Source organism: Coregonus clupeaformis, unplaced genomic scaffold (assembly GCF_020615455.1).
Source record: "Coregonus clupeaformis isolate EN_2021a unplaced genomic scaffold, ASM2061545v1 scaf0385, whole genome shotgun sequence".
Lineage (NCBI taxonomy): Eukaryota > Metazoa > Chordata > Actinopteri > Salmoniformes > Salmonidae > Coregonus > Coregonus clupeaformis.
The window spans coordinates 290,276-362,364 of NW_025533840.1; the positions used below are offsets into that span (position 1 = coordinate 290,276).

A 72,089-nucleotide genomic window follows, 5' to 3' on the forward strand; every position below is an offset into this window, starting at 1 on the left:
CCTCCCACTCTCCAACACTCCTCATCTCTCCATGCTCCCCTTCCTCCTCTCCTCTCCTCTCCTCTCAGATAAATGGTTCTAATCAGAGGGCTGAAGAGATACATTAGCCTCTCTGGCGTGTTTGAGACGAGCCCCGTCTCTCCGGCACACGCACACACACACACACACACACAGCATTCCAAGTTAGACCGCATTTAACAGAAGTATGCTTGCATCTGATTTTATTTTATTTTGATTTGATCGGAGCCTGACGATGATTTCGTATCCTCCTTGAGGCCATTAAGTGTTTATAAATAAAATGCTAAGGAAGACTTTATTGGGATGAAGTAAACAGCAGGTCAAATCCATTATCTTCACAGTAGAGCCTTGTGGACATACTGAAATGTCTATCATTGCTTAATATCATCAGGCGGAACTAATGCATCTAAAGCAAACCAATCTACTCTATTTCCCATGTCCCACTCCAGTGCAAGTTGAATGTCTTGGCCTGAGCTGAACATGAACCTCTTATAAAGAGTGTGGTTAGAGGTCCCATCCAGGTTAGCTACTGTAGATTCTGAGGACGGGGGACGCCATTTTGAGATGAAACCTGCAGCCGTGAGGGAGAACATGTAAACAGAGGGAGAGTAGGTTAAATGGTTAATAACAAGACAAAATGGAACATGGTTGGGTAACTGACTGAAAACGTACTGTTCCTCCTCCCTCCACGTTCTCATCCGACCTCTCCCCTTCCTCCCCATCCTCCCCCCTCCTATTGACAGACATACAGTAGCTGGAGTGGGCGGCAGTTCTTTTCTCTCCATCTTGTGGTGAGGAGGCTCTCAAGTGGCCAGGGCCATTATGTCCTCACAGCACAATGCTGCTTTCTCATTAACTCTTATCAAAGTTCATCTGGCATCCAAATGCAATGTGCCGAGCACTCGCTCTGCAATGAAGAGAGGAAGAGAGGAGTAGACAAAGACAGAGGGAAGAGAGAATAGAGTGAGCATGTTCCCATAATGTAGATAAAAGGCTCAAAGATATTGGTTTAATGATGAGGGGAACTGTAGCTTTTCACAAGCTCCCGTTGAATAGATTCAGTTATTGGTTTGGGCTAAAATTAGACTCTGTTCATATTAGGTAGTGGGCCCTGATAATTCTCTCTCCCCAGAACCATATAATTGGCTTTGTGTGTGTATGGATTTGGAGGGCTGGGAAATACATGAGAAATGCATTAGTACCTTGGAGAGAAATAAAGATGCAACCTTATCAACCTATCCAATAGAGTTTTTCTCTAAGCAGTGGCATGTTATTTACTCTTCAACTAGTTCAACAGAACAGAGAGAAGAGAGAATGAAAATGAAAATGTCTTTATATAAATACACATCACCCAAACACACTTGGGGGCAACAGTCTGTGATGCTGGCCCTTAATTAAGCAATCAGGGCCATTGATTGGTTGGAGAATCCACTCAGCTGGTGTCTCAGGTCTTAATCAGTTACTAAAAGGCAGGGATGAAAACCAGAACACACTGCAGCTCCCAATGACTGGAGGGAAATAGGTTTATGATAACTCCATAGGCCTTGTCTGCTTGTGTCTATATCGCCTACCATCAACCTCCCCATAAGAGTCATAATCAGACATCCCTCTTTTCCTCCCTTCTTCCCCCCTCCCCATCCCTCCCTTCCGCCCTCCCTCCTCCTCTCCCTCATTGCAGGTGGGCATTGGAGCCCTCATTACCATTGGAATGTAAAAGGCTTTAATTGACTACTGATTGCAGCCTTCAGTAGCCCTGCTGCTTTGAGATACTTATACAGAGAGAGAGAGAGAGAGAGAGAGAGAGAGAGAGAGAGAGAGAGAGAGGGTGAAGAAAGAGAGATGAGAGAGATGAGAACAGGATGGAAAAGGAGGGAGCGAGAGAGAGGCAAGATATAGAGAGCAAGTGAATATAATAGAAAAAGTAATAGAGGGACAGAGAGAGAAAGAGAGAGAGAGAGAGAGAGAGAGAGAGAGAGAGAGAGAGAGAGAGAGAGAGAGAGAGAGAGAGAGAGAGAGAGAGAGAAGCACCTCCAGAATAAATGAGCCATAGCGGAGGAGAGGAGAGGAAGGGTTGGGTCTGAAGGGGAGCTCAGTTATCTGTGGGCTCTGAGTAATTGGCTCTATTGTTGTGGCTGATTATCAGCCGCTGGTTTAACCAAACTAATCTGGAGCTCTCCTCCTCGCTGAAAGGCCCACATATCTCCTGCACACGCCGCCAGCTCGCTACCACTACGCTGCTACTCAGGTACTTTATTATTCTTCTGTGAACGAGAGCAGTGAGCGGCGTCACCATTTTTACCCCTGGCCTCCTCCATGGTGATTCACACGGCACATTGTTGTGTAGATAAATATCTGTAGGAATCAGAGGAGACTGGCTGACCCCATAAACACCACAGGAGCATTTAATCATGACTGATGGTGTCTGTGGGAGTGGATCCTTGCAGCTAAGACAAACCTCCACTGCATTATGAAGTCCACAAACTCAAATATTTAAACGTTTCAAATCAATAACTCATGTTTATGAGACTCGGTGTAACGTTGAATAAAACTCTGCTAGAGTTATGCATATGTGTATCTGAGAGAATTCAGTCAGGGGGTGTTGTGTGTGTGCGTGCCTTTGTTTGACAATGAGAAATAAGTGCCTCAGTCTGTCCCTCTTAACATGGGTGTATGCTTGAGTGTGTGTGTGTGTGTGTGTGTAACCCTGAATAAGTGTGTGTGTGTTGAGTAAGAGCTGTGGGTTGTGGGGATGCTGCTCTTCCCCTGCTCCTTCTTTAATTGGCTACTGGCCCATCTGCCTCGCTTGAATGGAGAGTCATTTAGAGACTTTCACTCTCACACACAACAGTAATTGTCATCCTCCTTCCGCTCGCTGCCCCAGGAGAAATTGCATTCCTGTTTCCTTACAATGGTGGGTCGGTGGTGGACGAGGGCAGTAATATCGCTGTCATTACCATGACAATGGGAGCTAATTCCACTGGCAGTGCCTCCATTCTGAGGCGAGCTACGGCGCCAGCTTATCAGAGGGCACCATGAGATCAGCAGGCTGCAGGCCGGCCAGCCACGCTAACACTGTCTCTGGGATAGGGCTCTGTCTCTCACATGGAGTCACATATAGAGCATGGGCGCACAGTCACACACACACACACACACATACACATGTGCAGGCACTCTCGTACACACACACGTATAGAGCATGGGCAAACACACTCTTTCTGTAACATGCATGATACACACATACAATAGTATATCCAGTGCACGCTATGGCTGGGCAATCAAATTAATTTGGTTAATTCAAATATACGTTTTTGCACGATATTCCAAATGCCTGTATTACAAGAATCAATTTTATGTTTAATTTTTTTGTTTTAATTAGTGTTTACGTCTGCTTGTTCTCATGTTGTCTTTTTGGTCTCGTCTCCTTCACTCTTTCTGTGCTGTGTCAGAGAGGAAGAGGCGAAGCGAGAGGTTTCACTCTCACCAGAATCTGTCAAAAATAAACCCAACGTGTTTCTATGGGCTTATTTTGGACCTAAGCTTGTCACCTTCCTTCCCTCCTTTGGGACAACGACTCCCATTGTTAGGGCGGAGACATGAGTACCTCATCATCAACGACCTCCCGAGTGGTGCAGTGGTCTAAGGCACTGCATCGCAGTGCTAGCTGTGCCACTAGAGATCCTGGTTCGAATCCAGGCTCTGTCGTAGCCGGCCGCGACCGGGAGACCCATGGGGCGGCGCACAATTGGCCCAGGGTAGGGGAGGGAATGGCCAGCAGGGATGTAGCTCAGTTGGTAGAGCATGGTGTTTGCAATGCCAGGGTTGTGGGTTCAATTCCCACGGGGGGCCAGTATGAAAAAATAATAATAATAATGTATGCACTCACTAACTGTAAGTTGCTCTGGATAAGAGCGTCTGCTAAATGACTAAAATGTATATGTATATACAGATCTCTGGCTGTGTGCTCCTTCCCATTTACACACACACACCAAGCCCCTCCACCTGCCTCTCAAAACAACACAGATGAGATCACTTCTTCCTCTCTGATAAGCAGTTTCAACACGCTATTTGCATTTGAGGTTTGGTGGTCCAACAGAATCGGTCATATGGACACCGAAAAACATTGAGACATTTTTTTACTGTAATAGAGGAGAAGGTATCGATACCCTTTTTATGTCTCAACTTCTCTAAAACGGGAGTCTCAATGAACATTGTTTCTGAAAAATGTATGCTCTGCACAGAATTACAGTGGACAGGCTAACATGCTGTTCAAACAGTTGGAGACGGACAGAAGGGTGTGTTCATAACAATTTAACTGTTCTGCCTTGTAAGCTATCAAATACTACAGATCCAAGTTGGCTAAACTTGAAATATAAAGATTAGTTGGCTACTCACTAGAACGTGGGCAGACTTGAAAGCCAGATCAGTGATTATTGCAAAAAAAGCCAGTTAAACTATTTAAATAAAATAATTATATTTAGCCTAGTTATAATTTCACAAGCCTTGAATTCATTAGATGATTTCTGACTGTTTGAAATGCAGTGTATTTGACCTTTAATTGTACAACAAAGCTTAGTTAGAAAAACCTTAAAATAATCTAGATACTGTATACTGTATATCATGAATCGTCCATAAATTAGAAAAAATTTTAGATATGATTTTTAGGCCACATCAACCAGCCCTAGTGCACGCACACAATTTACATGCAGACATGTAAATTAATAGACTCAGTCGCAGCACACACATTCAGTTATACAAACAGTTAGAAGCTCTAAAACCAGTTTCATCTGCACTGTGGCAGGCATTTGTCTATCACACTAAGACATGAACACAGTATCTGCATTTCTCTCTGCATCTACAATCAATATCCCGTTATCAGGCGCTCCGGTGCTGTTGTACAGTTTGTTCAATGCAGTGCAGAACAACCCTGACTATGACCTACTGTAAGTCAAAATGGGTGATTGTACTTCCCTTTTAAAAACAACAACTATTTCAGTAGTTTTGTCTCCTGTACCAATCAACTGTTGAGTGGCAGCTAGGCTACGCAGTGGAGCTTTGTATTAACAACACTGATTAATGCAGGTATGGTAAACACACACACACACTGTTATTGCTTGTCTTCCTCCTCCACTGCCCACCTGTTTAACCTGGTGACCTTCTCCCTGCTTTGTTCATTTGCATGATTCCATTGCAGCACTGCAGTTTGGTTTAATCCCTTTATCTGCAGCCCGACTCCTCCCCACATCCTCCCATCCTCATCCCCCTCCTAGCGCTGCCGGCCAAACAGCTGAACACACTCATCCCTGGTCCATAGGGACTCCTGGACACTGTCTGTGATGTCACCTCAGAGACCTCAGAGATGCTCCCAACACACAGGAGTAAAACTGGCCTCTTCCCAAACTAGTCTAGAAAGACACACATCACACTGCCAAGTTCACAAACGATTCTGAACAAACAAACACTCAGATACTAGAACACAAAAGTTCCACTAAAAACCACACACACTCATGCTCACAAACACAGAGACCAATGGAATTATGCACTCTGTAGAAATACCCCAAAACACATTGTAGCAAACCGTTTTAATTCAGTTACTGGATGATTGAGAAAGCAGAGACAGTGGTGGTCATGGTACTGTACATTCAGTGCATTGGGGAGAATTGTACCATCAAACTGACAATGCAGGGAGGCAGTTATGGCAAACATCACAAATGAATCATAATTTAGCTAAGTCTGAGAAAATAATATGCAATACAAAAAAACTGTATAGTACAAAACACAGATTTGTGCTGCCATGGACCATCTACAGTAGAGCTCAAACTCTGTATTTTGGTTTGGAAGTTCTCCCATTGTATGCTTTTTTCCTGCACTGATTAGACAGGCCCAGTTCTGACCAGCAATAGCATATATGAGCAACAAGGGTTGGAGTGAAACACACTGGATGAAATAAAACCATTTCAAGTGGAACCATAGAGAATACATCTTCCCAGCTTCTGCTTCACACACACCCAGGCCGGGTACATCGAACGGCCCAAACGACCCATCTCCCCAGCACCTCCAATGCTGTGCTCTCCACCCTCGAGTGCCGAGTTCATCACCGGCCAACCTCCCACAGGGCAATGTGCTCTGGAGCTGTGGATGTATACACACACACACACACACACACACACACACACACACAGACAGACAGACAGACACAGAGGAGTAATAGAGACAGATAGAGTAGAGGGAATAAATGGTGTGGTTTGTATCCCAAATCCCCAGTAATCCTAGCTAGCGCTCCATTCAGACGTGACTGTGCAGAGGACATTAATATTCTACAACACAGCGGATGAGGCTAAGAATGGAGGAGCTTTTCTCTATAGACACATACCCATGCATGCACACCCACACACCACACAAACTGTACACACCCACGTGCACACCCACACATACTGTATACACCCACGTGCACACACACACCATACATACACAAGTGCAAACAAGCATGTACACACGCACACAAAACCAGTTCTTAGTAATCTCTCATTGGGCCTTGTTTTCATTACTACTGCAATGAGGGCCCAAAATGGAAGCTCCAACAGTCAAGGGGTAGGAGGGGAGCTAACAAACAGATGTGGTTGTAGCCTAAAACACAATTCCCATGCTGCAGAACACTGGATCAGTCACACCCCTACCTCTCTAATATATACACTACCGTTCAAAAGTTTGGGGTCACTTAGAAATGTCCTTGTTTTCGAAAGAAAAACATATTTTATGTCCATTAAAATAACATCAAATTAATCAGAAATACAATGTAGACATTGTTAATGTTGTAAATGGCTATTGTAGCTGGAAACTGCTGATTTTTTATGGAATATCTACATAGGCGTACAGAGGCCCATTATCAGCAACCATCAGTCCTGTGTTCCAATGGCACATAGTGTTTGCTAATCCAAGTTTATCATTTTAAAAGGCTAATTGATCATTAGAAAACCCTTTTGCAATTATGTTAGCACAGCTGAAAAATGTTGTGCTGATTAGAAATGCAATAAAACTGGCCTTCTTGAGACTAGTTGAGTATCTGGAGCATCAGCAATTGTGGGTTCGATTACAGGCTCAAAATGGCCAGAAACAAAGAACTTACTTCTGAAACTCGTCAGTCTATTCTTGTTCTGAGAAATGAAAGCTATTCCATGCGAGACATTGCCAAGAAACTGAAGATCTCGTACAACGCTGTGTACTACTCCCTTCACAGAACAGCGCAAACTGGCTCTACCCAGAATAGAAAGAGGAGTGGGAGGCCCCGGTGCACAACTGAGCAAGAGGACAAATACATTAGAGTGTCTAGTTTGAGAAATAGACGCCTCACAGGTCCTCAACTGGCAGCTTCATTAAATAGTACTCGCAAAACACCCGTCTCAACGTCAACAGTGAAGAGGCGACTCCGGGATGCTGACCTTCTAGGCAGAGTTGCAAAGAAAAAGCCATATCTCAGACTGCCCATCTTAATCTTTTATTTTTATTGGCCAGTCTGAGATATGGGTTTTCTTTGCAATTCTGCCTAGAAGGTCAGCATCCCGGAGTCGCCTCTTCACTGCTGACATTGAGAATGGTGTTTTGCGGGTACTATTTAATGAAGCTGCCAGTTCAGCCGTTTCCAGCTACAATAGCCATTTACAACATCAACAATGTCTATACTGTATTTCTGATTAATTTGATGTTATTTTAATGGACAAAAAAAATGCTTTTCTTTTGAAAACAATGACATTTCTAAGTGACCCCAAACTATGTATATGTGTACACTGGGGAGAACAAGTACTTGATACACTGCCGATTTTGCAGGTTTTCCTACTTACAAAGCATGTAGAGGTCTGTCATTTGTATCATAGGTACACTTCAACTGTGAGAGACGGAATCTAAAACAAAAATCCAGAAAATCACATTGTATGATTTTTAAGTAATTAATTTGCATGTTATTGCATGACATAAGTATTTGATCACCTACCAACCAGTAAGAATTCCGGCTCTCACAGACCTGTTAGTTTTTCTTTAAGAAGCCCTCCTGTTCTCCACTCATTACCTGTATTAACTGCACCTGTTTGAACTCGTTACCTGTATAAAAGACACCTGTCCACACACTCAATCAAACAGACTCCAACCTCTCCACAATGGCCAAGCCCAGAGAGCTGTGTAAGGACATCAGGGATAACGTTGTAGACCTGCACAAGGCTGGGATGGGCTACAGGACAATAGGCAAGAAGCTTGGTGAGAAGGCAACAACTGTTGGCGCAATTATTAGAAAATGGATGACGGTCAATCACCCTCGGTCTGGGGCTCCATGCAAGATCTCACCTCGTGGGGCATCAATGATCATGAGGAAGGTGAGGGATCAGCCCAGAACTACACGGCAGGACCTGGTCAATGACCTGAAGAGAGCTGGGACCACAGTCTCAAAGAAAACCATTAGTAACACACTACGCCGTCATGGATTAAAATCCTGCAGCGCATACAAGGTCCCCCTGCTCAAGCCAGCGCATGTCCAGGCCCGTCTGAAGTTTGCCAATGACCATCTGGATGATCCAGAGGAGGAATGGGAGAAGGTCATGTGGTCTGATGAGACGAAAATAGAGCTTTTTGGTCTAAACTCCACCCGCCGTGTTTGGAGGAAGAAGGATGAGTACAACCCCAAGAACACCATCCCAACCGTGAAGCATGGAGGTGGAAACATCATTCTTTTCTGCAAAGGGGACAGGACGACTGCACCGTATTGAGGGGAGGATGGATGGGGCCATGTATCGCGAGATCTTGGTCAACAACCTCCTTCCCTCAGTAAGAGCATTGAAGATGGGTCGTGGCTGGGTCTTCCAGCATGACAACGACCCGAAACACACAGCCAGGGCAACTAAGGAGTGGCTCCGTAAGAAGCATCTCAAGGTCCTGGAGTGGCCTAGCCAGTCTCCAGACCTGAACCCAATAGAAAATCTTTGGAGGGAGCTGAAAGTCCATATTGCCCAGCGACAGCCCTGAAACCTGAAGGATCTGGAGAAGGTCTGTATGGAGGAGTGGGCCAAAATCCCTGCTGCAGTGTGTGCAAACCTGGTCAAGACCTACAGGAAACGTATGATCTCTGTAATTGCAAACAAAGGTTTCTGTACCAAATATTAAGTTCTGCTTTTCTGATGTATCAAATACTTATGTCATGCAATAACATGCAAATGAATTACTTAAAAATCATACAATGTGATTTTCTGGATTTTTGTTTTAGATTCCGTCTCTCACAGTTGAAGTGTACCTATGATAAAATGACAGACCTCTACATGCTTTGTAAGTAGGAAAACCTGCAAAATCGGCAGTGTATCAAATACTTGTTCTCCCCACTGTTATATATATATATATATATATATATATATATATATATATATATATATATATATGTGTATATGTGTGTGTGTGTATATATATATATATATATATATATATACACACACACACACACACACACACACACACACAAAGACGCACATAGGCATACTCTGTATCTGGGTAACTGTGTGGACCCCTCAGGCTATCTGTGCTTTCCACTTATCATTTTATTGCCAATTAACAGAACACATCAATGCAGCTTCACAAATATACCTTCAAGGCGGTACGAGACTGTCTGTGTGTGTGTGTGTCTGTGTGTGTGTGTGTGTGTGTGTGTGTGTGTGTGTGTGTAGGGGAGCTATTAATCACAGTCAAATCCATTCATTTCACTCTTTGTTGCGCCAATGAATCTTTTGTTTTAGTTAGAGTGCTTGTGTAGAGGAGGGGGTTGAGTAAAACATGCTCCCCGCTAGTTCAGCTGTGTTCTCATGTGTTCTGTTTTCACCAGCCTTATCACTCCACTTCGAGCTCTGGTCCACACACACACACATACCCATACACACAGGCAAACACACACACACACACACACGTACCCACCCACCCACCCACCCACCCACCCACCCACACTCCTCTCCAATCCTCTTTACTGACCCCTCTCTACACAAAGGCCTCGCTCTCTAAGAAGAGAGAACCAATAGTTTTCCACCAATCGGCACCAGGAGATTAAGAGCTTTTAAACGGTGAGCTGTTAAAATGTCAGCCCAGCAACACTGCCTGCATTAGGACGGCCCTGGATGATCAATATGAGATTGCAGATCTCGCCACCTGCCTAGAACACACACAATTAAACAAAACCAAACAAACAATACAACCCCTCCTATTCTGACTCCATCACACGGATGAATTATAGGATTGAGAAATGTGTGTGTGAGTTTAGACACTTCGTGCCATTGTAGGCCTGACGTATATCGATCTCTAAAAGGCTCTTTATGAGGAGCCCTGAGTGCCATTGATTCCAACTGAGTGCATCATTACAATGTGTAGGCTGTGTCACACAGCCTCTCCCTCATAAACACAGACGTTAACACTGCACCCAGATCAGGAGTTAGGGCTGTGGTGTGTTTTTGTGTTCTCTGCTCTGGTTTTATACTGAACAATCACTTTGACTCCAGCATCCCTCAGCCAGAGACACCAGGTAAAAATGTAGGGTCCTGATGTCTTTCCCTTGCATGCTGATCTAAGGTCAGTTTTGAGTTTTCTGCTCTGATAGTGTTTGAACTCCTCTCTGTCAGTCAGTCTCTCTCTTACTCTGTTGACATGGTGATGTCCATGTCCAACAGGTGTTTAAAACACACAGCTCTCTCTCTCTCTCTCTCTCTCTCTCTCTCTCTCTCTCTCTCTCTCTCTCTCCTCTCTCTCTCTCTCTCTCTCTCTCTCTCTCTCTCTCTCTCTCTCTCTCTCTCTCTCTCTCTCTCTCTCTCTCTCTCTCTCTCTCTCTCTCTCTCTCTCTCTCTCTCTCTCTCTCTCTCTCTCTCTCTCTCTGAGAGTTTTAAGATATATCAGTGAATGCTACATCTAATGGTAATGAGTCTGGAGGACAGATTTCCTTGATTAGAATCTCTCTCTCTCTCTCACCGTATTGGCAGATGTATCGGTTTCGTGTTTTACAGCGCTGGTCGTTCCAGTTGAAGGCGCTGGATGCCTGCAACTCCACACAGTTCCCAAAGCTGCAGGGAGAAGACACGAGGGAGAAGACAGAGGGAGGAAGAGTGAGATGGAGAGAAGGGACACAGAGACATCTGGTGGTCAGACAGTAAAATGACAGTTCTGCTTTCAAACACTTCTCTCAGAGTAGCCTCAATGTCCAGGGCCCGTATCCACAAAGCATCTTAGAGAAGGAGTGCTGATCTAGGATCTGTCCATATAATGTTATTTATTATGATCTAAAAGGAAAAACTGATCCTGAATCAGCACTCCTACTCTGATATGCTTTGTGGGTACAGGCCCAGGCGTGAGATTATAATGTGAGATAATGTTTGGCTACGTGAGACTATACCTGTGTCCCACACAGTGTAGAATAACCATGATATTATAAATATGTTCATTCCAGTGAAAAATATAGTGGAGTCGCATTTGCAGTGCCTCATTCCACCTGCTTACTGTGTATTCTGACTACAATAATATCATTTTATGATTACCCACTGAACAATATGACACGATAATACAAAGCTATGATTTTTGTTACTATTATCATTAAGTTGTCAAAAGTTATGACTTGTAGTAACAAATAGTCTCTCTCACCCCTGATTGTCAGGCTGTCCAAAGGCGAAGCTGCTGTATGTTGGGATTTCTCCTGAGTCCCAGCGGAAAGAGTCCTTCAGAGGTTTATATGTCAGCCCTGGACACAATACACACAATCTTACAGGACGCTTATCCTTATTTCACCTTAACACATCTCAATGCTGCTCACACAAACTCCCAAAGGCAGTCTGTCAAAGCTATTTGGCTGTATGTAGAGAAGGACAGTGAAAATGATGTACCGATCCAGAAGTTGCATGTCTTAAAGTCGGGGTCTGTGACCTCGTTGCTGGTCTCCAGCTGGCTCAGGTAAAATGCCAGGATGTCCTGAACCTTCTGGTTGTGGATCTGGGCCAGAATCCCCCCTCGCTCCTGGGGTCCAAACACACAACACAACATGGGTTACACACACGCGTGCACACACACACACACACACACACACACACACACACTAACCTGACAGCGGGTCTTGGCTCGGTAGTAGGTGTCGGCCTCTGGAGACACCATGAAGCACTCTCCATCAATCCTCATGTCACAGCTGTGGAAGGGAAACTGCTGCTTCTCTACAGAAACATAAGCAACACACATTAGGCCTCAGTAAAGGAGACAACAGGCACTGACCATCCATCTTGGCTCAAACTCAGTGTACAGACTACAGTCCATTCTGGTCACAATAAACACTATGACCTTTAATCATTTAGATTTGCTCACCTCCTGCGTCCTCTCTCCTCCATCCTCTCTCACCTCCTTTTGAAAACTTCAAAGTTAATCGAGGAGAGTCGGCGAGCAGAGTGAACGTGGATGAAAATGCGCACGCTTGAAATGAGACAGTCCTTCTCCACTCGCGTGTCATTAGGCAAATTACGTTTAAAGTAATCACAACAATTTAAGTTAGTTGTGGAAGATATTTTATAGGTAAAACAATAAGTAGCATATTGTTTTTAAACGTGTGCATGTTCTTAGTCTCTGACAAAACAAAAGCTGATTCAAAGGGGGTGTGACAGATTTCTAAACTCTTCCGTGGTAGGATACACGAGTATCCTCAATGAAAGGTGGCTATCGAGGAGGGGAGGACACTCTTCCTACTAACGAATTGACACACTGCTCGACCACTCGTCCACTTATCGGTTTCCAGGTCAAGGAGGAGAGAGGATGGAGAAGAGAGGACGGAGGAGAGAGGACGGAGGAGAGAGGACGGAGGAGAGAGGATGGAGGAGAGAGGATGGAGAAGAGAGGACGGAGGAGAGAGGACGGAGGAGAGAGGACGGAGAAGAGAGGACGGAGGAGAGAGGATGGAGAAGAGAGGACGGAGGAGAGAGGACGGAGGACGGAGGAGAGAGGATGGAGAAGAGAGGACGGAAGACGGTCTGAGATACATATGGCTTGATAACACAATAAACATTGGAATTCATACTGCCTCAAACTAGCAGATACAACTTGAATCTAATCAGGCTGAAGCTTAATAGAAAAGAGGGTGCATTGGCTTAGACCCAGTGATGATAGGATTCTGGTTCATTCTGGTTTAAAGTAATGGTGAAACAATAGTGCTTTGGCTACATACACGTATTCCCACCAGGGTTGGGGTCACTTCCATTTCAATTAAAAAAGTAAAGAATTGGAATTGGAATTTCAGTGTACTTATTGAATTGAAATGGAATTGACCCCAACCCTGATTCCCTTACACATACACACTCACCTGCACACTCAGCACCCCCATAACCAACATCACACTTGCAGGAGCACTCCTCTTCCTTGTAGCGGCCGTGCACACACTTCACACTGCAGCGCACTGAAACACACACACACAGTCACACACACACTCACACACACACAGTCACACACAGTATATCGACCACGATGCACCCACAGAGATCCCTGAACACACACACTGCAGAGCATGGCTAGACAGCCACACAGAGACAATAATGACTGTAGTAGACTGTCAGACTGGTAAACACAGGCACATAGACTGGTACCCTGACAGAATCGCCCGGTGAACCCAGGTCCACAATGACACTGGCAAGAGGAGACGTTCAGACGACCATGCTGCCCACAGCTCATACGACATGGGTTCCTGGGGGTCTCTGGAACACACACTTTTTTCCATGAATACATTTAGACTCCAGTTTGTGCTTGTTCTCTGACAAGGCCATCATTGCATGGTAAGTGGTTAAGTGTTGGCTATACTGTTAAACCGGATTAAGTGAAAACCCCTTCACATGACAATACTTTCAGTGTGGAGAAAAATACACTTAATGTCTTTGGCTCAAAATAGATAATGAACTGTCATCCTCAATAGAGATGATACGTCGCTTTTAGTGCACTAAAGAGCTTCTAAGACAAAAATCTGTAGAGAACAGAGTTGGTTGAAATTGTTGAAATAAATACTACTTTGAGTAAGGAACAGCTAACATGATTAAAATCACAAAAAAATTCACATATTTAAAGGTAGACTCAGCAATATGGGTGAATTTCCGCAACAACTAAGAGCTTTGAAGTGCGAGGCTAAACTTCTCAGCTGTTTTGGTCCCGTGGCTACCATGCTGTAACAGCATGAAGCAAACCCATGCACATGCACAGATACTGTGTGTGACTGTGAGAGCAAAGCCTTGCATCTCGCTCATCGCAATATCTGCTCGTGGCACCTTTAATGAATGAGAGTGTTCTCTATGGTTCTCACCACACAGTCCTCCCACATGGTCCCACAGTCTGAAGCAGCCTGACATGGAAGAGGTGCAGAGAGTACAAGAGAAACCAGCCTTATAGGGCACCACCAACCTCCCATTCACCTCCCAGTTACCCCTGCAGAGAGACATATATCACACACATGTATACGTGTACGCACATGTACGCAAACACACACACACTAAGGCTGAGTACTAAAACAGGAGGAGAAGTCTGACATCAGGTAAATTAGGAGTGTTCTTACCCAGGGGAGTATGCACAGACAAACAGTTCCCAGAGAGCATCACCCCTCAGACACAACTGTCTGGCACAGCCCACATTACTGGAGGTAGCCCACACCAACTACAGCAGAGACAGACAGAGACAGAGACAGACACACAGACACAGACACAGACACAGACACAGACAGAGTTAGAGAGAAACAGAGTGAGAGAGGGAATATATTGGCGACATCAATGTATTGGCAAGTGGGCAACACAAACTCAATCACACCAATTACTCAAATTGAGTTGAGAGTTGAATTGAGACTTCTTGTTTTGACACAAAGTTACTTAGGGTTGCTGCACAGTTAACAGATCCAGGACTGTTAACCATTACCTGTGTGTAGTGTTGGCACGTAGCATTCTCTCTGCATTGCCCACTCAGGTACATGTAGTCCCGCCCTTCCTCGAACCATGAGTGAATGACCTCAGCAAATGAGGTGGTGGCATGGACTGAGTGATGGGTGTTCCAACCAATGTGGCGGAGCTGTTGGTCCTGAGGAGAGGGGTCTGTGTGGCAAGACTCCGCCCTCTCCTGGGCAAGTAGGACCAGCTTCTCACTCCAATCCTACAGATATGGGGAAGGGGGAGGAGACAACACACACACACACATTTAAACAAATAGAATGAGGAACTACCTTCCCATGACTGCGGGTGACAGACCGACTTCCTCTCTTTGTGACCTGAATGGCCCTTTTTCAGGGACACATTTTGCTTTTGGGACATGCCATGTCAGGCTCTCCATTTAGCCTCCTATTGTTAATGTTCACTGACAAGGTTTCTTCTGAAGACTTAGTCACAGAGCTCTGGAAATCTATAGCCTAAAATGGATACAGTATTTGGGCAGGGGCTGATGGGGAGATCGATAAAAAGACAGACTGTGTGGGAGTATAGGAGAGAAAGAAAGAAAGAAAGTTTGTTATATAAGCACAGACCATGGCATAGTGACTGCTGCTCTGCCAGCTGACCATTAGGTCACTGAGTACACTATCTCATCCTCATAGGTCTTAAATAGATGAACAACAGCAAGTTTGCTATGCATCGCTAAGGGCCAGCAGAGGCCATGTGATGGTACCTGATCTTAAACAGGACAGTCCTAAATAAACTACACAGTCAGGATGGTGAACAGCGAACACCATGGGAGGCTGAAAGGTGATCTCTGCTTTCAAAACTGGTGCACTTGGGGGAGGATTACAGCTAAGCAAGGTGGCCTACTCACTGCCCTATGAAAGGAGAGACAGAGACACTGGTGGAGTGGGATGGAGGGGGGAGAGAAGTAAGGGGAGTTGGAGAAGGGGTCGTGGAGTGTAGGGGGAAATGGGGGGTGGGGAGTAGGGGGCCAGAGGTGGGACAGTCTGGACGGGTCAGTGTCCTTTAATCATGCCCTGGTCTGGTGAGAGGTGCGTGTCTCCAAAGTGGAGGGATCAGATGAAACCCCAACGTCACACACCTATTAACATTCTCTGCTCTCCTGGCACAGAGCCTGCTACAACATAGATAGACTCACAGGGTTGTTTTTAAAGACATAGTACAGTCAGAGACATGATGGGCCTGTCAGTATCAAGTACAGAGTTGGGATATCCGCCCACTAAAGAGACACAAGGCACTGAGACAGATGAACAACTGAGTGTCTAAACAGTGTCCCAGTAGACACATTTATAATCATACAGTGCATTCGGAATTTACCCAGACCCCTTGACTTTTGACACATTTTGTTACTTGACAGCCTTATTCAAAAAAAAAAAGAAGTGTATTTTATCCCCTCATCAATCTACACATAATACCCCATAATGAAAAAGCAAAAACAGGTTTTTAGAAATTTTAGCAAATTTATAAAAAATTTACCTGAGGATAGATTACTGTGTTCTTTGGGACCTTCAATGCTGCAGAAATTGTTTGGTACCCTTCCCCAGATCTGTGCCTCAACACAATCCTGTCTCGGAGCTCTACGGACAGTTCCCTCGATCTCATGGCTTGGTTTTAGCTCTGACATGCACTGTCAATTGTGGGACCTTATATAGACAGGTGTGTGCCTTTCCAAATCATGTCCAATCAATTGAATTTACCACAGGTGGACTCCAATCAAGTTGTAGACACATCTCAAGGATGATCAATGGAAACAGGATGCACCTGAGCTCAATTTCAAGTCTCATAGCAAAGAGTCTGAATACTTATGTAAATAAGGTATCTGTTTTGTATTTTTAATACATTTGCAAACATTTCGGCAGACCTGTTTTTTGTGTAGATTGATGAGGATTTTTATTTATTTAATCCATTTTAGAATAAGGCTGTAACGTAACAAAATGTGGAGGTCAAGAGGTCTGAATACTTTCCGAATGCACTGTATAAGCAACAAATAAACCGTGTGGATTCCTCTGTTTTGCTGATAAGGAACTGATGAGGCAGTGGTTGTCACTCATTGGCTAAGCCGTTTGACCCCTGTCTCGTCTTGTGCGCGTCGAGTGGTAGCAGAATGTCTCCGCTCAGCGTGAGCCGCCCCGGCAACCGCAGCCAGTTACCGTGGAGACAGCTGTCAGTACTCAGGACCCGAGCGTGAAAGGGGGGTGTTTCCGCATTAGCCGTTTCACGGCTAGAAGGGGTCCTGTTTCAGAGATGGGGAGAGGGGAGAAAGTGGGAGGAAAGAGGGAGGGAGGGAGAGAGGGTATCCTGGCACACATCAGTGGGATGTCATGCAAAGCTATCCGACTCCCACTCGCTCTTCAGAGAGATCTAAAAGTTAGCCAGGCCGTCAACATTCAACCATCTCTCCTTTTCACTGACCCCCGTCTCTTCCCCTTCACCATTACAACACCCCCCACCTGTCTCATCTTTCCACACCTTCTCAACGTTGCTCCTCAGAGATACTGCCAGCCTTCCATCACCTTGAGAGGACCCCCACACAAACAGACTTGTCTCCCTCTCCAGACCACTCCTGTCCTACTGATAGCCACAGCTCACAGCCTGCCTGTGTGTGCTCAGCAGAGCTCACAGCTGGTGTTTTCACCTGAATGTGTGTTATATAAAAACACCCCCCTTAGAGAGGAGCCAGAATGAGACAGCCAAACAAATCAGTGTAATTTCCTCCACAGTGGCTTCAAATGGGTACACTGAGGGGTGAAAAGAGGTGAGTTTTCATCTTGTCACATTTTAAGTTAATCTTCCTCTGGCACATTTGTGTTCATATTTAAGGCCCTTCTAAAAGGGAACACTGTCCAGTTTGTCAATTATTCAACTTTGCAGTGAAGTAAGATATCCTCAATACTCAGAAACACTAATTGGAGCCATTTGTTTCAATTTATTAAGGAATAGACCTACTAAAACTCAGATGAAGGTCTTATGACTGACACATGAAAACATTGGGGCGCATACAACTGGCCCAGTGTACGGGAGTATGCATGCCATACTATAAAGAACTTGAAAAGGATGGTATTGCTTCCTGTAGGACTAACTTCATCATTAGCACTATTTCCTCGTCGTATAATATTTGTTGTTGTTTGATGAATGGAGGCATGTCCAGATGTCAGGTGAGTGACATTAGTTATGTGTCGAGCAGAGCAGCTAATTAAGAGTCTGTGCTAAGCCCCCTTTGAGCACATTGTTCCCTCCGTCCCTCTGATGTCCTCTAGTCAAAATCATAAGCGCACGCTTTGATGCCACCAGAGGGGAGCAGGGTCACCGGTCAAGTCCCCTTCTTGAATATTCCATTTTTACATCACAATGCATCAGTGCAAGGAATTAAATAACTACAGGAGTGAAGCAACGACCAGACATAGGAATATGTTTAGTATTACTCTGTTATGGTCCGTAAAGTCAACAACTTATATCTGAGGATATGACGTTGGCAAGGAGTGTAGTCCATAAAATAAGCCAAGACAGCACAGAGCTTTTTATAGCAAAGTGACAGTCAGCAGGAACACTGTTTCCCAGGCGATGTTTTCATGCCCACTCAAAACTGTTTTTTAGCCGTGGGATTCCTCAGCTAAGTGGAGACATTAAGTGGGTTGAACTTTGACTTAAAGTACTGTAAATTACTTAGCTACAGACACACACATAGCCTATACACTTTCTCTCACACATACCCAGCAGGCAAAACTTGAAATTACGTCATTACAACGAGAAAACTAGTTTCTGCAATGAGTAGATGTAAAACAAACGCCTCCCTCTCATGTCTTACACCCCAAAAAAATACCTCATTTCCATTTCTGTATTTGAAGCTAAGTACCTCCTATTCTCAGACAGGCTTCCCCAGCCCTAGGTGAACCCCCAGAGGGCATGGACTGAGTACAGAAAGAGAAGAGCCTCATTTGTGAAACTTTGTGAAGCGCTGCTCTTTTATCTCCTGAAGAGAAGAAGCGAGAGAAGAGGGAGGCTGCAGGGCCACACTATAATCTCTTTACTGACACAATCAGACAGCGCTTCCCCACGCCTGCTGCCCTGCCTGGGCGGAAATTCCTCAAAGAGAATCACAAACGCAGCTAAAGCCCTGAGCCTTTTAAACGTTTATCAGTAAAGCTTCTTAATATGCTTCTTCAGCTCGCCCGGGATTCCTCCATCGGCCTTCGCAGGCAAATTACCTGTAATACCACAGTCCTGAATGCAGCATGATAATATCCTCATCCTCTTTTTCCGATTATGTGTTATCAGCTATGTGCAGTTTGCCGATGCTGAGCAGCAGTCTAGGAACTCTGCTCTATCTGTATTAATGGGCTTTGAGAACGCAATCTATGATTAGTGATGGTTTTGGACAAAGCGGCCATTAGGCCTCTAGGACATACACTATTCAATCCCACCGTTGTGTGTTTCATTATCCACTGACTGATTGTCCTCTGTCTTCGTTTGTCCTCATGCAATGTAAGCAAAGGGAGATAAGAATAGCACAGTAATAGATGGGTTTAGATATGGAGAAAATGCCCAGTGGTTCTCATTGAGTCAACAGGAGGATTATCATTGGAGGCTTGTAACACATGGGTGTTGTTTCATGCTTCACAGTGCCCACCCATACTACTCACTCACTCCTTGGGCAACATGCTTGTTTTGTCTCGCTTTATCTGAGTGTTTAAGTGGAAATCATGAGACTATCTCTGAGACCATTAGTCTGCATTACCTCATCAGTGATAAAACCTACCACTTCTTCTGATCTCACTCCTTGTTCAATTAAGTTAAATTAAGATTCATTTACAGTGCCTTCAGAAAGTATTCACACCCCTTTACTTTTTTCCATATTTTGTTGTGTTACAGCCTGAATTTAAAATGGATTAAATTGATATATTTTTTTCACTGGCCTACACACAATACCCCATAATTAAAAAAATATTAATAATTACAAATGAAAAGCTGAAATGTCTTGAGTCAATAAATATTCAACCCCTTTGTTATGGCAAGCCTAAATAAGTTTCGGAGTAAAAATGTGCTTAACAAGTCACATAATAAGTTGCATGGACTCACTCTGTGTGCAATAGTATATAACATGATTTTTGAATGACTACCTCTTCTCTGTACCCCACACATACAATAATCTGTGAAGTCCCTCAGTTGAGCAGTGAATTTCAAACTCAGATTCAACCACAAAGATCAGGGAGGTTTTCCAATGCCTCACAAAGAAGGGCACCTATTACATTTACATTTTACATATTTAGCAGACGCTCTTATCCAGAGCGACTTACAGTTAGTGAGTGCATACATTTTCATACTGGCCCCCCGTGGGAAACGAACCCACAACCCTGGCTTGCAAGCGCCATGCTCTACCAACTGCGCTACAGGGGGGGCCTAGATGGGTAAAAATAAAAAAGCATGGTGAAGTTATTAATTACACTTTGGATGGTGTATCAATACACCCGTCACTCCAAAGATACAGGCTTCCTTCCTAACTCAGATCCCGGAGAGGAAGGAAACCACTCAGGGATTTCACCATGAGGCCAATGGTGACATTAAAACAGTTACAGAGTTTAATGGCTGTGATAGGAGAGAACTGAGGATGGAACAACAACATTGTAGTTACTCCACAATACTAACCTAATTGACAGAGTGAAAAGAAGGAAGCCTGTACAGAATAAAAATACTCCAAAACATGTTTGCAACAAGGCAACAACAACAACAAGGCTCTAAAGTGGACCCCAGGAAGAATAGCTGCTGCTTTTGCATCAGCTAATGGGGATCCTAATAAAATACCAAATACCAAAGTAGTACTGCAAAAAATGTGTCAAAGCAATTCACTTTTTGTCAGGACAATAACCTAAAACATAAAGCCAAATCTGCACTGGAGTTGCTTACCAAGAAGACAGTGAATGTTCCTGAGTGGCCGAGTTACAGTTTTACCTTAAATCTACTTGAAAATCTATGGCAAGACTTGGAAATAGCTGTCTAGCAATCAATAACAACCAATTTGACAGAGCTTGAATAATTTTGAAAAGAATAATAGGCAAATATTGCACAATCCAGGTGTGGAGAGCTCTTAGAGAGTTACCCAGCAAGAGAGCCGCCAAAGGTGCTTCTACAAAGTAGTGACTCAGGGGTGTGAATACTTATTTTCAATAAATTCGCAAACATTTCTAAAAACATGTTTTCACTTTGCCATTATAGGGTAGATGGGTGAGAGAGAAAAAATATATTTAATCCCTTTTGAATTCAGGCTGTAACACAACAAAATGTGGAACAAGTCAAGGGGTATGAACACTTTCTGAAGCACTGTATATAACTAGTCACTGTAGTTTTCACGTGACTCATCAGTCTGCGGGCTAACAATGATTCTAACAGTGAGGAAACCCTAAATCTATCTGAGCCACCAGGTAGGAACTGCCATTGACTTCATCTACACACACTGATATAACATCTATCCTGCCTGTTAGTTTGAGTAGAAACAGAGAGATGCAGTATGTAATCCCCCTGGTCCCTAACAGATATACGTATCTCAGAGCCACAGGGACAGATCCCAGAGCCACCCCAAACAGTGTTTATGGCCTTCAGCATTAACACCCAGACAGAGACAGCACCATACAGAACAGCTGTGGTGTCAGTGCCCCTGTGACTGGAACATGCAGTGCGTACATTAACACACTGATCCCCACTGTCACTCACTGTTGGGGATATCAACGTTTCAACAGAAGATACCCTGTGAGAAATCTCTGGTGTCGCTGCCTTTGTTTAGTTGTTAGAGATGGGGAAATGGGGATACCCTCAGAGAGGGAGGAACTGTGACTACTTTGGAGGATCCGATTTCAACTGATCTGTATAGTACCTTTGGATATAAAATATAAATGTGTTATAAATCATGGATCAAATGGGGGGCCTTTACCGAGGGCTCGGTTAACCAAGAGACAGACTCCGTGACAAACTGTCATTGTCAAACACACACACACACACGGATTGGGAGCATGGGAAAGAGCACAGGGGAGGGTTTCTGGCAGGGCTCTATTTCAGGTGACCTTGGTGTCCAGCAAGCAGCAGCAGCCATGTAACTCAGTGATGAGTTTCAATGGGGCAAGCCTGCATGGCAGCACGGCAGTCGGCAGAGTTACAGTGAGGGAAAAAAGTATTTGATCTCCTTCTGATTTTGTACGTTTGCCCACTAACAAAGAAATGATCAGTCTATAATTTTAATGGTAGGTTTATTTGAACAGTGAGAGACAGAATAACAACAACAAAATCCAGAAAAACGCATGTCAAAAATTGTATACATTGATTTACATTTTAATGAGGGAAATAAGTATTTAACCCCTCTGCAAAACATGACTTAGTACTTGGTGGCAAAACCCTTGTTGGCAATCACAGAGGTCAGACGTTTCTTGTAGTTTGCCACCAGGTTTGCACACATCTCAGGAGGGATTTTGTCCCACTCCTCTTTGCAGATCTTCTCCAAGTCATTAAGGCTTCGAGCCTGACGTTTGGCAACTCGAACCTTCAGCTCCCTCCACAGATTTTCTATGGGATTAAGGTTTGGAGACTGGCTAGGCCACTCCAGGACCTTAATGTGCTTCTTCTTGAGCCACTCCTTTGTTGCCTTGGCCGTGTGTTTTGGGTCATTGTCATGCTGGAATACCCATCCACGACCCATTTTCAATGCCCTGGCTGAGGGAAGGAGGTTCTCACCCAAGATTTGACGGTACATGGCCCCGTCCATCGTCCCTTTGATGCGGTGAAGTTGTTCTCTTCCCTTAGCAGAAAAACACCCCCAAAGCATAATGTTTCCACCTCCATGTTTGACGGTGGGGATGGTGTTCTTGGGGTCATAGGCAGCATTCCTCCTCCTCCAAACACGGCGAGTTGAGTTGATGCCAAAGAGCTCCATTTTGGTCTCATCTGACCACAACACTTTCACCCAGTTCTCCTCTGAATCATTCAGATGTTCATTAGCAAACTTCAGACGGGCATGTATATGTGCTTTCTTGAGCAGGGGGACCTTGCGGGCGCTGCAGGATTTCAGTCCTTCACGGCGTAGTGTGTTACCAATTGTTTTCTTGGTGACTATGGTCCCAGCTGCCTTGAGATCATTGACAAGATCATCCCGTGTAGTTCTGGGCTGATTCCTCACCGTTCTCATGATCATTGCAACTCCACGAGGTGAGATAATTGCATGGAGCCCCAGGCCGAGGGAGATTGACAGTTATTTTGTGTTTCTTCCATTTGCGAATAATCGCACCAACTGTTGTCACCTTCTCACCAAACTGCTTGGTGATGGTCTTGTAGCCCATTCCAACCTTGTGTAGGTCTACAATCTTATCCCTGACATCCTTGGAGAGCTCTTTGGTCTTGGCCATGGTGGAGAGTGGAATCTGATTGATTGGTTGCTTCTGTGGACAGGTGTATTTTATACAGGTAACAAACTGAGATTAGGAGCACTCCCTTTAATAGTGTGCTCCTAATCTCAGCTCGTTACCTGTATAAAAGACACCTGGGAGCCAGAAATCTTTCTGATTGAGAGGGGGTCAAAAACGTATTTCCCTCATTAAAATGCAAATCAATTTATATAACATTTTTTACATGCGTTTTTCTGGATTTTTTGTTGTTGTTATTCTGTCTCTCACTGTTCAAATAAACCTACCATTAAAATTATTGACTGATCATTTCTTTCAGTGGGCAAACCTACAAAACCAGCAGGGGATCAAATACTTTTTTCCCTCACTGTACATTTGCTTACAGCTCCGGGTAGAAGCTGCCCTTATAGAGCTAGGACCAGCCTATCCTCCCCAATTAGACGGGCAGACAAACAGACAAACAGACAGACAGACTGACACACACACAAGAAATGTAATGAAAGGCAGGCAAGGCAACTAACCATTTTTTGCATGTTAGCAGCCATGGGGGTGACCCGGCTGCGCAGCCTATTGTGCTGTGTGACAATCAGAAAATGCTCCTTCACCCCAAGTCCTGGAATAAAGAAAAGCACACAATTATTTAGGACAGGTCCCCATGGCAATGGAATGCAAGTGTCTGTAAGGGGGGAAAGGGGGTTGGCTGAAAGTTCTGTTGATACAGTAGCACTCCACAACATTAGGACAGTGTATATCCACAGTCTGTATATGCGACAGGACATACACATTTGTTTCGCCTATCATTGGAGAACAAATATCTCTCTAATGTTTAGGTCTAATATAGCCTTCCTGTTGTATCTGCTGCTAAAGTAAATGACATCGCACAGTGAAATATTCTGCATTAATTAGAATAGTTTGAGGATTCTTTGCAAGGCATATAGAAAGCACGAAGTCCCTCCCTATACTGTATCATCTTATATTGCGTGCATCCGCCACCCTGCTGTTTTCCCCTGACCGGTGCTGAGCCGAACAACACACAACAGGCGACGCGCGCTCTTACCGCTCTCAGGTGAATAAGCGTGGCCCGGTTTCTCCGTGATTATCCTATTCGAGCGGGTGCTGTACAGGGTCTGGAGGTTCACCATGAAAAACAGAAGCAGACACGAGGGTCGCGTTTGAGACCCCATGGCTACTGAAGTAAATAGTGTCAAGTACTCTAACTCCTTGCGGACAAGTAGCTCCCTCTTTAACCCTCCTCTTCTCTCTCTCTCTTTCTCTCGCACTCACTCTCTCTCTCCCCTCCCACGAGTTGTCAACCTTTTGCAACTGTTCTTATCCACTCACGCGCACACATTTGGCCCAAGCCACTCTGGCTACTCAAACTTTAATTGAATGAATGATACACGATCAGCGATAAACAAGGACAACCACATTTCTAAAAACTTGGCTGAGCTTTGTTTCAACCACACAGTATTGAGTCTCATATGTGAAAATGTTTCGTCTGTTCCTCAATGTTGTAAATGTCAACTATTCCCAAGGAAAATTAAGTGAGACAATTAAACTCAATCAAGTAGTTTACAGAGAATATAGGCCTACCATAACGGACTATATCTGTGAAACTTAGTTTTACATGAAATAATGTAGGCTGATGTATAGCCTAGGTAAAACAATCAAGAAAAATTTTATGAAAAGCCAAAGGTGACTGTCAGTAGACATAGCTGAGTGATCCCAGCTTTGGTGTAGGGCAAGCTATAGACAACAGTGGGCTACATCCGTGTTAGCAAGTCAATTACTGTAACCTAAACGCTTTATAAACAACAGATACAGTACTTGAGAGATAGACAAGAAGCCCAAACCAAGCAGACATCAGTGCCACTGATCCATGAGAATAACATCTCCAACTTCTACAGACTCACAATGAAAATATTTATGTTTCACTGAAGGCCACAGACATAACAAATATCTGACATGTGGCACAATCTTTTTTTCCACAATCTTTTTTTCAGTGCAGGTTTTCCAAAGAACAGATATTGTGTGTGTGTGTGTGTGTGTGTGTGTGTGTATTTGATGAGACTGGGCCCAATTACTGGCATTTCAGTCCTAACTATGGCACTGATTTGGAGAAACCTGCACCGCTTGTCCTATTCCCTCAGGATAGGTAACTATAGTGATTGCAGGGTGTAGCGCTGAAAGAAATTACTCAGTCTGCCTTTATGCAATAGTGGGTAACACTGTGAGAGAGACCAAATAATCCGAGGTTTTCCTATGCCAGCTTTATATGGCTAATCTCTGCAAACACAGACTACAGCTATAGAATGAGAGAAGTTTCAATAATCAGCAATGCTCACACACCATGAAGAGAAATCCCACCCATCTTTTTAAACATGAATCCTTTGTTACGTAGTGATCTACTACAGCAGTAGATCCCCACAAAGGTAGCAAGACAATATAATCACCACAGTGAAACTATGAAACGTCTGCTGAACAGAAGAGTTCTGATACCCAATCATTCTCGAATCATCACATCAAAACCCAACTTTTCCAACTATACCCCCTGCCGCATGACACGCAAACAGCACATCAAATGTCTTGCCCATTAGTAGCGAATAACTGGCATAAATGTAATCAAAAACGACATTTCACAATAGATCCCTCCAAACTTGAGTCTTCTCAAGACTCTATGATTTCATTTGAGGGTTTATACTGTATGTGTGTGTTCCCCACAGAAACCCAAGGACAGGGGGTATGGGGTGTATATTGGGGAACCAGTTTCAACAGAACCTCAACTAGCTGTACTGTTCTGCTTCTCATTACAGAAGGATCTCACAGGATTGAGAGCCATCTCGTGTTTCTGTATTAAATTCTCAAAGATATAAAAGAACAGACATTGTGGATTGGATTGAGACCCCCATGCAGTGAGGCGCCAATCAGTCACGAACCACTCACTGGTCATGGGCTATCAATTCTACATGCTGCTCTCTTCCCATTATCCTCCCATAGTGACATCACCTACTAGGATTAGGGAAGGTACTGTAGTAGCGCTGAGTCACCTCAGTGAATAGGACAGAGATTCAGACATGGGGGTGATGCTTACTCTGCATTGCTTACATCACATCCTGGGCCTAGTGAAGGGCTTTCAGTGGGATGGGGTACTGTACATGGGTGAGTAGGTGGGTGGGTGGTAGTGGGGAAGTTACTGTTGTGTGACTGTTGTCTTCAGTGCTGTCCTGGGGGATTTGAGACCATCATGTCAATGAGTCGTGAAAGAGACAGAGATTTTACCCAAGAGGACGGGTGCGGAAGTCCCTGTGATGAGTGATGCAGAACCACAAGCCCTGGAATAGAATGGAATGCAGAAGGGATAAATGTGTATCATAATGGACAGTGGACCTTCAAGCAGTGGGATAGAACTATAGCTGAGCAAACAGGCAAGCAAGGAGCAGTAAAGTAGAAGCCAGTAAATGCAGTACAGTTCAGTGCAGTCACAGTGGGTCTATACTTCGTGGTGGGTGGTTGTGAGGGAGGAGAGGTACAGGTGGAATCAGATCTAACTCACTGACATGTCTGTGATGGCCCCAGTGTGGGGAATGAAACAGGACTCCTGATGCTTCAGCAGTTGGTGATTGAATATCTGGAGCTGATTATGGCATGAGAACGTTTTTATGGTATGAGAACTATCACCAGGCTGGGGGTATGACAGAACAACTAACCTCAGCTATACGTCCATGGTGGTGGGGGTGTCAGGTGTGTTCTGCTGGGGAGATGAGAACAGAACCATTGAATTAGATGATGGCAAGGTGATGGACACTTACTCCCTGCAGAGGGCACACCTTCCCCACTTTCTATGCTCATTCAACAGTACACTTTTACTCTCAGGATGTCTGCCATACAAGATAACAGAAAAACACATTGGAACACAGACTCATTGTCCATTAGGCTACTGTAATTACCTGGTAATAAGCACAAAGCTGAGTTAATTAACAAAATGTGTGTGCTGTTCAAGTAGTTTACATGTATCCCTGTGTTACATAGTTATTTCTCTAATCAAAGATGGGCCTACATTTCCTCATAAATCATGAGAAGATGAAACCTGTATGAGTTGTGTTTCACATGACCCTGCTTGTCACCTGCCCACAGTGCCCACTGCCCAGTGGAGCTTGCCTAAATCCATCCAAGCTTATTGCTAAATTCTCTCCAGTTTACGAATTCCACATCTGAGAGGCTTTCATGAGGGAGGAAATTTGCCATGTGCCTTCCAAAAAAAGGAAAAGAGTTTGAAAAAAATACACATGCCTATGCAATGGTTATTTTGTAAAATGTGGTCAACAGGTCTTCTAGTCCCATAACCTGATTGGTTCTCGAAAAGTAAACCCAACATTCCATAAAGTTTCGCTTTTGCAACTTGTCTGACATGTGAATGAATTAATAGCTTTTCTCACAAATACCACTGAGGTGCTTATAAGCGCATTTTACGCACTGGAAATTCACTGTACCCGGAAGATACCCAACCCAGCGCGCTTGGGGAGTGAGTGTATTCTACGCAGTACAGGATTAACTGAAAATGATTTGGATGCACGCTGTCATTGTGTTCCTGTGTCTTTGTCCAATCCACGCTGCATTTGGGCAGGTGAGTGTTTCCTGCGCTTGTCAGTATCATGGGGGCACCTTGGGCACTATTAAGAGACAACATATGGTGTTTCTTGGATTTATTTTGCCCAGCTGGCTGGTCCAATCAAACATTTTGCTGATTTAAAAGCACATATCACACTACATATCACAGAGTAAAACGTAAAATCTAAGTAAATTACCGTATTTGATAATGGGTTACCATTATAATCTCTATGAGTGTTACGATTTAATGTAGGCTATTGTGGTTTCTGACATGCTTTAGGTAGTCCATTAACGTAATAAACATTTCCAGACCAATTCATTATCACATATAGCCTCAGGACATAGTTAAAATTCTTGCCATTATCTGTAATGACCTGAAAAGACAGTGGGTGAATATCACACAAGATTTACAACTGAGAAAATAGACCTGAGAGAAAGGTTGTCTGAATGCCCTTTTCATGGACAGGCTTTAATTCAACATCTAACACTGAGGGATGCAGCATTGATGTCTGGGTGTTGTTGAAGTTCAAAATGCATTAAGCTGAAGTGACAATCTCTTGTCAAAGTCAGGAGCCTGCAAGTCCAGCTATAAGGTCATTATCACTGCATCATGACATGGACAGATACCCATTGATAGCACTGGTGTTTGGTCGACCTCAATTCCCAGGCAAGCTGCACAAACAATGACTAAGGCCCCTTGCATGCATGTCCAGACACCGTGAGGCCCATCACTATAAATAGACCCAGCACCTCTGACGTGTTTCGGCACAAAACTGCTAAACCTTTACCTTGTCCAAGGGCAAGGGTCTATATTACGGCAGGCTGGTGTGTGTGTGTGCATGCTATGCTGTACTCTTTCTGTTCTTCAGTTATTTCTTTGTCAGTGGGCAAACGTACAAAATCAGCAGGGGATCAAATACTTTTTTCCCTCACTGTATATAATTGAACAAGGTCAGCCAGAGTATTATTAGCTACAGAACACTTTTCCTTTCATGCAAAACCTTTCAGCATCACATAATTCACTTAGAACAATCTAAAATCCTTGGATTAGATCACCATGCTACTTTGGCCTTCATTGCACTGCACACCTCTCGAATTCAAAGAGCAGCTCAGAACTTACTGAAGGAGACTATAGGTATGTTACCTAGGCACACCAAGATAATGTCACATACACATGAAATGCAAACACAAAAATGTTTTGCAGTGGAGGCAGAAAGAGGACATTATCGCTGGGGCACACAAACAGCAGCCTCTCCCTCCCTCCCTCCCTCCCTCCCTCCCTCCGTCCTGACTGATGTCTCTCCAGCAGCCCAGCTCCCTGCTCCAGTCTTAATCAGCCAGGTGTTTTCACAGGATGACCAAATATTGACTTTTCTTACATAACTTCTGCCGGATGAAAACATTAATTGGCTTTCTGAAAACATTCATGAGAGGACAGAGAAAAGGAGGGAGAGAGTTGAAAGAGAGAGTGAGAGTTTAGGGAAAATATACTACTACTACTCCCTGATTTTCCCAGCCAATAGGAGGAGAGGCTGTGCCTCATACACAGGGGATGTTTACCCTCTGGGTGTTTATGCCACACCATCTGACCCCAAACAGCCTCTCCACCCTTTATCAAAACCTACAGTACACCCACCCCTGCATCAAACGATGAATGCTATGGGCAAGCACCTCCAGGGTGATCCTTCCACTGACTGTCAGAACTTACACACACTTCTGGGCTAAAGAGATAGAACAGCAGAAACAGGCTGGGATATGAGAGAAGACAGACTGAGAGGGGCTTTAGTATGATGGGAATCTGTCGTGAGAATGAGTCCAGATAGGATTGGAGCCACTCTTTCTCTCGTAAAGTGTGTCTTTAGTGTTTCACAGCAAACCCCTTAGACCAGGGCTGCATAACCCTCTTCCTGGAGATCTACTGTCCTGTAGGTTTTCAGTCCAACCCTAATTTAGCATATCTGATTCAGGTAGTTAAGGTCTTGTTGAGCAGCTAATAAGTAGAATCAGGTGTGTTAAATTAGGGACTGAAAACCCACAGGACGGTAGATCTCCAGGAAGAGGGTTGGGCAGCCCTGCCTTAGACCGTACAGTAGGTCTATAGATCTTCTCTCTGGCACCATCAAGTAACACCACCAGGGGCATAAGCACGCGACCTACAAAACATAAAACTACTACCACTAGAGAATAACTAACTTTGCACAAAGGCAAAAGCCTACCAACACTACAACCACCTCTGACTTTATGTTCCCCAGCTGGTGGTAGGGGTTGTTGAGATGCCAATGCGTGCTCAGAACTCTTAGTTCACGTGTAGGTCAGACAACCAGGGGGAGGATGTCGCCGCTCAATTAATTCCTTCACCATTCACCACATCGACTAGGCTGCCTACTGTGGACAGTGAGATTAAAAACATGACCCTCTGAGTGCTGATGCAGTGGTGAAGCAAGTATGTCTACTCTGATGTCTCTCCTCTGGTCTCCCCATAAACCCAGACGGGTGACCATATGCCTTTTTAGGAACTTTTAAGAACTGTACACTACATTCTTTACCTTTCAGTGCTATCTTAGGAAAACCCCTTAAATACTTTCTAAATGCAGTAACAAATCACTTAATGTGGCTCACCAGATACTAGTTTATCATGATGAAGGTCATTCATAACTCAAACCAATGTACAGTAGCTGCTGCACTTCCGTCCTGTTATTCCAACATTAACTTGTTGGGAAGGTAATTTCTCTGTTCTGTCCAGCGATTGAGTAGCGAGGACATTTGCCCAGCGTCTGCAGTGAATGTGGTCTGTATAACTGAGTGATGTCAAATTCTAGGAAGCTAATGTAAGAGTTAGTTCTGCCTCCATCCTCTGACCAAGTCACCTGTGTCTCACAGTTCCTGACTTGAGTTTAAATGAGTCAGTCATCTATCAACTGTAACTGCATTTCATTAGGCAATGAATGTGCTCTGTGTAGCCTATGTCAGTATTGGAAAAATAAACTTGAATGCTTCTCAATGTTTTAATGGATCTTACAAACCCATGTTTGTAACCTGCCCCTTTGCTATAATGCAATTAAGATCTTTCTGTATTACGGCTTTTTAAAATACAGTAACTCTGCAAATGAATTGCCTTTTGGGGATGACTCTCTTGTCAAGTTGTCCCTGTATAACACTTTTTAACTGTTCCACTGCCCCTGTCCCCTGTCCCTGTAGGACTGTCCCAGCAGGCAGGAGATGCAGAGCTCCGTAAAGCAGGTCCAGAAGCTGCTGTCGACCCATGAAGCTGCATATCTTCAGAGCCTCCGCACCCTGAGGAAGAAACTCAACTTGCTACAGAACACAGCCACCAAACAGACTGGCAAGGCAAACAATGGTATGTCTGCACACAGCCCAAACATCAGTCAAAGAAGCAACGTGTAGCCTAACATTTTAGCCAAAGGCTTAAATTCGATTTCTTCATGGTTTTTTGAAGGATACTGAAACGCCTAAAATGGCTTTTAGTAGGCCAGCTGCTCTTTATTTTAGAATCCAAAAAACATCAGTTGCAAGGATGTGAAGAAGTTTTGTATTACTAATGTTTTTGCTATTGTTGTCAACCTCATGAACGAGAACCAATCGTGATTCAGTAAGTTGTGTAGGCCTACACACAGCAACAGCCGGACCGACTAGTCGCAGTAAAAATGCTAATTAGCTGTAAAAATGCTGTAAACAGCGTCACGCTGCGTTCTAAAAATGTTTACTCTCGTGGATTATTATTCCTTTGCTACTACTGGTATGTAATTTGACTTTTGGTGGATAACAGTTACATTTAGCTCCTATTGAACTATGGCTGGAGAGTTAAGTCTTGTCTTATGTCGCCCTATCAACCACCCCCCTCGCTTTACAGGTACCTGTCTAAAGCTGGACACGCCTGCCAACGGCAGGAAGTTGGGAAAGGCGCAGACCCCAGGTCACGAGGTTCACTTCCTGTGTGATGCGGGTTATGAGTTGGTGGGAGCAGAGAGCAGGGTGTGTCAGGAGAGCCTCACCTGGAGCGGCCAGCAGCCCACCTGCCGCAGTGAGTGACCCTACCATCTGCTACAGATTACCCTACCCCTAATCCAAACCTTAACCATTAGGGAGATTAACACATATCTGATGTGAAATCACTGTCTTTTGTCAGCTACAATCTACTTCTTCTCTTTCTCTGGCTCCTGTCTGGTGTCATTTCATCCCCCACCATTTCTCTTCTCCTTCCCTCTTCTCTGCCCCATCACTCATCTCTTTATCTGCTCTACCCATCTCTCTCATGTCCTTGTCACCATCGTCTTTGTGCCCCCCTCTCTTTTCTTTATCTGTCTTTACCTCGTTTTAAACTTCATGCATATTACTAACATTTATCTAGATAAAATGGCTTGCATCCATATACGTTTCATTATCAAATTTCCTTTTTATGTATTTTCGTGGCCATCCATAAGGGGTTATTGAATCTAGTGACTGTGACACATAGTGATAGCAGCCCTCTATGTCTTGACAGCTCGTTAACATTTAGATGACGCTTCAAAGACGTTTTGTGAGACTAAAAGTCAGACCATCCCTTTCGTTCTGGTTAGGTCGAATACTCTACACACACACACACACACACACACACACACACACACACACACACACACACACACACACACACACACACACACACACACACACACACACACAGAGAGAGAGAAAGAAGGAGCTTTTCTCTTTTGGTTCATGCATCAGAGCTATAAGGTTCCACATGTCAGTGAGTTAGCTAGCCAACATTTACATCAGGGCTAATATGACTTCATTCTCCTCACCTGACTAATCCCTTACTCCTCCTGTCTTTCCACAGACATAAATGAGTGTGCCTCGTCTCCCTGTCTGAATGGGGGGACGTGTGTGGATGAGGTGAACCAGTTCTCCTGCACGTGTACCAAAGGCTGGGCCGGAGCCACCTGCCAGAGCCCTATGCCAACATGTAGGTAGAGATGCTTAAGCAATAAGGCCCAAGGGGGTGTGGAATATTGGCCAATATACCACGGCTAAGGGCTGTTCTTATGCACGACGCGAAGTGGAGTGCTTGGACTCAGTCCTTAGCCGTTGTATATTGGCCATATACAACAAACCCCTTGAGGTGCCTTATTGCTATTATAAACTGGTTACCTACATAAATAGAACAGTAAACAAGTGTTTTTACATCATACTGTCTGATATACACATGGCTGAAAAGCTGTTTCAGCCAATCAGCATCCAGGACCCAAACTATGTGGTTTATAATACCCACTAGGTCATGACCTCTGGGTGTATACAGCACGCTATGTTCTAAAGTGTGTGTAGCACAATGAGTACAAGGTAGGGTATGACCTGAATATAAATACAAGCAATAGCGCAGAACCATGACTTACAGTCCTATCTATCTCTATGCCATGGCTAACTACTGTAGTAACAACACACAAGTGCCAGACACCGAGGTAGACCCAGGTCCACTCCCTCTCGCTGGTTCTGGCTGGCTGGGCTATCATACACACTCAGGGCTCCAGGCAGAGCCAGTGAATCAATACGGCCCAGTTAGGTTTTGTTTCTCTCTGTCTGTTTGTTTTAATTTCTCCCCCCTGTGTACAGTACACTACTGTAGGTGAGAGCCACACACAGACTAATGGGGATTTAGATGGACTTTGACAATGACGAACACTGCTGGCACTGTGTGGGAGATTTCTATAAGTCCATCATCCCACGTACACACAGCCCACTAATAGAGGGCTGCATGGTGCAATGGATGTGAACACTGAGCCCAATAAATGTTATATAGCTGTGGTATATGGGGAAGCATTGGCCAACATTGCTGGGAAACTACAGTGTTGCATGAAGGTTTAATTTTAAAAAGTTGAATGTAGCCTAACTTAAGTTGCAAGTCAGTCCAATCCAGTGTTGTAGTACTCGAGTCCGGTGTCGAGACTACATTTTGAGTGTCTCGGTCTTGTTTCGTGTCGGATACATTTATACACGGTCTTGCATGGCGTATGTATGGGTGGGCATGGGTGGACACAGGCCCACCCACTGGAGAGCCAGGCCCACCCAATCAGATTGAGCAAAACCAGAAAAAGAATACATTATTATTATAAAAATACTCCTTAGTACCCCCCACCCCCATAAATATATTTATTTGCATTTTTCCCAGACCTCCAAAATGGTCTCCTGATGTGGTTTAAGCATTGTTGTGGACATAGAACACCACATTTTTGTTGTTTTTCTATTTTAAAAAAGGTGATTTAGAGAGTGCAAATGTGAAAAACATATAGGAATACTAATAAAAAACCATTGAAAAACATATGATTTTTCACACAGGGTGCCTTTCCTTTGCTGGGCAGGCCGTTTGCGATTTTTTTTAGGAACATTTGAGTATGCCCACTTCTCCAGGCTCCAATACACCACTGCATAGGGCTGATGGAAAGACAGCTGTCACACACAGCATGATGTTAAAGGATAAGCAGTCCATTCACTCAGACATAATAAGCCAGTAGGTCCCAATCATAAGAATACAAAAACACAACCATTAGGTTAAGCATTTCCTAATTGAAATGTACAACTATTACTTCCCATTGCAAAAAACATTTCACGTTTAGCACACAAAGTAACCAGTGACCTAAAGTTCAAACGTAACAATGTTTCACACATAAGTTATTTTCAAAGAGATGGCTAACAACAGCAAGCGAGCTGCATAAAAAAAAAAGTTCCACTCACTAGATTAAGATAATTTGAAACTTAACTTGTTGTTGAAAGTTATTCTTGAAAAGGGAGAAGCTAACAAATTAGCAACAACATCCTCTTCAATAACACCTGCTACAGTCGCTGCAAACTAGCCTACAACAAAAGATAGCTAGCTACACCATGGGAAAACTACTGCTTGCTATTGCGCAGTGACTTGTTGGCCTTTGAGAAGGCATACGTTTCCATTGTGATTGGTTGATTCCACTGTCACTCCAAAATGTTGTCCTAATACAGTTGAACGGCAGATGCCTTCTATCTAGCTTCTGATGGCCTAGCCAATGGCTGACTTACCTAGCTAGATTTATCTCCCCAGAGACCACTAAGAAAAATCCTGAGTGGATATTTTTTTCTCTTCAGCGTTAACCCTTTCCTTTCCAACAAAAACTGAAGAGATTAAATCAGAACATCATTGAAAAGAATAATGTAATTAGAATTATCATTGTTATTATAATTATTTTATAAATCCTTAGCCATTCTCTGAAGGTGTAGAAGGCCCTCATTGTTCCCCACTGTGTTCGGGTTAGTATTAATTTGTAGAGTGGCTCTATTTCCCTCAGCATGCACCATTCTGAAATAATCCATATTTTCTTCTGAAATATGAACACAGAAATACTGGGCATTTTGAACTCTTATTATGGTGGCGATTTGACAAAATTACAATCATGGTCTTGAATTGGACTCGGTCTTGACTTGGTCTCGGACCCCTTGTCCCCCTCCCAGTCTCGGTCTTGACTCGTTCTTGCCCCCCCTCCGGTCTTGGTCTCGATTTGCTCCTGTCTTGGTCTTGAATCGGTCTCGCTTTAGGTGGTCTCGAACACAACACTGGTCCAAACACTGTGGTTACCCTGTGAACAAATAGTTAGTTTGTTACTCTTTGTTCACATGGTAACCATAATGTTTTATAAAGAAATAAGCTGCACTGTACCAATTTCAAGATGGAGATGTTTAGATGGCCATGCCCTCAGACTGTAGTCAGAAACCTCCAAGAATCATCCTTAGTTTTACTCTTCTACTCATTCCTCTCTTTCTTTTTCTCCAGTCTTTGTCACCATGACGAACACCTCCTCTGCCACCTCCTCTGCGGCTGCTGCCCTCTCTCCCCCGGCTGTGACTGTTGGTCCGCTTGTTCGTCCGTCTCGCTGTACGCAGGTCCAGGGCACCACTCACTGCACCTGTGACCCCGGATACACCATCTCTGGGCGCGACAGCACCACCTGCACAGGTACACCGCAAACAGCTACCATTACATTTACATTACATTTACATTACATTTACGTCATTTAGCAGACGCTCTTATCCAGAGAATTGGTGCATTCACCTTATGATAGCCAGTGGGATAACCACTTTACAATTAAAAAAAATATATATAATATAATCTTATTATTATTATTATTAATTTTTAATTTTTTTGTGGGGGTGGGGTGGGGAGGGGGGGGTGGGGTGCGGGGGTAGAAGGATTACTTTTATACTATCCCAGGTATTCCTTAAAGAGGTAGGGTTTCAAGTGTCTCCGGAAGGTGGTCAGTGACTCCGCTGTCCTGGCATCGTGAGGGAGCTTGTTCCACCATTGGGGTGCCAGAGCAACGAACAGTTTTGACTGGGCTGAGCGGGAACTGTGCTTCCGCAGAGGTAGGGGGACCAGCAGGCCAGAGGTGGAAGAACGCAATGTCCTCGTTTGGGTGTAGGGACTGATCAGAGCCTGAAGGTAAGGAGGTGCCGTTCCCCTCACAGCTCCGTAGGCAAGCACCATGGTCTTGTAGCAGATGTGAGCTTCAACTGGAAGCCAGTGGAGTGTGCGGAGGAGCGGGGTGACGTGAGAGAACTTGGGAAGGTTAAACACCAGACGGGCTGCAGCGTTCTGGATGAGTTGTAGGGGTTTAATGGCACAGGCAGGGAGCCCAGCCAACAGCGAGTTGCAGTAATCCAGACGGGAGATGACAAGTGCCTGGATTAGGACCTGTGCCGCTTCCTGTGTAAGGTAGGGTCGTACTCTGCGAATGTTGTAGAGCATGAACCTACAGGATCGGGTCACCGCTTTGATGTTAGCGGAGAACGACAGGGTGTTGTCCAGGGTCACGCCAAGGTTCTTTGCACTCTGGGAGGAGGACACAACGGAGTTGTCAACCGTGATGGCGAGATCATGGAGCGGGCAATCCTTCCCCGGGAGGAAGAGCAGCTCCGTCTTGCCGAGGTTCAGCTTGAGGTGGTAATCCGACATCCACACTGATATGTCTGCCAGACATGCAGAGATGCGATTCGCCACCTGGTTATCAGAAGGGGGAAAGGAGAAGATTAATTGTGTGTCGTCTGCGTAGCAATGATAGGAGAGACCATGTGAGGATATGACAGAGCCAAGTGACTTGGTGTATAGAGAGAATAGGAGAGGGCCTAGAACTGAGCCCTGGGGGACACCAGTGGTGAGAGAACGTGGTGCAGAGACAGATACTCGCCACGCCACCTGGTAGGAGCGACCTGTCAGGTAGGACGCAATCAAAGAGTGAGCCGCGCCGGAGATGCCCAACTCAGAGAGGGTGGAGAGGAGGATCTGATAGTTCACAGTATCAAAGGCAGCAGATAGGTCTAGAAGGATGAGAGCAGAGGAGAGAGAGTTAGCTTTAGCAGCCGTGACACAGAGAAGAGCAGTCTCAGTTGAATGACCAGTCTTGAAACCTGACTGTATTAGGCTTGGTGGGGGACTCAGGTGCAGAGACGGACACACGGACAACAGAGGGTGAATTAGGATGTCGTTTATTCAGCGTGAATTGGCAGAGAGAAACAGTTCAGGGTGGAATAGCTTCAGACCGGGGTAGGAGCTGAGTGGGGGGGAGAGCCAGTAGTCCGGAGAGCTGGATGACGAGGATATCAGACAACAGATGAGCAGGTTGCGGCGTGGGAATGGCAGGTAGGCAGGCAGCAGGAACAGACGGGATCTGGTCGAAGGAGAGACAGGTTACAAAACGTGGCAGAAACAACTATAATGCTGAGATAGTAACAACTAGACTGAGATTGCTGTACGGGGCCAAGTTACCACAGGTAGTGTAGGAACGAACTGGCGCTGGAGAGGTGTCCAGCCCGGGTAGATAACTGCTGGTTGATTGATGACAATGAGCCGCAGCTGGAAGTAACGGAGCATGAGAGAGAATGGCCACGCCCCTGACCTAGATCCTCTGACTGGGCTGCACAGCAGGGGGAGACAGACACAGACAACACACACACACAGGGGAAAAAGGAAAAGGGAAACAAGCGGGAACCGGACCAACAGTGCCGAACCGTAACAGTACCCCCCTCAACGGGCGCCACCCGGCGACCCACCCGGCTTGTCAGGGTGGTCCCTATGGAAGTCAGCCACCAGCTGCGGATCCAGTATAAATCGTCGGGGAATCCAGAACCTCTCCTCGGGACCGTATCCCTCCCAGTCCACCAGGTACTGAAGCCCTCTACCACGCCTCCGGACGTCCAGCAGTCTCCGCACCGTGTAGGCTGGATGGTCGCACAATGACGCGGTGGCGGAGGGGATCCACAGGCGGACACAAAGGGCTGGAGGAGACCAGCTTCAGCTGGGACACGTGAAATGTAGGATGGACTCTCATGGCCTGGGGAAGCTTCAACCGAACAGCCGAAGGGTTGATGATGGAGTCGATCTCGAAAGGACCCAAATACCGGGCGACAGCTTACGGGAGTCAGTGCGCAGGGGGATGTTGCTGGAGGAGAGCCAGACTCGCTGACCAGGCTGGAACTGGGGAGCGACTACCCTGTGCCTGTCCGCCACCCTCTTGTTACGCTCTGCTGTCCGTAGAAGGGCCTCACGGTGTCCACCCACACCTTGCGGCAGCGACGAAGGTTATCCTGAACTGACGGGACGGCTAACTCCTTTTCTTGAGACGGGAACAATGGCGGTTGGTACCCCAAAGCCGCCTCAAAAGGTGAGAGGCCGGTGGCAGATGAGGTGAGGGAATTGTGGGCATATTCGACCCACGGGAGATGTTTGGCCCAGGTGGACGGGGTTCTGGGACGTCACACAGCGTAGAGCAGCCTCCAGGTCCTGATTGGTCCTCTCAGTCTGGCCATTGGACTGGGGATGGAAACCTGATGAGAGACTGACAGAGGCACCCAGAGCCGAACAAAACTCCTTCCATACCCGAGAAATGAACTGTGGACCTCTATCGGACACTATGTCCACAGGTATTCCATGGGGACGGAATACATGTAGGACAAAGAGGTCGGCTGTCTCACTGGCAGACGGTAATTTTGGTAATGCAACAAAATGGGCAGATTTAGAGAATCTGTCCACGATGGTGAGTATGGTGTCATTACCCTCAGACATAGGAAGTCCAGTGACGAAGTCCAAGGCCACGTGAGACCAAGGACGACTCGGGACTGGGAGAGGCCGCAGCAGGCCCGAAGGAGCCCTGTGGGAAGCCTTATTTTGGGCACAGATGGAACAGGCCGCCACGTACTCCCGGACGTCAGCCTCGGCGGATGGCCACCAAAAGTGCCTCTTAAGTAGCGACAGTGTACGGTTCATACCAGGGTGGCAGGAGAATCGTGAGGTGTGGATCCAGTTGAGCACTTTGCGGCCGCACGGCTGCGGGAACATAGAGAAGGTCGGGGGGCCATCGGCCGGTCCAGGTTCCAACTCTTGTGCCGATCGGACGAGGGACTCGATTTCCCAGTGAACAGCCGCCACCAAACAGGAAGCGGGCAGAACAGGTTCAGGATTGCTGAAGTCTTCATTGTCTGTAAACTGGCGAGAGAGAGCATCAGGCTTGACATTACGTGTGCCAGGACGATATGTTAAAATAAACTTGAACCTGCTGAAGAACAGAGCCCATCTGGCCTGACGGGGAGTTCAGCCTCTTGGATGACTGGATGTAAGCCAGGTTCTTGTGGTCTGTCCAGACTATGAAGGGTTGCTCTGCTCCGTCTAGCCAGTGCCTCCACTCCTCCAACGCCAACTTGACAGCAAGCAACTCCCGGTTACCCACGTCGTAGTTCTTCTCAGCAGGGGTCAATCTCCTGGAGAAAAAGGCCACAGGATGGAGCTTCTGGTCCGTGGGGGAACGTTGTGACAGGACTGCCCCCACCCCCGAATCAGAGGCGTCCACTTCCACAATAAACTGCAAACTAGTGTCTGGATGAATAAGAACAGGTGAGGTGGTGAACAGTTCCTTCAATGTACTCACAGCTGACTCGGCCTCAGGCGTCCACAGGAATGGCACCTTAGGGGAGGTGAGCTTGGTCAGGGGGGCAACCACTCGGCTGAAACCCCTGATGAAGCGGCGGTAGAAGTTGGCGAAGCCCAGGAAGCGTTGTAGCTGCTTCCGAGACGTGGGTGTGGGCCACTCCACAACCGCTCTGATCTTGTCAGGGTCTGGTGACACTTGTCCCCGCTCGATAATAAAGCCCAAAAAGGGGACGGACTGCCGGTGGAACTCACATTTTTCTGCTTTCACATACAGTTTATTTTCCATGAGGCGTTGGAGAACCAGACGGACGTGGGAGACGTGTTCATCCTGTGACTTAGAGAATATTAGAATGTCATCCAAATAGACAAACACAAACGGTGTAGAAAATCCCTCAACACATCGTTAACCATGGCCTGAAACACTGCTGGGGCGTTAGTGAGACCGAATGGCATGACTAGGTATTCAAAGTGTCCGAGAGGGGGTATTGAACCCAGTCTTCCATTCGTCTCCCGGCCTGATCCTAACGAGGTGGTAAGCGTTACGTAGGTCGAGTTTGGTAAACACGGTGGCACCATGAAGGGGTTCAAATGCTGAGTTGATGAGAGGCAGGGGGTACGTATTTCTGACTGTGATGTTATTAAGTCCTCTGTAGTCAATGCAGGGGCGTAATGTTTTGTCCTTCTTCTCTACAAAAAAGAACCCAGCACCAACAGCGGAAGATGAGGGACGAATGATGCCAGAGGCTAGGGAGTCGCCTATGTAGGTTTCCATAGCTTCTCTCTCAGGACGGGACAGATTGAAAAGCCGACTGGACGGCAAAGGGGCTCCAGGCAGTAACTCAATAGCGCAATCATATGGCCTATGAGGTGGTAATGAAAGTGCCTTGGACTTACTGAATACCTCGGCCAGGTCCAGGTACTCCTCAGGGACTGAAGAGAGGTCTGGGGTTTTGACAGGGGAAGCAGGGGGAACCTACCGAGGGCGGAATAGCCGACCCAAGGCAAACAGAATGGCAGTGAGTGCTCCAACTGTGTATTTTGTGGTTTTGCCAGTCAATATGGGGGTTGTGAATGCTAAGCCAAGGGAAACCGAGGATAAGGGGGGAGGCCGAGGAGGAGACTACTTTAAACTGGATGGTTTCTTTGTGATTGCCGGACAGCATGAGAGAAACGGGGACAGTTTGATGGGTGATGTTGGCAAACTGATGGCCGTCAATAGCGGTTACTGTTATAGGCTTAGGCAGGGGCTTAACAGGGATCTCAGCCTGAGTGACCAGGTTAACGTCAAGGAAACTATCCTCAGCACCAGAGTCGATGAGAGCAGCTAGTGGGAGAGATAGATTCCTGAACTGGACTGTAGCTGGGATAACTAGACGGGGTGCTGTGGGCATTGAGTCAGGTGTAGCACTCGCAAGTATGCCCACTTTTACCTGCGAGCTTGGTCTTTTGGGCGAACCGGACAGTTAACCAGGAAATGAGTGCGGTCCCCACAGTACATGCACTCACCAGCCCGCATGCGCCGTTCCTTTTCGGCAGGGGACAGACGAGCACGGCCCAGCTGCATGGGCTCGTCTAGTTCCGTGGAGGGATCCGCTGCGGTGTGTGGGCGGTGTCCGAGTGGTGGTGTAGCTCGGGCTGCAGAAAGCGAGGGGGCCCCGCCTGCGGTGTGGACCCGACCGCCCCTCTCCTGTCTCCTCTCCCGTAGCCTGTTGTCTATTCGGTAGCAAGGGAAACGAGAACATGAAGGTTAGCAGGCTCATCACGAACAGCTAGTTCATTCTTAATCGTGTCACTTAGACCGTTAACAAACGCTCCCTGAAGAGCTTCGTCATTCCACTTGGAATCGGCTGCCAAGGTCCAAAATCAATGGCGTATTCAGCCACGCTACCCGTGCCCTGTCGTAGCTTCAATAGTCTCTTTGTGGCGGTCCCGGCATGGTCCGGGTGATCAAACACAACTTTCAATTGAGAGGAAAAATCGTCAAACGACAGGCTGGCAATCTGCTGAGTAGAACAAGCCGCTTCTGCCCAAATCAAAGCTTTGCCCCTCATTAACCCCAGTGCGTAATGTACCTTTGAGGATTCCGTGGAGAAAGACAGGGGCTTCTGTTGGAACACCAAGCGGCACTGAAGCAGGAAACCACGGCATTTGTTCAGGTCCCCGGTGAAAGGTTCGGGTGAGGTTGTAGGGGGTTCCCGAAGGGCAGGAGCGGAAGCCGAGCCTGGAGCCACTGTAGGAGGAACAGGCGGCGGAGAAGCAGAGGGAGGAAGGGTAGTGAGTGTTACCAGGTTAGCTACCTGAGAGGTGAGATGAGATACTTGATCCAACAACTGCTGGTTGTTATCCACAAGAGTCCGGATGAGTTGGTCGTGTTGTCCCAATAACATTCCCTGTGAATGGAGGGCGCGTTGTACGCCATCACCCGTTGTTTCATGTGGCATCTCTGCTGAGTCCATGTTGGGCCAGTTCGTTCTATTAGGCTTGGTGGGGGACTCAGGTGCAGAGACGGACACACGGACAACAGAGGGTGAATTAGGATGTCGTTTATTCAGCGTGAATTGGCAGAGAGAAACAGTTCAGGGTGGAATAGCTTCAGACCGGGGTAGGAGCTGAGTGGGGGAGAGCCAGTAGTCCGGAGAGCTGGATGACGAGGATATCAGACAACAGATGAGCAGGTTGCGGCGTGGGAATGGCAGGTAGGCAGGCAGCAGGAACAGACGGGATCTGGTCGAAGGAGAGACAGGTTACAAAACGTGGCAGAAACAACTATAATGCTGAGATAGTAACAACTAGACTGAGATTGCTGTACGGGGCCAAGTTACCACAGGTAGTGTAGGAACGAACTGGCGCTGGAGAGGTGTCCAGCCCGGGTAGATAACTGCTGGTTGATTGATGACAATGAGCCGCAGCTGGAAGTAACGGAGCATGAGAGAGAATGGCCACGCCCCCTGACCTAGATCCTCTGACTGGGCTGCACAGCAGGGGGAGACAGACACAGACAACACACACACACAGGGGAAAAAGGAAAAGGGAAACAAGCGGGAACCGGACCAACAGTGCCGAACCGTAACAGACTGGTTTGGATCAAGAAGGTAATTCTGAGAGAGATAGCAGGAGAGTTGGCTATAGACGGCACGCTCAAGAGTTTTGGAGAGAAAAGAAAGAAGGGATACTGGTCTGTAGTTGTTGACGTCGGAGGGATCGAGTGTAGGTTTTTTGAGGAGGGGTGCAACTCTCGCTTTCTTGAAGATGGAAGGGACATAGCCAGCGGACAAGGATGAGCTGATGAGCGAGGTAAGGTAAGGGAGAAGGTCTCCAGAAATGGTCTGGAGAAGAGAGGAGGGGATAGGGTCAAGCGGGCAGGTTGTTGGGCGGCCGGCCATCACAAGTCGCAAGATTTCATCTGGAGAGAGAGGGGAGAAAGAAGTCAAAGCATAGGGTAGGGCAGTGTGAGCAGGACCAGCGGTGTCATTTGACTTAATAAATGAGGATCGGATGTCGTCAACCTTCTTTTCAAAATGGTTGACAAAGTCATCCACAGAGAGGGAGGAGGGGGGAGGAGGAGGAGGATTCAGCAGGGAGGAGAAGGTGGCAAAGAGCTTCCTAGGGTTAGAGGCAGAGGCTTGAAATTTTGACTGGTAGAAAGTGGCTTTAGCAGCAGAAACGGAGGAAGAGAATGTAGAGAGGAGGGAGTGGAAAGATGACAGGTCCGCAGGGAGTCTAGTTTTCCTCCATTTCCGCACGGCTGCCCGGAGCCCTGTTCTGTGAGCTCGCAATGAATTGTCAAGCCACGGAGCAGGAGGGGAGGACCGAGCCGGCCGGGAGGATAGGAGACATAGAGAGTCAAAAGATTCAGAGAGGGAGGAGAGGAGGGTTGAGGAGGCAGAATCAGGAGATTGGAGGGAGAAGGATTTAACAGAGGGAAGAGATGATAGGATGGAAGAGGAGAGAGTAGCGGGAGAGAGAGAGCGAAGGTTGCGACGGCACATTACCATCTGAGTAGGGGCAGAGTGAGTAGTGTTGGAGGAGAGCGAGAGAGAAAAGGATACGAAGTAGTGGTCGGAGACTTGGAGGGGAGTTGCAGTGAGATTAGTAGAAGAACAGCATCTAGTAAAGATGAGGTCAAGCGTATTGCCTGCCTTGTGAGTAGGGGGGACGGTGTGAGGGTGAGGTCAAAAGAGGAAAGGAGTGGAAAGAAGGAGGCAGAGAGAAATGAGTCAAAGGCAGACGTAGGGAGGTTAAAGTCACCCAGAACTGTGAGGGGTGAGCCATCCTCAGGAAAGGAACTTATCAAGGCGTCAAGCTCATTGATGAACTCTCCAAGGGAACCTGGAGGGCGATAAATGACAAGGATGTTAAGCTTGAATGGGCTAGTGACTGTGACAGCATGGAATTCAAATGAGCAGATAGACAGATGGGTCAGGGGGAAAAGAGAGAATGTCCACTTGGGAGAGATGAGGATTCCTGTGCCACTGCCGCGCTGACCAGATGCTCTCGGGGTATGCGAGTACACATGATCAGACGAGGAAAGAGCAGTAGGAGTAGCAGTGTTTTCTGTGGTAATCCGTGTTTCCGTCAGCGCCAAGAAGTCGAGGTACTGGAGGGTGGCATAGGCTGAGATGAACTCTGCCTTGTTGGCCGCAGAACGGCAGTTCCAGAGGCTACTGGAGACCTGGAACTCCACGTGGGTTGTGCGCGCAGGGACCACCAGATTAGAGTGGCAGCAGCCACGCCGTGTGAAGCGTTTGTATGGCCTGTGCGGAGAGGGGAGAACAGGGATAGACAGACACATAGTTGACAGGCTACAGAAAAGGCTACAATAATGCAAAGGAGATCGGAATGAAATTAACTAAGCATCTGGGAAAGCGAGAGAGCGGGGCCTCCCTCACGTTTCACTGAAACACTCAAATATAACTCTCCCAACTTCCACTTTAGATTAATAGACTTTAATTAGTGTCTGGTCTGTTAGCGGTGTTACCAAACAGACTAGTTCTGTCTCTTACCTCTAGTTAGTGTCTGGTCTATTAGCGATGTTACCAAACAGACTAGTTCGGTCTCTTGCCTCTAGTTAGCGTCTGGTCTGTTAGCGATGTTACCAAACAGACTAGTTCTGTCTCTTGCCTCTAGTTAGCGTCTGGTCTATTAGCGATGTTACCAAACAGACTAGTTCTGTCTCTTGCCTCTAGTTAGTGTCTGGTCTATTAGCGATGTTACCAAACAGACTAGTTCTGTCTCTTGCCTCTAGTTAGTGTCTGGTCTATTAGCGATGTTACCAAACAGACTAGTTCTGTCTCTTGCCTCTAGTTAGAGTCTGGTCTATTAGCGATGTTACCAAACAGACTAGTTCTGTCTCTTGCCTCTAGTTAGTGTCTGGTCTATTAGCGATGTTACCAAACAGACTAGTTCTGTCTCTTGCCTCTAGTTAGTGTCTGGTCTATTAGCGATGTTACCAAACAGACTAGTTCTGTCTCTTGCCTCTAGTTAGAGTCTGGTCTATTAGCGATGTTACCAAACAGACTAGTTCTGTCTCTTGCCTCTAGTTAGTGTCTGGTCTATTAGCGATGTTACCAAACAGACTAGTTCTGTCTCTTGCCTCTAGTTAGTGTCTGGTCTATTAGCGATGTTACCAAACAGACTAGTTCTGTCTCTTGCCTCTAGTTAGTGTCTGGTCTATTAGCGATGTTACCAAACAGACTAGTTCTGTCTCTTGCCTCTAGTTAGAGTCTGGTCTATTAGCGATGTTACCAAACAGACTAGTTCTGTCTCTTGCCTCTAGTTAGTGTCTGGTCTATTAGCGATGTTACCAAACAGACTAGTTCTGTCTCTTGCCTCTAGTTAGTGTCTGGTCTAGTGTCTAGTGTTTAGTGTCTTGCTATGGTAACATCAAAAGACACACAGTCTGACCACATAATGTTATATAACTGACATCAATTGCAATTTTAATGTGTTTATGTGTGTGTGTGTGTGTGTGTGTGTGTTTCAGACATTGATGAGTGTGAGTTGTTCCACATGGGTCAGGCTGGCCGGCTGTGTTTACATGCCTGTGTTAACACCCCTGGAGGATACCGCTGTACTTGTCCTGCTGGATACAATGTCACCCGCGACAGACGCAACTGCAAAGGTGAAGGGAGACCACACACACACACTGTACCAAAGTCTCAAATGCTCCACCAAAGTGTCATAATCGCACGCACACACACACACACACACACACACACACACACACACCATCAAATCCTCTGCCTTAAAACATGCCAGTTATGCCAGATGAGTACTAAACATTTTAATAGTCTACCACAAAGAGAAAGAGGATAACTTGTCTGAATGATAATGAATGTTTCCTATTATTTCCAATATCCCTTTTATCAGTAATTCCATGCAATTCTGTTATCCATTGGCTGAATAATTGAACAAAACCATACATCTGGTCTGAATAAATGTTTGTTTTTGTAGACAATTACAATAAATCAGTTATTTTTCTGTCTCGCTCTCTATTTTCTCTCCCTCTCTTTTTATCTCTCCCTCCCTCACTTTTACACACATTATTCTCCCTCTCTTTCTATCTCTCCCTCCCTCACTTTTACACACATTATTCTCCCTCTCTCTCCCTGTCCTGTAGACATAGATGAGTGTGCCACCAGACAGAATAACTGCACCCGGGACCAGCTGTGTATCAACACCTACGGAGGGTTCCAGTGTGTACGTGTGGACTGCCCCCGCATACGAAACGCCACCTACAGCAAAACCTCCCCCCTGTGAGTACCTTCTCTTATAGTTAATCAACAATATATTTGATAACATGTAACTCAATCACTCTCTTGCAATAATACCCTCTCAATACCTGCATCCTTTTCTCTTTCCCCGTTCCCCAGGCGTTGTGAGCGTAACCCCTGCTCTGTGGACAACAAGGTGTGCTCTCAGGCCCCTAACTCCATCTCCCACCACTACCTGTCTGTCGTATCCAACCTGTCGGCACCACGCACCATGTTCCGTGTGTCGGCCCTCCGCCTCATGGGCGACACGCTGCGTTTCTCCCTGCTGGGCCGCGGGCAGGCCAGACGCCACTTCACGGTGCAGCGGTCGGACCGTCAGACAGGCCAGCTGGTGCTGGGGAGCCCGGTGCAGGGCCCTGCTACACTGGAGGCTGAGGTGGAGATGACCGAGCTGGAGAAAGGGGTCCAGCTGGGGAGGTACATTACCAAGATCACCATGTTCATCTCCCAGTACGAGTTCTAGAGAGGGAGAGAGAAATAGAGGGATGTAGAGGGAGGAAATAAGAGAGGGAGTTGGGTGGAGAATGGAGAAGGGAGGGGAGAGAGTGAATAGGGTGAAAGAGGGTGTGGGTATGGAGAGGAATACAAAGAGACAAGAGTTTAGATAAGAGTTTGGACGAGGGGCCATTGGCAGAGGGGTGCAAGAAAGGGGACTGTGGTAAGAGTTTTGGAGTGGGGCAGTGTCTAGGGCTGGGGGGCTGGGAGGGGGTTAGAGAGGGGTGAGGCACTAAGTCCTAACGAACAAAGAGGGACTAAAAGGAGGGGAAGAGGGAGTTGAAGTTGAGTCGAGACATACAGGTATGACAGGAACGGATGCATTTGGTTGTATCAATTCTAATGACAGAAAGGGAAGGGTTTAGGGGGGTTAGAAATTAACGATGGGGACACGGGGTCAGAGACATGAAAATGAGAAAATGGCATAGGATCACTCCATAGGGAGAAACCCTCACCCACTTGTGGTGGAGATTGAATGTTTCCTCACTGTAGCAGAGAGAGCGAGCAGGGCTTGTAAATACTAGCTGAAGTCCTTAACTGGTTTTATTGTTTTACATCCAACATATGACAAAGTGACAATCAATATCTGTAAGATGAGAAGACATGAAGCTACACATCGACAATCCAATATTTCCTGGTCTTGTGTTAAACTTGTGTTGATATATTTATTTTGAAGGTGTTGTAAACCCCTGTTTGTTATCTGCTTTTTATTTATCTGAGAAAGCACTATTAAACATTTAATCCAAATAATACTGTATGATATCTATGGTTTCATTATTTAGTTTTCCTATATAGTTATGTCTCTGCACAGGACTGAATAAGGGGCTTGCCTTGAAGTGTGACCTGTAGATGATCTGTCCCTCATAGAGGCTAAAACAGGAGTATGATGTACAGTATGAGTAATGCAGGTCTGGGGAAGACGTTGGGCATGGCAGTACAGAGCTACACTGTCCAGCAGACAGACAGACAGACACTCTGCTTAAAGAGCTACTATATCCTTACAGTATATGCATGAGCTAAACCAGCAAACACACACACACACACTGTGTATATTCTTACTTAATGAGATATGACGAATTGAAATGCTCTTTTCCACCTTTTTAGCACTGGGTGTTTGGGTGCTTAGGGGTGCATGCCTGTGTGTGTGTGTGTGTGTGTGTGTGTGTGTGTGTGTGTGTTTGTCAGGAGAGGTACTGTAGATCCGGCTGGTGTTGTTGTGGCGTGGGTTGTAGAGGAGGCTGATGAAATGTTTCACCCCTGTGTCAGGCTGCCCACAAAACCTTCCCCACTCTCTGCACTCAATCATCTGGACGGACGTGAAAACCCTGGTTAACACCACACCACACACAGGGCCAATGCCTCAGACACACACAAACAAGACCCATGTGAGCAGTGGTGTGAGAACACATACACACACGCTCTTACACAATAAATTACCAATTAGTGTATAACATATCCCACATGTACTCTATATAGACACTGATGTAGGTGTAGAGTGTGAGGGGTTAACCAGTCCAGTGCAGCCACACAGAGGCAGGCAGTGTGCCTCAGTGGCGACTAACAGGCACTAATACGCTGAACCCAGCCCCACCTCGGAGTCACACTGTTGGGCTGAGAGAGAGACGAGGAGGGGGCTCCCCTGGCCTGGCTGAGACCCACTAGGGGACCACAGGGGGGAGGGGGGAGGATCCCAAAATGAGATTGCACACAAAATGAGAGAGAGAGAGAGAGAGAGAGAGAGAGAGAGAGAGAGAGAGAGAGAGAGAGAGAGAGAGAGAGAGAGAGAGAGAGAGAGAGAGAGCTGAATAGAGTGGTCTGAATAGCAGGCAATTCACAGCGGTCAGTCAGTCAGTCATCGGCTGAGGACTGCTGTGAATTAAGAGACCAGTGTCTCTATTTCTGCTCTGAAAGAGACCCTCGCTGTTCTTCACTCTGTCTGTATCTCTCTCCCTTTCTGTCTTGATGAAATGAAGGGACAGAAAGAGAAAGGAAGAAAAGAGATGTATAGTTGAATGGCAGCCTGCCCATGTTGTCTGTCCCCGGGGGAGGAACAAAGCTGATGTGGTGATGAATCAGTCCCCATATCCTCTCTGACCCCCTCCACACCTCTCCTCTACTCACCCCCTCCTAACTCTCCTGTCTCTGCCCACCCAGGACTACCTGTATCTCACCCTGACCTCACTCCTCTCTTCTTTTCAATCTGTCTCAGAACCCACACAGACACATTAAAGTCCCAATGCAGCATTATTTTTAAATATCAATGTCAAATCATTTCTGGGTAACACTTAAGTACCTTACTGTAATATATTTCCATTAAAATGGGCAAAAATTCTAAACTATTTGGGGAGGGGAAAACTGAAAACTAGCTGTTATTGGCAGAGAGGTTTGGAACTCTCTTTGCTATAGGTCTATTAACCAATTTACCGCATGGTGATGTCGCCATGGAAAGCCGAAACTCCCGCCCATGCAAACCTGCTAATTAGAAGGTCCTGTGTGGAAGATTGTATTTTAATCCAGCAACTATTAGGAGATAACGCTGCTAAAAATTTTCACAGTGTTAGTTTTATCAACTGTTGTACAATATTATATAAAAACAGAATTTTGACTGCACTGGGCCATTAAAACACAAGCAAGGACAAACATGCATGAGCACCCAGGCACATGCACACACACACACACACACACACAAACACACACACACACACACACACACACACACACACACACACAGACACACACCTGCCCTGGGTCTGAGTTGAAAACAGAGTCGGAAACAGTAGCGAGCGTTCCAGTACTCTTTATCTATTAGTAACCTTAGACCACCATTCCATTCCAACAACATCAAAGAGATCCAAGCTCTCTTCCTCTGTATCCCCCTACACATGCACGCGCGCGCACACACACACACAGTACAGCCAATAGGGTGCTCTGATGATTTAATCTATCACGGCCTGTCTGTGGGTGCCCATGTGTCAGGTCTAGAGTGTCTCTCCTTCCCTCCATCTCTCTTTGCCTATCCCTCTCTCTCTCTTCTCTCTCTCTCTCTCTCTCTCTCTCTCTCCCTCTCTCTCTCTTCTCTCTTTCCCTTCATCTCTCTCTCTCTCCCTCTCTCTCTCTTCTCTCTTTCCCTTCATCTCTCTCTCTCTCCCTCTCTCTCTCTTCTCTCTTTCCCTTCATCTCTCTCTCTCTCTCTCTCTCTCTCTCTCTCTCTTCTCTCTTTCCCTTCATCTCTCTCTCTGTCTGTCTGTCTGTCTGTCTGTCTGTCTGTCTGTCTGTCTGTCTGTCTGTCTGTCTGTCTGTCTGTCTGATGTGGTGGATGAGTCACCCTCTGAGCAGATAAACCTCTGAGTGCCAGCAGTGCCAACTCTCTGAAATCAATATCCTCATTCCAGTGCAGCCTCCCCACACAATAAGAGTTTATACTGCTATAAGCCTTCACCTAGTCCTCTTTGAAGCCCCTCTCAGTCAGACATCAGGAGTGTATGTGAAAGGGGACACTCCGTCCCTGTCATGGGTTTAAGGGAAGGAAGGAGAGTTGCGACCCAGACCCTTGTCTGTTGACTGGGCCCAGGTAAACTGAGACATGGACTAGCCAGAGTTTGGCTGGCACAGGCCCAACCTGGGTGGGCGCACAGGGCAGGTGAGGGGGGTTGGTATGCATGGAAGCAGTGCCCAGCTGTTACAATGGGAGGTCTGTGAGAGGTACAGCCGGGGCCAACAAAGCCCTGACTGTGCCCACGTCAGTCCCCCAGTCCTAGAGCCAGGAGCAGGTAACACATGCAGCCAGGTACGGCTAACAGGATGTGGGGGCGTAAGGAAGGTGGGTGTGGGGTGGTGGAAGGGGAAGAACTGTTCCGGAAGATGTCTGATCTGACCTCTAACTGTCCTTTACTCCTCTCTCCGGGATTCTGTTCTGAGTCTGTGTCATTCTCTATTCCTCTATTCCTCCCTTTCCTTCTCTCTCCCCCGTTCTCTTTTTCTCTATTGAAGGTGTTATGGAGGTGTTATGAATTCCCTGCCGGTGGTTGTTTTCAGCACCTCACAGCCCTTCCAAGCTGCACACTCCACTCCCAATCCCCCACGACCAGAGCCTGAGGGTCTAGAGGCACCATAGACCGGCCTCTCAAGCTTTCCCTGACCTGTGTGACCTGGCCCTCATTGATGGTTGCTAAGGGCCACATTGTTAGGGGCCAGGACACCACTTCAGACTGTGCAGGCCACTATCTCCTCACTTCTCTGAGTGGACTTGTGGATTGGAGTGCATGCAGAAAACCACATCCTTCCAACATCTATTCCCTGTCTGTTGTGCATGTGTATGGCAATAAAGTTCCCTTGTGTGTAACTCTGAATCTGTCTCATTCACCAGTGGAGGTGCTAGCAGGTTACAGATCAGCCCAAATGGAGAGTCGCTCTCTTTCAGTCTATGATGGAAATTCATTCCTCGCTCTGATTAGTAGCATAGATTCCAAAGTCTGTATGTGGTTATTATGGGTCAGTTGGGGAACACTGCAGCTGTGTGTGTCAAGATAGGTTTACCAGGCAGTCACTTGGAGCTACACTGCTCCCTAGTGTCAATAACAAGGCACTTTACCAGACTGAGGGGAGACATGGTTTTATGTGGAGGCATCCCCTAATGGAACAGCATGATACCTCTCACCAAACATGCCTCCCCTATAGATCCCCCCCCCCCTTGTTTACTAGCTGTCACATTATTAATTACAGGGTGTGTCAGATTGGTCAATAATGGTGTTATACCACAAGGTGGCAGCACCAGCTAACATTGATTCACTATTATGCACAGGAGGTTGGTGGCAGCTTAATTGGGGAGGACGGGCTCGTCGTAATGACTGGAGCGGAATAGGTGGAATTGTATCAAATACATCCAAACACATGGTTTGATGCCATTCCATTTGCTCCGTTCCAGCTATTATTATAAGCTGTCTTCCCCTCAGCAGCCTCCACTGCTATTATGGTGAAAGGTGGACTGAGCTGCCACTGCTTCTCCATAGCTCCTTAAATGAAGTTAAGACTGTTTCCCCTGCTATGAATTCAATATAACTTTTAAAAGGACTCACATCTCCCAATCATCTCATCAAATGAATCAATAAAGTAATCGGAACACAAAAGCCTCTCCTGTTATTGATCCTAAATATAGATATCAGGTTAATCACTGGTTTCAGAGAGGTTGATGTTGTTTCCTGTGAATGCAGCATTAGAGACTCGGGTTGTTTTCTGTCTATTAGCTGTTGTTCATGAGCAAATGGAGCCTGCAGTATGTTTCCTCTTCTAGTTTGTTATTCTTCCTCATCCCTCTAGTACTACCTCCATCACTTATTAGACAGTCAAGCTCACAAACAGGTGGTCGTTCATATCTTTCTACCTTTACTGTGTGGGAGAGAACATGTCTGTGTGATTACTGTGGCTCAGTGACTGAAATAACACACACTTCCCCAATTACAGCTCCAGTCAGGCCACCTGTTTCTTCCACAACATCATGCTCAGGGTAATTGTACCTGCAGGTATGATGGCTTTGGATACCTTAACCCATTTGTTCCCACATTTTTGCCACAATTGTGACCAAGCTAAAACATTCATACAAACCTGGTCTACACTTGTACTTCAGACCCAATATTATTATAGACCAGGTGTACACCTGCATGTCTAACCCAGTATTGATTTAAAAAAGAAGAAACTGGTTGACTGCTTCATGTCAGCCCCAATTGTCATAAAAGTAGGTGTACTTGTGCATTTCACCCCCAATATTCATACAAACCAGGTCTACACCTGCACTTCAGCCCCAATTTACATACCTACAAAGTCTGCACCTGTGCTTGAACCCAATTAGTCAACTAAGCCAGGTCTAAATGTGCCAAAGCCTGAGTACTCATAAACTGTAAACCAGGTCTACCCCTGCACCTCAGCTCCAGTACTCCTCCAAACCAGGTCTACACCTTTGACTGAGTCCCAATACTAATATAAACCAGATCTACACCTACATATCTCAGCCCAAATACCCATACAAACCATGTTTACGCCTGTGGCTATGTCCCAACTTTCTGATAAAGCAGGTTTACCCTTGTAACTATTCAGCAAAGGTTTTCCAATGCCTCACAAAAAAAGGGCACCTATTGGTAGATGGGTAAAAAAAAAAAAAAAAGAGCAGACATCGAATAGCCCATTGAGCATGGTTATTAATTACACTTTGGAATGTGTATCAATACACCCAGTCACTACAAAGATACCGGCGTCCTTCCTAACTCAGATGCCGGAGAGGAAGGAAACCGCTCAGGGATTTCACCATGAGGCCAATGGTGACTTTAAAACAGTTACAGAGTTTAATGGCTGTGGTAGGAGAAAAAACGGAGGATGGATCAACAACATTGTAGTTACTCTACAATACTAACTTAAATGACAGAGTGAAAAGAAGGAAGCCTGTACATAATAAAAGTATTCCAAAACATGCATCCTGTTTGCAACATGGCACTAAAGTAATTCTGCAAAAAATGTGGCAAAGCAATTAACTTTTTGTCAATGCAATACAACACATTACTGAGTACTACTCTCCATATTTCCAAGCATAGTGGTGGATGCATCATGTTATGGGTATGCTTGTAATCATTAAGGACTTGGGACTTTTTCTGGATAAAAAAGAGCAGCACAGGCAAAATCCTAGAGGAAAACCTGGTTCAGTCTGCTTTCCACCAGACACTGGGTGATGAATGAAATTTTCAACCAGATGTTCCATATATTTGATGTGTTTGATACTGTTCCATTTATTCCATTCCAGCCATTACAATGAGCCCATCCTCCTATAGATCCTCCCACCAGCACACTGCTTTCAACAGGATAATATCCTAAAACACAAGGCCAAATCTACACTGGACTTACTTACCAAGAAGACAGTGAATGTTCCCAAGTGGCCAAATACAGTTTTGACTTAAATCTGCTTGAAAATCTATGGCAAGACCTGAAAATGGTTGTCTAGCAATGATCAACAACCAATTTGACAGAGCTTAAATAATTTTGAAAAGAATAATGGGCAAATGTTGCACAATCCAGGTGTGGAAAGCGCTTAGAGACTTACCCAGAAAGACTCAAAGTTGTAATCGCTACCGAAGGTGATTCTAATTGACTCAGGGGGTTGAATACTTATCTAATCAAGATATACTGAGCATGTAAAAAACACCTGTTCTTTCCATGACATAGACTGACCAGGTGAATCCAGGTGAAAGCTATGATCCCTTATTGATGTCACTTGTTAAATCCACTTCAAATCAGTGTAGATGAAGGGGAGGAGACAGGTTAAAGAAGGATTTTTAAGCCTTGAGACAACTGAGAATGTGTGCCATTCAGAGGGTGTATGGGCAAGACAAGAAATGTAAGTGCCTTTGAACAGGGTATGGTAGTAGGTGCCAGGCGCACAGGTTTGTGTCAAGAACTGCAACACTGCTAGGTTTTTCACACTCAACAGGTCCCCCACACCTGCTGTCTCGATCTCTGAATGCTCGGCTATGAAAAGCCAACTGACATTTACTCCTGAGGCGCTGACCTGTTGCACCCTCTATAACACTGTGATTATTATTTGACCCTGCTGGTCATCTATGAAAGTTTGAACATCTTGAAGAACGATCTAGCCTTAATGGCCATGTACTCTTATACTGTAATCGACACCGGCACAGCCAGAAGAGGACTGGTCACCCCTCAGAGCCTGCTTCCTCTCTAGGTTTCTTCCTAGGTTCCTGCCTTTCCAGGGAGTTTTCCCTAGCCACCTTGCTTCTACATCTGCATTTCTCGCTGTTTGGGATTTTAGGCTGGGTTTGTTGTATAAGCACTTCGTGACATCTGCTGATGTAAAAAGGGCTTTATAAATACATTTGATTGAATTGATTGATTGGAGTCAACATGGGCCAGCATCCCTGGGCCAGCATCCCTGTGGAACGCTTTTGACACCTTGTAGAGTCCATGCCCTGACGAACTGAGGCTGTTCTGAGGGCAAATTAAATCAATTTGAATCACACTTTGTAACACAACAAAATGTGGAAAAAGTCAACGGGTGTGAATACATTCTTAAGGCACGGTAAATGAGACCTCATGTCTGGAATGCGATGATGACATATGCAAACAGATATCCTTGCTTTATTAATGACAAGGAGGAATATTGGCGACACACTGTTGAAAGGTTATGTCTATTTCTGTTCTTGATTAATTTCCTTAGCTTAGATAGCTAAGCAAATTAATGAATGCAATGTAATCAAGTATGTTTGTGTCTGTCTGTGTGTGTGTGTGTGTATGTGTGTGTGTGTGTGTGTGTGTGTGTGTGTGTGTGTGTGTGTGTGTGTGTGTGTGTGTGTGTGTGTGTGTGTGTATCTGCATTGTACTGTATCATTAGGATGCTGTTATTGATATGTTGTCTGGAATGTGAATGCTAATTTGAACACTTAGAATCCAATCAATGATAAGAACTTAAACTCTGCCTCCTCAGTGCCCTGCAGCTGACCCCCCCAGACGGACTCACACACACACACACACACAGACACACACACACACCTTCCACAAACAGCCAGCTCTGAAGTGGTCTGGTCAGATGCGTCCCTGGAGCAGAGCAGAGATGAAGACACACTGAGCATGTGATGAGGCAGTGAATGGCTGCGAGCGGCGGGATCTCTGAGGGCTAGGGGGAGAGGAGTATGGGGGGCTGAGAGGAGCATTATGGGAGGCTGTGGGAGGCTGTGAGGAGCGGTGTGGTGGGCTGTGGGGGGCTATGAGGAGCGGTGTGGTGGGCTGTGGGGGGCTGTGGGGGGCTGTGAGGAGCGGTGTGGTGGGCTGTGGGGGGCTGTGAGGAGAGGTGTGGGGTGCTGTCAGAACTTGTGGGAGGCCTTCCTCTCCTCACCCCGTTACATTCACAGCCTGCATCACCAGGCGACAGCACTCAATTTAATATCAGCTGTCAGCAGTCCATGCGTCTTAGTGTTATAACAGGCCTCTTCTCTGGTGGCGACCACGCTTTCAAAGATAATGTCTGTGCTGAGATATATAGCTGCTATGAAATAATGAAATACATGTGGTGAGATCAATAGTTGGGGGCAAACTTCTCCTAAGCCTTCATGTTCTAGTCTTGACAATAGGGTGTGAGAGGGTTCAAGGGGAGGGTTATATTGCTGTTTTTTCCCTCTGCCTATTAGTCCTTATACTTTAAGTACTTAGCTATTTCCCCTGATGATCTGCTTTCTCTAACTATGTTTTTTATGCATTTTTTTTAAACGTCATTTTAAAAAAAGACAAACAGTGTCTATGTGACATCGACATCAGAGGAAAGGGAACAGAATCATTGTCAGAGACGAACGCACAGAGAGGGTCTTATCTCCTAGTTAGTAAATAAATGTACTGTATGCACTTCCTGCTGATGTCAAATTATTTCCCTGTGAAGAGAGAACAACATAATCAAAACCGGAAGTATGGTGTGTCAATATAGAAGATTTAAATATAATAACGCTCTAGAGGAAAAAACACCAATAACTACAGAGGTCCATGTAGTCGATACACAGTTGGTAGAATTTTTATTTTATCTTTATTTAACTAGGCAAGTCAGTTAAGAACAAATCCTTATTTACAATGGCCTACACCGACCAAACCCAGACGACGCTGTGCCAATTGTGCGCCGCCCTACGGGACTCCCACTCACAGCCGGTTGTGATACAGCCTGGAATCGAACCAGGGGGTCTGTAGTGACGCCTCAAGCACTGAGATGCAGTGCCTTAGACCGCTGCACCACTCGGGAGTTGATATTTATCTATAAACGTAGATTGTGATCGAGAATGCATTCTCATTTCCAACAAGAGTCAGCTGGAGACTTGCAAGAGAGGGTTGAGGGGTTGAATGGGCCAATTAGATGCCGGGATGATTAGGTTGCTACGATAATACTGTATGAAGTGCCAGATTAGGAATTTAGCTAGGAAACCGGATCGATAGCCCCTCTCATGACAAGTGCCATAGGATCTTTAGTGACCACACCAACCTGATTTTCCTTGGAGGTCTCCCATCCAAGTACCTATGCCAGCCCCAGTCTTGCAAATTAGTAACAATTATAGTGACGAATGATAACTTTATCAAGCACTTTCCATTGGATTATGCTCAAATTCCAAATAAACAAGTTAAGAGTTGCTGGTCACATACAAGGGTTAAATGTAGAAGGACTGGAGGTGTTCGTCATTAATGACAACCTTATTCCTCTCAATGGGTGCTCCCCCGTCACACTGTCACTCTGTAGGACCCAGGAGAAGTGAAAATTACATACCTCCTTCTCTACGGGACAGAAGGGACCCTGCTCTCTGGTAAGAAACACTCGATAAAATGCCATCTCTCATTAAACCACCCTTTCTTCCTGTTAGAAGCTACTGGTGAGATAGTGATTTCTGATGACTTTGGTTTACATAGAGAAACACTGCCCTTATGTCAGGAAGTGTTGTTATCTTAAGACAAGGGTCATGCTACAGCCAGAGATGTGTATTGTCATGGCTTTGGGTCATGCCAGTATGAAAAATGTATGCACTCACTAACTGTAAGTTGCTCTGGATAAGAGCGTCTGCTAAAATGACTAAAATGTCAAATGTAATGCCAAGTCAACCAATCCAGTCTCAGGTGACTAGGTCATGTACTGAGGATGTAATCAGACGTCAAAGTCAAGACAGTCCTTCGTTGGACGCCACAAAGGAGACGACCCCGGGGCAGGTCAAGGACACTTGTGGTGTGGGTTTGTTGCAGCCTTATGCTCCACAAGGAGCGAAGAGGAGGAAGTAAGAAAGAAAAATCTCACAAACTGTACATATACAACATGTAAAAATTCTGAATAATGTGTGGTCCATGTTCAAGATTGAGTAGTGTACACAAATCCAACACCAACAGGAGCAGTATATAATGCCAATGGGGAAGAAAAGTTGAATACCTGCATGCTGTGTTCATTAGGCAACTACAGTAAGTGGTTGAAACGTTGCTATTAAACCTTGGAAGTACTGAAACAGTGATGTTATTCTATTTCTTGCTCATGTAAAAGATTGACAATCAGAATTTGGCCCTAGAATCACCGAATGTTGCTTTTGATGTTGGGTTAGTGATGCAGTCGTCTAAGGCTCTTGTTGTTGATGACATGACCTGTTGCTATTGTTAAATCAACCACTGACATTGCAGTTAGGCAACCTCTATTGTAACAAGTGATTGCATAAGTAGAGGCACAGCAGGGTTAAATCACATAGACTTGGCAAAAATCAGCACACTGCAGTTTACCACGAGGCCATAACAAATTGCCATCTTTAAGACAAAACCAGAATAAGACCACTTGGAATTACTGAGACTGTGTGTGAAGAACCCAATAAGAAATTCATTGTTCGTCATCCATCATTTCTTTGCGGCATATTTCATTGGAGGCCTACATTTATTTTTGTTATCCATCAGATTTTTTTTTTACAGTCATATTCATTATTTCATTCAAATACTAATTTAACTACAGCACATCCTCCCATACCTCGGCTCTTGGAGAAGTGAATGGTATTTTAGGGCTGCATCTAAAAAGGGTTAAGATTCTTGCCCTTTCCCACTATTACATCAGCTGCTTCGTTGCCATGACAATAGCAATTAGCAGGAACTAGGTTTCCAGGCAGGCAGTGAATAACTCTGTGCCTTGTCTCCATGGCAACCAAGGTCAGGGCAGCCACACACTGTCACACTCTGGCTCCAAGGACTGTGTGTTAGAGCCAGGGTGTATTTCATTTGGTGGTGTTGGGTTGGGTGAGTTTCATTTGTTTGTGTTTTTGGTGATTGGTTAATGACTCCCAATCGGAGGTAACGAGTGTCAGCTGTCGGCTCGTTATCTCTGATTGGGAGCCATATATATTCTGTGTGTTTTCTCCTGTGTTTTGTGGGTTATTGTTTCCGTGTTGCTGTTAGTCTGTATCAGGATTTGAACTTCACGTATCGTCATTTGTTGTTTTCTTCGTGGTTGCTTTAATTAATAAAGTCATCATGTTCACTCCACGCGCTGCGTATTGGTCCGCTCCTTTAGACGATCGTGACAGAATAACCCACCATAAAGGAACCAAGCAGCGCGTCCAGGAACAAAGGGTCTGGACATGGAAGGAACTGGTGGAAGGTAAAGGGTCCTGGACTTGGGAGGAGATCCTAGATGGTATGGATCGCCGACCATGGAATGAGACGGTGGAGAGGCGACGGCGAGAGGAGCAACGGCATCAGCAGGGCCATCATCGTCGGAAGGACGAGAGGCAACCCCAAGAAATTTTTGGGGGGGGGCACATGGCTTGGGCGACGGAGCAGCAGGAGGCTGCCACAAGGCAGAGTCAGAGGGCTGCCAGGTTAAGGGGGCTGACGGAGGCAGAGAAGGGACGGATTCAGTGGGCTACCAGGTCAAGGGGGCTACTGGGTAAAGCAGGGAAGGAAGGTGTTGAGGCACGGCGTGAGGTACTGGGGTGTGTAACCAGTTCGGTCCGGCCCGTTCCTAGTCCCGAGGTGCAGCCAGTAGTGTGTGTTCCCCGTGCACGGTACGGCCTGTTCCGGTCCCTCGCACTAAGTGTAAGGTGCGCGTCGCCAGCCCGGTTCGGCCTGTTCCTGCCATACGCACCAAGTATGCGGTGCGCGTCGCCAGCTCAGCCCGGCCTGTTCCTACTCCACGCACCAGGGATACGGTGCGCTTCGCCAGCCCAGCCCGGCCTGTTCCTACTCCACGCACCAGGGATACGGTGCGCTTCGCCAGCCCAGCCCGGCCTGTTCCTACTCCACGCACCAGGGATACGGTGCGCTTCGCCAGCCCGGCCCGGCCTGTTCCGGCCACTCGCACCAGGGATACGGTGCGCGTCGCCAGCCCCGCCCGGCCTGTTCCTGCTCTCCGCACTAGGCGTGAGGTGAGTCCCCAGGGTCCAGCAGGCCCTGTTCCGGCTCCCCGCACTAGGCGTTATGGGAGTCCCCAGGGTCCAGTATGCCCTGTTCCGACTCCCCGCACTAGCCCTGAGATGCGTGTCCTCAGCCCGGTACCTCCAGTTCCGGCACCACGCATCAGGCCTACGGTGCGTCCCCAGGGCCAAGCATGCCCTGTTGCTGCTTCCCGCACTAGCCCTGAGATGCGTGTCCTCAGCCCGGTACCTCCAGTTCCGGCACCACGCATCAGGCCTACGGTGCGTCCCCCAGGGTCCAGCATGCCCTGTTGCTTCTCCCCGCACTAGCCCTGAGATGCGTGTCCTCAGCCCGGTACCTCCTGTTCCGGCACCACGCACCAGGCCTACGATGCGCCTCAGACGGCCAGAGTCTGCCGTCTGCCCAACGGGGCCTGAACTGTCCGTCTGCCCAACGCCGTCTGAACTGCCCGTCTGCCCAACGCCGTCAGAGCCTTCCGCCAGACAGGATCAGCCAGAGCCGTCTGCCAGACAGGATCAGCCAGAGCCTTCCGCCAGACAGGATCAGCCAGAGCCTTCCGCCAGACAGGATCAGCCAGAGCCTTCTGCCAGACAGGATCAGCCAGAGCCTTCTGCCAGACAGGATCAGCCAGAGCCTTCTGCCAGACAGGATCAGCCAGATCCGTCAGTCGGCCATGAGCAGCCAGATCCGTCAGCCAGCCATGAGCAGCCAGATCCGTCAGCCAGCCATGAGCAGCCAGATCCGTCAGCCAGCCATGAGCCAGCCAGCCAGGATCCGCCATTTAGTCAGGTGCTGCCCCTTAGCTCGGTGTTGCTCCTTATCCTGGTGCTGTCCCTTATCCTGGTGCTGTCCCTTAGCCTGGTACTGCCCCTTAGTCCGGTACTGCCCCTTAGTCCGGTACTGCCCCTTAGTCCGATGCTGCCCCTTAGTCCGGTGTTGCCCCTTAGTCCAGGTGGGGTTAGTTGGAGGGTGGTCATTGGGAGGAGGCTACCGAAGCAGGTTGTGACTGCGGTGGGGTGGGGATCACGACCGGGGCCAGAGCCGCCACCGGGGACAGACGCCCACCCAGACCCTCCCCTAGACGGTATGCTGGTGCGCCCGGAGTGCGCACCTTTAGGGGGTACTGTCACACTCTGGCTCCAAGGACTGTGTGTTAGAGCCAGGGTGTATTTCATTTGGTGGTGTTGGGTTGGGTGAGTTTCATTTGTTTGTGTTTTTGGTGATTGGTTAATGACTCCCAATCGGAGGTAACGAGTGTCAGCTGTCGGCTCGTTATCTCTGATTGGGAGCCATATATATTCTGTGTGTTTTCTCCTGTGTTTTGTGGGTTATTGTTTCCGTGTTGCTGTTAGTCTGTATCAGGATTTGAACTTCACGTATCGTCATTTGTTGTTTTCTTCGTGGTTGCTTTAATTAATAAAGTCATCATGTTCACTCCACGCGCTGCGTATTGGTCCGCTCCTTTAGACGATCGTGACACACACACATCTGTCTGAAGTGAAAAGCAGCCATGATGGTGTGGAGCGAAGCACATGGGCTTCTCTCTGTAGGGACGGATACAATTTATCAAAATATAACTATCTAAGCTAAGCAAAACGTATAGTGCCTGAAATAGCAGTTGCATTAAGTATTGGGTTTAGTTGATCAGTTCGTTGTATTCCTTTGTGTAGTCATATCAACCTTGGCTACTGAAGAGATTTGATACCATGTTTCATTGAGCATAGAAGGACTTTTGCCTACACCTGCCACATGCCACAGGGTTGCCAAATTTTGAAGAAAGCTTGGAGTGAGATTTGCTATGGGAATTTCAATGCCCCCTGGCACTACCCCTAGATGGGGGACTGGGTGTCCTCCCCCAGGAAAATGTTACTGTTTTAAAGCTAATTTCCTGCAAGTCTACTTATTTTGACATGGCTTAGGCCTATGACCAGGGTGGAAATTTAATTTAAAAAACAGAGGTCAGATTTATTCAGGATGCTTTGAACATTAAATTAACATTTGAAATGTTGACGACTTTGTTACTTTAAGATTTTGGGGGGGATGAAATTTAAAGCATGCTAATACTTTTTTAAACATATTTTTTAGGTGGTTTGACACTTTATTTAGACAGTAATTAAATGTGATAGGGAGACAGGTAAATGGGAGAAACAGTGGGAAGGTTGGAAGCACGGGTTGATCCCTGTTCTCAGGTGGAAAGTTGTATGAGACACGTGCCGGGGAGTGTTACCACTACACCAAGGCTCTACCAGGAAATACTTATATTAATGGTTGATGATAGTGGGTAACCAAATCATAGGATGCAGTCTCCTTGTTGATAGACTGCTTTCAAGGTAAAGACACAAACATTTTGTATTTTGTAATTTGGGTGAACGATCTCCTTAAAATAGGACTGGAAGAAAATCCTGTATGCTCTTCAGGACGGTTGGCCACCCAGATCTATGTTTCCCAAGTGCTGGGTTTTTGAAAATGTTTTTGTTATAACAATTAATTTCTCAAAATCACCAAACTTTTAAGAAAATCTAATGAATATCAATATTCAGGTAGTTTATGCCAACTATTTGAAGATCCTTGCCATAATCTTACTCTACATAGGCAAAATAGTATGTGTTTATGAGTTGTGAATACCCCTACTGTCTCTGCCTAGCATGTACAAAATACTAAAATGTCAAAAATTATATTTGATTCATGGAGCATTTCATATCCAATGCTTATTTGTATGACTTATTCAAAACTGTCCATGAATGGCTGCAATAATACATAGCCTCATATAGTTAATTTTCAAAGACAAAAGTAAGCATATCAGACTTAAAATATGTGAGTACACTAGAAAAATTGTGAAGAAGTGGAATAATAAAATAAGGGTGGGGAATAACAGCAGTGTTCTCGCTGACAAGCACAGTAATTACTCTATATTTTAGCCCATTGTTAAGACTGAGAATTATATTATTGATCAGACTAAATAAAGTAAATAGATAATAAAATCTCCTAAAGACAAGATTACATAAATTTGTCCCTACCCCCTAACCAAATAATTTTTCGATGTATTGTTCCCCCTATAGAATCAAACGTACACTTACTTATGGGTTCACAACTGTTTGACAAAATGATATTCATGGTTACAAATCAGATCACCCTACCAAACTTCCCTGCTAAAACATACTGTAGGTCTCTGCTGCCTTTTCGTTGTCACAACCTAAATTCCAATCACCGAACGAGGGGACTAATGCAAGTGTGGATTAAATCAACTTTAGTACATGCTGTCAAAAGGCTGCATTCTGCAACAGGGACGGGAGTAACAGAAACCTCATTTTGTTGACAACATTGTACATAAAACAGAGCTACCATGCTGCTCTTTTTACAATTTTATAAACTCATCAGAACTCATCGCCACCATAATCTTGAGGGGCGTTTCTTTAAAAAATGCATCCAATCCTCTTGATCCCTTACATTACTAGACCAATCATATGCTTCAATGTGCCGCGGTTCACGGTGCTTTGGCAAGACAGGACAATGATAGAGATTCCGCCTGTGATGTTAAATTGCAGTCGCAGATGCTCCGATCTCAAAACGATTTGGCGCGCTGTTGAAAAGTCAACGCACTGACTATACAATGGACTAATTAGAAGAATAAAAGCAGTACTTTTCAATGCGTGAGATATAAGAGGTGTGCCGTGTGAGCGTGAGAATAGGGTAAAATGCGTGTGTCTCACAGCCAATGCGTGTGAGTTGGCAGCTCTGATGTTACATGCTCTTTTAATTTATCTAGCATTATATGATGGCCGCTCACCTGAAGCGTTCATGGGGATGGTTAATGTCTTAGTGTGTGTTGTGTAATATGGGAGGTCAACACTGCTGATCAAATCTACTATATTTACTCAAGAGAACCATAATAATAGAGAAGTGTCTGCTGTTCATCCTGTTCACATCACATGGTCAAACATGACCAAAATACACAGCCTGTATGCAAAAGGCCTCAGTGTGCAAAATGCAGATGGTAAATGCAGTGGAGCATTAATGGCAACAGGTTTCAGTTTTTTCTAAACATATGAGATTACTGTTTCATTGCACAAATGTTATTCAAAACAGGTTACAGTTAAGGTGGCGGCAGGCTTAGTGGTTAAGAGCGTTGTGTCAGTAACCGAAAGGTCGCTGGTTCTAATCCCCGAGCCGACTAGGTGAAAAATCTGTCGATGTGCCCTTGAGCAAGGCACTTAACCCTAATTGGTCCTGTTAGTCGCTAAGAGCGTCTGCTAAATGACTAAAAAAGAAGAAGAAAAAAGCCATATATTTGCATGCAAGCACCATGCTCCAACAACCTGAGCCATCGGGAACCAAGATTATTTTTGAAAGATTTTGCAACTTAAATAAAAACTGTTTACCTTCAAACTACAAATGGACTTACATATGGAAATACCCCCGACCATGAGGATAAACTTTTATAAGGTCACTATGCGATGGTAATTTAAAAAATCCACTTTAATTTCATTTGTTCTTGCATGAAGTACCTGCAATTCTCACTTTTCCCAAGTGTGAGAGAGAGCTGAAGTGATTAGACTGAAATAGGGACTCCTGTAGGGTTTTCTATTTCATATTACAGGTCTGGCATTCAGGTGAAACCAAATGGAAATCATTCCACATGCGGACGGACATCCTCATACACACACACCCTCACACACAGGGAGCCACTGTAGAATCAAACCTCTCTCAGAGAGAGAGAGAGAGGGTAAGTGAGAGAAAGAGAGAAAAAGAGAATTATAATTGTACACTATCAGTTCACCTCACACACATAACATAATCAAGGCAAATTCACAAACTAACACAGAATATTCCAATAAATTATCGACCAGCTCATAGAACACAAATTCAACCCTAAGATGAGGCCGCACCAGCTCCACTAACACTGCCTTGGCATCTCTTGAGCCCAATCGCTCTAAATTGTGTTTTTTTCTTCCAGATGGCCATCCTGTCCTAAATAATAGTTTAACAGTCCTTCCTCCTAAAGCTTAGTTCCCCAATGTAGCCTACAAACAGCCCACAGCCCCAAACAGCCCCACCGACAAAGAACAGTGAAAAAATAAATGCTCCACTGTCCCCTTCCCCCCCCTCCTTCCTACCTAAGGATCAGTGTCTGTTAGCAATAGTCCTGTAAATAATCATTCACTGTAGAACATACTGTATGTTTCTCTATGGAGGGCTTTCAGGAAGGATTTAGGTTAATACAGAACAATTTCTCATACTAGGGTTGGGCGGTATCCATATTTTCATACCTTCACTGTACCATACCGGGGTAAATGGTATTACCGGCAGTGCACACAAGGGGCACTATTTCTTTAATGTAGAAAATAATAATGCTGACACGCGAACATAAACTAATTGCAAGGGCAGACAACCCAGCTCATAAAGTTATACAACTACTGTATCTTAAAAGGCTACTCACAGTTTGGTGAATGCCCAAAACAAATTGGGGTGGATGTGGAGTTGGCCACTTTGCTCAGCGCCTGAATGATGTCTGCATAGCGGAACCGCACATATTGAATGGCATCATATCTGGATGCCCATCACGTGGGGCACAGTCTTTTCAGGGTCGGTTTGGAGAAGTGGAGGGGATTGATTGTCTCTGCTGTAACCAAGAAGCTTGATCTTGCAAGCTAGCCACTCAGCTAGCATGTTAGCAAACCAAATGCATAGCTGGAGCCCTGAGCTGGAGATAATTTATTTGGCACATCTTAGATTAACAGAGTCATATATACATTGAGTTTACGAAACATTAGGAACACCTGCTCTTTGCAGGACATCATAGACTGACCAGGTGACTCCAGGCGAAAGCTATGATCCCTTACTGATGTCACTTGGTAAAGCCACTTCAAATCAGTGTAGATGAAGGGGAGGAGATAGGTTAAAGAAGGATTTTTAAACCTTGAGACAATTGAGACATGGATTGTGTATGTGTCATTCAGAGGGTGAATGGGCAAGACAAAAGATTGAAGTGCCTTTGAACGGGGTCTGGTAGTAGGTGCCAGGCGCACCGGTTTGAGTGTGTCAAGAACTGCAATGCTGCTAGGTTTTTCACGCTCAACAGTTTCCTGTGTGTATCAAGAATGGTCCACCACCCAAAGGACATCCAGCCAACTTGACACAACTGTGGGAAGCAGTGGAGTCAACATGGGCCAGCATCCCTGTGGGACGCTTTCGACACCTTGTAGAGTCCATGCCCTGACCAATTGAGGCTGTTCTGAGGGCATAAAGGGTGCAACTCAATATTAGGAAGGTGTTCCTAATGCTTTGTACACTCAGTGTGTATAGAGCGTTGGGCCAATGCAGTTTCTGTCTGAACGTTCCGATAGTGCCACTTTTTCCTCCATAGCCGTTGCTAAGTGATATGTTAATTAACGCTTCTACGTTGTGCTGTTTATTTCTGATAGTTTTCAAAACCTATGATGTCCAACCGTATTGAAAATCATACCATGTGTATTTCAAAATACCCCGGTATACGGTACATATGGTATACCGCCCAAGCCTTTTTCATTCCATTTAATAACCTTGCAATGTGCCATGGACATACAGTATGTCGCAGCATTAGGTATTCCTTTCAGGATAGGTTTCAATGGCTAGGTAAGACGTCTTGTGAAAGGCCTTAATGCAAAGTCTACAATGAAAAGTCTCCTTTATACAGTACGTACCTAACTATTTCAAGCCCATGTTCTTTCTACCCTTACATGTGTCTGTCCATCAAATATGATCAAGAATGGAATTGTAAACTCTTTTGGTATACATTATAGTATTCTATTATTGTATTATATTATATTTAGCATTGCATTTTTTAAAGGAATAACATGTTGGTTTTAGATTTTCTTTGTAAGAAAAAGAAAACACAAACAAAGGAAACGTTCCTCTCAGACCCCTGTTTGTTCTTGCTCTGTGATTCTGTGCGCTTTAGCATCGATGGATGCGTGAAGAAAAAAAAGAAAAAGAAAAAAAATCGAAAAAGGCTTAAAGCAGTGGGGAGGACTGCACGCATGGCCTTGAGTGCAGCATAATGGGTCTAACACCAATTATCCCTGTTCCACGCATGGCCACTCTACAACTTATAATTTTCTTTGATAGCAGCATTAGAGTTTCTTAGTGAACATTGCAGTATGTACCGTGGATGTTCTCCAATAAGGGCTATGGGGACGAAAGGTCTTTATCTTTTCATCAGGGTAAAACTTACATCCTGTACGTGGTATGGCTGTATCTGTGTCTGTCCAGGGTTGTTCTGAGGACACACACATTTGGCCCAGCGTTTTCCTGAGTACATGACATTATTAGTGTATTTCTAGAAATGCAATTATACCAGTCTTGCTCGCTCAGGCTTTTAGCAGAAGCCTGAGATGTATTATGAAGATGGACTAGACCTATGGGTGACACAGGGAGAAGGAGAGAGAGAGCAGTGCTTGTGCCATCAACGGAGGAAGGAGGAAGGCCGGGGCCTACTTGAGCTCCATTTGGTGGCTCTCACCTGCCTCTCATCTGTGAAAAGCTCCTTTGTTCTGCAGGGGACCACGAGGGAGGTTGGAGGGAGGATGGAGGAATCAGATGCTTAAGAGGGGGGCTACATTTTGGTAAGGGGGGGGGGGTCTGCATTTTGTTCCTCCAGCGTTGTTTATACATGGTAGTGGTGGGCCAAGCCATTTTAGAAAAGACAAATCATGAAAGGAAATTAAATGCAGGTACAGTCGGGGATCTGTGATGGACGTGACTGAAAAGTTTACTATCGATGCTAAAAAGCACATGGATTTATATTATATTATATTATATTAATATATATATACTTTTTTGGGGGGGACCAGATAATAAAACAAATATATGCTTTGTTATCTAAAAAGCAATGTCTGACATTTTGAAAAAAGCCTCATTCAGATATGAACTGAATGACTCACTACATCCTCATTAAATTGTGTAGTTTTATCTTGCATGGAATGACATTTTAAAAATGTTCTTGACAAAATGTGCCTGATTAAATGGTACTGGTTTATTCAGATTTATTGAACAATGATCTCCCCTTGATAACACAATGCCCTATTACTCTAAAGCTCAGAGGGAAGATACTGTAGTTGTTTGGCTGTGAAAACCACACAAAATAAAGATAAAATAAAATTATATATGCTTATATTTGTCCTGTTACACACAAGTGTGTAATGCAAATGTGTTTATTGCATATCTGAACTCCCCCTGAGACACTGCAGGAAGTGTGGTCGTGGCCAAGGTCACCATTGTCCTACACCCCTGGAGCAATTAGGGGTTAAGTGCCTTGCTCAAGGGCACAGCGATAGATTGTTCACCTTGTCGGCTCAAGTATTCAAACCAGCGACTTTTCGGTTACTGGCCCAATACTCTAACCTCTAGGCTACCTGCCGAAAGATGACTATTCCACTCTCCGTGTAACCACGGCATCCTCAAATTACAGTAACAACCTTTGCAATTCCCTCTTTGATGATGATTGTTTGCACAACATTTGTGGCCTGTGCACCCTCTCCAGTACACACTTATAAAAAATAGTTCTTCAAGGGTTCTTTGGTAAGGGTGATGGTTCTATGTTGAACCATAATGACTCAAATAACCCTTTGAGCCCTTCAATGGTTCTTTGCAGTTCAGAAAAGGGTTCTTTCCTCTTTCTGTGATAATTAAAATGTAGGGGCGGTGGGTCATTATTTAATATTTTGTGGCGTGGTTTGCACACAGCTTTTTTTGTGCAACCGTAAGTGTCATTCCAGTTTCTCTAATGTGTTGTCTTATACCATTAAATGTTGAACAGGACTACAGCCAGAAATTGTGTATCGTGAAAGACTCACGGAAGGCCTGGTGTCATTTGAGAACTGTTGTCTAAATCAGTGGTTCTCAAACCTCTCCCTGGGGACTCTGAGCAGCTCCATGTAAATGATCTATTCCAGAGCTAGCACACCAGATTAATCAACTAACACTATAAAAACAACAATGGAATTTTAATTTAAGAGAAAACAATATAATATGGCTAACCAGAATAAATACCCCTGTATGGTTTTCAAAAGGTTATTTGTAGAACTATTGAGATTCTCCATAAAGGTTATATACAAAAAAAGAAAAAGGTTATTTATAGTACCAGAAAAGGGTTGTAATGATTTTTTGTGCTATATAGAAACTTTTTTTAATGGTTCTTTATAGAACCTTTAAAAACGAGTTCTATATAGCACCTAAAAGGGTTCATATATATATTTTTTTATTTATTTAACCTTTATTTTAACCAGGTAAGCCAGTTGATAATAAGTTCTCATTTACAACTGCGACCTGACCAAGATAAAGCAAAGTATATCAAAAAAATATTTCAAAAACACATGAGTAAAGTGTGATGTGTAAAAGTGGCCGTCTCTGTCTGTTTCCCCACCCAATCGGAGGACCTAGTCCTATTCCTCACGCCCTGCCTGTGTTGCTGGCCAAGCTTCATCCTGTTCACGAATCACAATGAAAAGGAAAGTCTGCCACTCACTGAAAAACAGCTCAGGAACATTTTGGTTGCTTTTTTCCTCTAATGCTGGTTGCCATGGAAATAGATATGTGCCAAACAAAGGACAGAGGGAGAGGGAGAGAGAAAAAGAGAAACAGGAAGGAAAGGAGATAGCTTAACAACTCACGTGACGTGTGTGTGTGGTTCGTTTTGCATCTAGTAGAAGATTTATTCAGGTGTGATGGAGTAATTGTGTTTATTTTTAAGCCATCAAGACACCTGTAAATCTGTGTGAAACGTCTTGGACTTTTGATTGGTTTGATTTATTGGTGTTTAATTGGCTACTTTTATGTGTGTGTTCAAGAAGAAGAGAGAGGAGGGGAGAGAAAGATATATATATATATATATATATATATATATAGAGAGAGAGAGAGAGAGAGAGAGAGAGAGAGAGAGAGAGAGAGAGAGAGAGAGAGAGAGAGAGAGAAGAGAGAGAGAGAGAGAGAGACCATGTGTTTGTGTGGGTTTTACGTGGGTGTCCTGACAGATTGGATGACTACGCTCTTGGTGGTGCATGGTTGTTTGCAATTAAACTAGTCTTCTCTCATGTGGTGAGCTATTCTGCATAAGGGACTTAATCTATCATCACCCTGTCAGTATTATTTGATATTACTACGAACTATGAATAGGCATAGTATTGAAAAGTGTTTTTCTCTGAAACATTCAAGGAGTATATCGCCTAGTCCAGTCAAACTGAAGGCTAAATGAATGTTCGTATCGCCTACAATCATATCACCCACTACAGTCAAGTTTGATACTGATATTTTTTTGCACTGCACCACTACATAAATGAAATTACGTTACATATTTTTGTTTTTTTCACACTTTCTTTTCGAGAGCTGGTGCTGCTGGAGTGTGGGGTGAACAGTAGGAGAACACTAATGAGAGTTTCAGGGAGACCAAGGTACCGAGCGAAGGAGGAGAAACGGAATAGAAATTGGCCAATAAATTATTCCCTCCATTTTCTAAATGAAGAGCAGAGCACTAAGTGGTCAAGCAGCACTGTGGGTGGGCTGAAGTGAGGACAGACTGACACCTGGACTCAACAGGAGAAACACTGGGGAGTCGGCGGCTCATAGTCACAATGGGGCCAGTTGGAGGGAGTAATCTACTCATGCACAATGTTTTTTTTTTAATTACCAAATTGGACTGCCAGTGGTTTTCTTTTCATTTGCCACAGGACCTCAGGCTGCCGTTATACCCAAAGAGATCAAATCAATCTGATTCTCAGTTAGGTCCTAATCTCAGTTAACCCAGAACTAAAATATTGCGTAATTTGGTCAGATACGTCTCGTCTGTCCACAAGAGATTAGTTAGGACCTAAATGAAGGTCATGGTTCTGCAGCATGCATTGCCAGGTTGGAGAGCATTATCCTTGTTTGAGGTTTTACACCCTACCAAAGAAAAGGTCATTAGCTGATGGGGGCAGTTACCTGGAAGAGAGGCACCTGTTGGCTGGAGAGATAGAAATAGATAGATAGAGAGCGAGAGAGAGAGAGAGATAATACATGAGCAGATGCTCGCTCTCATGCAGCACAGGGAATTACCCATATGCCTAAACAAACCCAGTCCATCGCAGACAGGTGTGTGTGTTGTAGCACTGATACCGAGTACAGACATCTGTTCCAGTGACCTTTGAACCCCAGCTCTGTTTTCATGGCAGGTAGCAAAGCCCTTATCATCTCCTGAGAACTCTGAGTGGCTGATTAGAACCATCGGGGAGCATGATTAACCATGATGTATAAACACGATGTGAGCCACTCCCCCTGGTCCAGGCTTTTTATTGTTGTCTCATTAAGCACTCTTTATACACAGGGATTAGAATAGAATCACACCCTTACAGAGAAGATGATGGTATGGACTGGTATTGTAGAAATACTACACCAATATCATTATAACCAGAATGTTTCAGTAATAATGTTTCATACATTAAAGAATATCTAGATCTGTGATATATGCTAATGTCTTTTCCTCAACTACAGTATGTCAGACCCTAACATTTAGTGCCACACAATAAAAAAGCTAGTATATTATATTGAAGTCATTAGTATAATGCTCGACAAACTATATTTTTGTGCTCTCTTCATAAGATATATTTCCATATGCGCAATTTCTACCCACCAAGACAAGCACATTTCTTTGGACAATATACACATTTCAGGTGTTCATTCAATCAGAAAAAACTTTACATGTTTTGAGTAGATAATACTGTTAAAAGCAGCACATTGACATTTGAAAAGATCTCTTGCTTTGTGAAACATTATGAAACGACTAAATGCCAGTTACAGGCTCTTCGCTGCTGTCTTGGATAAAAGAGAGGAAATACGCATGTAAAAAGCCCAATTTGAGATGAATACAGAGAACAATTAGCCTCCATGCGTTCTTCCTGAGGGGGGAGACACTGTGCTTAAATACAAGCTGTTTCTTTGAAAGGCTGAGGTGGTGATCTCCAGCGGAAAATGGAGGCGATGTTCTGTATACTGT

The 72,089-nt window shown here is 45.4% G+C and overlaps 2 protein-coding genes across 3 annotated transcripts; one reads left to right on the forward strand and one right to left on the reverse strand.

Annotated features, from left to right (window-relative positions):
- Positions 1 to 5,580: 5,580 nt before the first annotated feature.
- Positions 5,581 to 24,595, reverse strand: LOC121548420 (C-type lectin domain family 18 member A). Of its 2 annotated transcripts, XM_041859849.2 has the most exons (12): positions 24,411 to 24,595; positions 23,875 to 23,966; positions 14,941 to 15,171; positions 14,588 to 14,685; positions 14,339 to 14,460; positions 13,635 to 13,742; positions 13,355 to 13,447; positions 12,115 to 12,221; positions 11,901 to 12,030; positions 11,662 to 11,758; positions 10,996 to 11,087; positions 5,581 to 6,147 (listed from the first exon to the last, which is right to left on the reverse strand). In XM_041859849.2, the coding sequence occupies exons 1-12, from the start codon at positions 24,535 to 24,537 to the stop codon at positions 6,110 to 6,112; spliced, it is 1,335 nt and encodes a 444-aa protein (XP_041715783.1). In that variant the 5' UTR covers positions 24,538 to 24,595; the 3' UTR covers positions 5,581 to 6,109. The 2 variants fall into 2 exon arrangements, with proteins under 2 accessions (XP_041715783.1, XP_041715784.1); XM_041859850.2 differs by lacking the exon at positions 13,635 to 13,742.
- A 3,133-nt stretch (positions 24,596 to 27,728) lies between these two features.
- LOC121548421 (fibulin-7-like) lies at positions 27,729 to 47,908 on the forward strand. Its single transcript, XM_041859851.2, has 8 exons — positions 27,729 to 27,977; positions 31,160 to 31,319; positions 31,833 to 32,003; positions 32,799 to 32,924; positions 35,754 to 35,936; positions 45,883 to 46,020; positions 46,519 to 46,654; positions 46,772 to 47,908. The coding sequence occupies exons 1-8, from the start codon at positions 27,912 to 27,914 to the stop codon at positions 47,133 to 47,135; spliced, it is 1,344 nt and encodes a 447-aa protein (XP_041715785.2). The 5' UTR covers positions 27,729 to 27,911; the 3' UTR covers positions 47,136 to 47,908.
- The last annotated feature ends 24,181 nt before the right edge of the window (positions 47,909 to 72,089 follow it).

Excerpts from the sequence above, each read along its gene's own strand:
- LOC121548420 (XM_041859849.2), bottom strand. The coding sequence starts at position 24,537 with ATGGGGTCTCAAACGCGACCCTCGTGTCTGCTTCTGTTTTTCATGGTG. Across the intron at positions 14,461-14,587 it reads GTCTGTGCATACTCCCCTGG|GGGTAACTGGGAGGTGAATG; the intron begins GTAAGAACACTC and ends GTCTCTCTGCAG. Across the intron at positions 13,743-14,338 it reads CCATGTGGGAGGACTGTGTG|AGACCCCCAGGAACCCATGT; the intron begins GTGAGAACCATA and ends TGTGTGTTCCAG.
- LOC121548421 (XM_041859851.2), top strand. The coding sequence starts at position 27,912 with ATGATTTGGATGCACGCTGTCATTGTGTTCCTGTGTCTTTGTCCAATC. Across the intron at positions 27,978-31,159 it reads TCCACGCTGCATTTGGGCAG|GACTGTCCCAGCAGGCAGGA; the intron begins GTGAGTGTTTCC and ends CTGTCCCTGTAG. Across the intron at positions 46,021-46,518 it reads CGACAGACGCAACTGCAAAG|ACATAGATGAGTGTGCCACC; the intron begins GTGAAGGGAGAC and ends CCTGTCCTGTAG.